The sequence below is a fragment of the Tachypleus tridentatus genome, unplaced genomic scaffold (genome assembly GCF_004210375.1).
Source record: "Tachypleus tridentatus isolate NWPU-2018 unplaced genomic scaffold, ASM421037v1 tig00003717_pilon, whole genome shotgun sequence".
In the NCBI taxonomy this organism is placed as follows: Eukaryota; Metazoa; Arthropoda; class Merostomata; order Xiphosura; family Limulidae; genus Tachypleus; species Tachypleus tridentatus.
The window spans coordinates 1-55,800 of NW_027467814.1; the positions used below are offsets into that span (position 1 = coordinate 1).

Sequence of the window (55,800 nt, forward strand, 5' to 3'; positions counted from 1 at the left end):
ATTTCTGTTCTGTATTACCACAATTATGGTTGAAAAGCAAACAAGAGAAACTAAACACAGGATGTTTGTGGACTAGAATGACGTTGTGAGATTTATGAAGAGAGAACAGCTAACGTAGTTTACCACTAACGTGTGAACACTAGTTTCCATAAAAGTTTATTTAGTTGTTTGAAGTTAAGCACAAAGCTAAACAATGGGCTGTTTGTGTTCCTCTCACCAAGGGTAATCCGGTTTCCTAGCATCGTAAGTCTGTAGACATACCGCTATGCTACTGGAGGACACCGCTTAGAAAGAAGATAGTAGTAGGAAGAATCATGTCTAAATGAATACTTCAACAACAGAAAACAAAAATAGATCTCGTCATTACTAAAGAAGAGACGATAATTCGTATAACAATCTTGAGGACATAATTACAGTTAAAGTTACGTAAAGCAACTGTTTACCAGAAGAGAAAAATGTATATAGTAAATGTGTTGCAACGAGAGTAGATATATAAAAAAAATTAAGGTGTAACATAATGACCTTAATTATATACTTCGTTAAATGAACGATGTTTTATTTAGTAAATGTGTTTTCTTAACGTTGTCAGAATTTTGAAGAACGTCACGAGGAGAAATATGGCATGAATTCATATTACAGTGTATATGGGTTAAAAAGTTTGACCGTATGTATTTAAATGATTATCGTTTTGCAAAATAGTACGTTACAATATTTCTTATGTCTGTTACTTTAAGAAATAAAGACATAAGAAACCTAAAACTCCACCCCTTCTATCTTCACTCTTCTGTTATTTTTGAGGATTTTGTCAGTCTTGAATTATAGCTCACGAAAGTCATGAAACGAAACTAAAACATTGATGTAGTTGTCGATAAACAATTTAACATAAAGAACTTTACGTCTTAGTGAATATTAAAAAATTAGTAATATTGAGATTTTGTTGAAGGATGGCGGCGTGTATTGGTTATTACGTGTTGTATATATACACTATACGGCTAAAAGTATGCAGACACTCGACTATCACACCTATTGAAGGATGGCGGCGTATTGGTGTACGTGTTGTATATGTACACTATACAGTAAAGTGTCACAGACACTCGACTATCACTATATGTGCTTGTTGAATATCTCATTCCAAATCCATGGTCATTAATATAGGTTGGTCTCTTTTGCTGCTATAACAGCCTTCACTCTTCTGGGATGGCTTTTCACTAGATTTCGGAACATGGCTGCGGGGATTCGTTCCAATTTAGTCACAAGAGCATTAGTGATGTCGGGCACTGATTTCGAGCGATAAGGCCTGGCTTGCAGTCGGGGTTTCAATTCATCCCAAAGGTGCTTGATGGGGTTGAAGTCAGGTCTCTGTACAGGCCAGTCAAGTTCTTTTACATCAACCTCGTCAAACTATGGCTTTATGGACCTCGCTTTGTACACGGGAACATTATCATGTTGAAACAAAAAAAAAGTTTTTCCCAAACTGTTGCCACAACGTTGGAGCACAAAATTCTCTAGAATGTTATTGTATGCTATAGTATTAAGATTTCCTTTCACTGGAACTAAAGAACCTAGCCCAAACCATGAAAATCAGCCCCAGACTATTATTCCTCCTCCACAAAACTTTACAGTTTCTACTATGCATTCAGGTAGGCAGCGTTCTCCTGTCATCCGTCAAACCCTGATTCGTCCGTCAGACTGCCAGATGAGTGAAGCGTGATTCATCATCACTCAGAGAACGCGCTTCCACTGCTCCAGAGTCAATGGCTATGTGCTTTACACCACTCCAGCCGACGCTTGGCATTGCACATGCTGATCTTAGACTTGTGCGGCTGCTCGACCATGGAAATCCATTTCATGAAGCTCTCGACGAACAGTTCTTGCGATGACGTTGCTTCCAGAGGCAGTTTGGAACTCGGTAGTGAGTGTTGTGACTGTGGACAGACAATTTTTACACGCTACGAGCTTCAGCACTCGGCGGTCCCATTCTGTGAGCTTTTCTGGCCTACCGTTTCGTGGCTGAGCTGTTTTTTGCTCCTGGAAGTTTACACCTAACAATAATAGCTTTGATATTTGACCAGGGCAAAATCTAGCAGGGCAGAAACATGACGAACTGACATGTTGGAAAGGTAGCATCATTTGACAGTCCCATGTTGAAAGTTAATGAGCTCTTCAGTACCACCTATTCTACTACCAATGTTTGTCTGTGGAGATTGCATGGCTGTATGGTTGATTTTATGTGCGTGTTAGCAATGGGTGTGACTGAAATAGCCGAACCTACTAATTAGAAAAGGTGTCCACATAATAGCGGTCATGTATTGTATGTGTATATTTATGAAAACATGTTTTTCTTTGTCTGCTTTTTCCTGTCTGACAAATAAACACTCTCTTTAATAATTAACAGTTTTCTCCTGGTATCTGAACACATACCGTATTTTTAGACAAATCCACCTCCCACCCAACCTCACTCACGTTGTGCAGCGGTATCTCATTCACATTCACACCGCTAGGAAAAGGGGTTTGTTTCTCGTGGTGGGCAGAGCAGAGATAGCCCACTGTACAGCTTTGTGCCTAGCTTCAAACAAAGAAGGCTTGGCATGGCCAGGAGGTTAAGGCACTCGACTCGTATTCCGAGGGTCAGGGGTTCGAATCCTGTCACATCAAACACGCTCGCCCTATCAGCCGTGGGGGCGTTATAATGTGACGATCAATCCCACAATTTGTTGGTAAAAGAGCGACCCAAGAGTTGGCGGTGGGTGGTGATGACTAGCTGCCTCCCTCTAGTTTTACACTGCTTAAATTAGGGATGATTAGCGCAAATATCCCTCGTAACAGCTGTGCAAAATTCAAAACGAAACAAAACAAAACAAACAAAGAAATCGATGTACCTCATGATTTTGAAGTACCAGTATCAGTTCATATATTAATGATATTGTTTTTTACTTAAGGATGTTCTATATTGTGGAAATTATGTGTAAAGAACTGTATTTATGTTGGTTGACAGTTCAGTGGTAAAAATAATAGAATTATGATACTGACTATGTAACTTTAAGTCGTGCCTCTGTACTTACGTCAAATGTATTTACGTGATATAACTTCTCTGTCAACAACACACTTTTAGTTTTATCCTGCGCGGCTATAGTGCCTTCTGTAAAATATAACATTAGTGGTGTTTACTGTGACACTCTGTAGAAAGCTTCAACCTTGGATTACCTCGCGTGGTGTTTGATGTTCTGAAAATGTTTTGTTCAAGAACGTTTCTTTGTTTTTGATTTTGCTCAAAGCTACACGAGGGCTATCTGCGCTAGCCGTCCCTAATTTATTTGTGTAAGACTAGAGGAAAGCAGCTAGCCATCACCACCCACCTCCAACTCTTGGGCTACTCTTTTACCAGCGAATAGTAGGTTGCCCGTAACATTATAAAGCCCCACCACTGAAATGGCGAACATGTTTGATGTGACGTGGATTCCAACGACCCTCAGATTACGAGTCGAGTGCCTTAACCACCTGGCCATTCCGGGCCATTCAAGAACGTAATCCGTCTAACCAATTGAAAACCTCAAGATGCGCGAAGCATTGAAACAAATTTTAACTTCAAATAATGTCAGATCTTATCTAAAGTATCTCCCCAGTAGCACAGCAGTATGTTTGCGGATTTAGAGGGTTATAATCCGTGTTTCGATACCCCTGGTTGGCATAGCACATATAACCTGTTGGGTAGCTTTTGACTTAATTCTAAACAAACAAAACTTTTAAAAAGTAATTAAAGTCCTTAATATGAATTCGTTACAAAATGATATTTTAAGTGAATAAAAGTTAAAATTTAAAACACTAGAGGAACATCTTTACATAATAAAAAATTGTGAAGAAAACAAACATTCTGATATATCGGCAATAAAATACTTGTAACATCTTCCATGCTTTAACTCCCTATTCTGATAAACTTGGTAATACATATTTCGATTGTGGATTTTGTTCGATTTTGTGTTGGCTGACTTTGTTCTGTAATGTTCTTCAACTAAACAATTATTATCTTCTTTTTAAAGACTATATTATTTTAAAATGTTCTATATTAGAGGTATTGTAAATAAATAAATAAAACACATAAGGAAGTATAATTTTAAAAGCGTTTTATTTGCCATTTTAAAACAATAAAATTTTAAAGGAAATTTTTCAACGTACATTGTACTCTATTAAGTCAGTGACATGAGACGCTTATCAGTGAAGCATTATATATATATATATTTCTGTGTTTATTTAGACCACGTTAACCATTTATTGACTCCAAGTAATCCCATTCAATACCACTTGAGCATTTTTCATTAAAATTCTATCTATGTTATTGGAAAAAAAATGTTCAAACTGACTATTTTAAAGACAATACCAAGCAAATGTTATATTTACTTCAATGTTATCTTGATGAATATTCACAGTTGTTAAGCGTGAACTTCGAAAATAAAGTTTAGTGACACCTGGCAACTTGCCTAAGATATCAAAACTAAAACAACGTCACAGGTTTGAGCGATGAGTCTGTGTTATTTAGCAAACTAAGTACTAAAATGTTTCGTACAATATAGTTTGCACATTTCACGCAACTGTATTTTGCGTTTCTTACTCACAATAGAAAGACAGTATCTACATGTCGTATCATTTTATTATTTTGCGATCTTTTGTTCTATGATCATTTCTTAACATGCAGAAGATATTAATTGCGCTTTAGAAGAATTGTTTTGTTTTGGAATTTCGCACAAAGTTACTCGAGGGCTATCTGTGCTAGCCGTCCCTAATTTAGCAGTTAGGCAGCTCATCATCACCACTCACCGCCAACTCTTGGGCTACTCTTTTACCAACGAATAGTGGGATTGACCATCACATTATACGCCCCCACGGCTGGGAGGGCGAGCATGTTTAGCGTGACGCGGGCGCGAACCCGCGATCCTCGGATTACGAGTCGCACGCCTTACGCGCTTGGCCATGCCAGGCACTTTAAAAGAATGATTTTCGTATAGCTATGTTATATGGCCGAAAAAGCAAGCTGTGGTTCCAGGAAAGATATACTTAGTGAAATCCTAACCATTGAACAGTTGAATACTTCTACCGATGGTTTATATTTGGAGCTAACAGTTCTTTCAAAGGAAGGATATTCTAATGTAAGCTTTCTTAATAACCATCGAGAACAAAATAACGTTTTGAAAAAGAGAATCTTCAGTCTCCTACAGAGAATTAGAAAATTTTGCACAACACAATATACGATGAATTAACTGGTTCTCAAACCACACTACGACCTCGTTCCAACACAATATACGATGTATTAACTGGTTCTCAAACCACACTACGACCTAGTTCCAACACAATATACGATGTATTAACTGGTTCTCAAACCACACTACGACCTAGTTCCAACACAATATACGATGTATTAACTGGTTCTCAAACCACACTACGACCTAGTTCCAACACAATATACGATGTATTAACTGGTTCTCAAACCACACTACGACCTAGTTCCAACACAATATACGATGAATTAACTGATTCTCAAACCACACTACGACCTAGTTCCAACACAATATACGATGTATTAACTGGTTCTCAAACCACACTACGACCTAGTTCCCACACAATATACGATGAATTAACTGATTCTCAAACCACACTACGACCTAGTTCCAACACAATATACGATGAATTAACTGGTTCTCAAACCACACTACGACCCAGTTCCCACACAATATACGATGAATTAACTGGTTCTCAAACCACACTACGACCTAGTTCCAACACAATATACGATGAATTAACTGGTTCTCAAACCACACTACGACCTAGTTCCAACACAATATACGATGAATTAACTGGTTCTCAAACCACACTACGACTTAGTTCCAACACAATATACGATGTATTAACTGGTTCTCAAACCACACTACGACCTCGTTCCAACACAATATACGATGTATTAACTGGTTCTCAAACCACACTACGACCTCGTTCCAACACAATATACGATGTATTAACTGGTTCTCAAACCACACTACGACCTAATTCGGAAAAACCTGCTCTTTCGCAAATGGAAGACTACTATGGAAAGAAAATTTTCCAACGCTAAATAATGTTGTGATGAAATTGAGAACAACACCTGGTGCAATTAACAAAATAATCAGTGTGGAATTGAATTTCAAGAAAGCTCGTAAGTTAAACATTCCCAAAGTTCAAATCATATCTAGGAATCAACAGCTGTTTTCAAAATTACGAAAACAACAATTATTAGAGTAAACCCCACAGTTAAAGTTAATAGAGTTTGTTTGTTTGTTTTTGTTATTTCGCACAAAGCTACTCAAGGGCTATCTGTGCTAGCCGTCCCTAATTTAGCAGTGTAAGACTAGAGGGAAGGCAGCTAGTCATCACCACCAACCGCCAACTCTTGGGCTACTCTTTAACCAACGAATAGTGGGATTGACCGTCACATTATACACCCCCACAGCTGAGAGGGCGAGCATGTTTAACGCGACGCGGGCGCGAACCCGCGACCCTCGGATTACGAGTCGCACGCCTTACGCGCTTGGCCATGCCAGGCCGTTTAATAGAGAAAACAAGCAGTAAGTTAAGGTATATTTTCAGAATTCACATATTTTAATACAATATGCAATAAAACACATACTAATTATTTCATCTGTTATTTATACGATTGATAATAAATGTTAAAGCATTTCAAAAGTAGTTCATGATATACGAATTGTCACACTGTTAAAACATCAGAAAATGTGCAGAATGCTGACTTTGAGGAAAAGAGATGAATGCTTAGTTATCATAAACATTTTAAACCCTACTTACTTAAATTATTTTCTATACGTAACAGCTGCGTCACGTGACTAGATTCAAACTCAAATATTTTCAGTAAAATATGTGCCAATACATCATGCGTATCAGTGGACACAACCATCACCGGTGAGAAATAGCATGTTTTCTGTACATACTTTAAAACACGTGGTAATGCTTTTCTGCTTTTGTTTATATCTTGCGTTTGTATGTTTGATATTAAAACACAACATTGCTCAATGAGCTATCTTTGCCGTGCCCAAAACAGGGATTGAAAGTTGACTGTTAGCGTTATAAGCCTGTAAGCCTGAAGTTAAGTCATCGAGGGGCTTTTTGTGAATGTTTGATACTTTTAACGAAAGGATTCCAAATTTTCCAAGAAAAACTAAAATAGTACAGAAATAAAAACTGATTCAAGACTGTGGATTCATTAACTAAACAAACATATATTTGTAACATATATTTGTTGGATCGAACAGTAATTACCCTATGACATGCACTTGATCAATGCACCCTATCATGTTTGGTTGAGATTTTTCCAAGCACCATGGACAAAAACAAAGTTATTTACTGGCAGAAGTGCAGGTGAACAAAACTAAACTAAATAAATAAACAATAAGAACTGTCATGATGTTTTAAACGCATACAGCTTTTTAAAATTATTTTTACTAAAATAAATAAATAAACAATAAGAACTGTCATGATGTTTTAAACGCATACAGCTTTTTAAAATTATTTTTCTGTGTTTTACTCAGTTTATTTTTTTTAAATAATTTCAAAATTTAGCATTTTTTTATTATTTAGTATTTCTTATACTGAAAGAGACGAGCCGTGGAAGTTTTAAATATAATGTGTGTTTTCTCATAGCAAAGCCACATCGAGCTATTTACTGAGCCCATTGAGGGGAATCGAGTCCCTGATTTTAGTGTTGTAAATCCGTAGACTTCCCGCTCTACTAGAGGGGGTATTTAAAGTTAATAAAGAAGTTAATAAAACTCGATGAAATCCGTTTTTTAACTTTCACATAAAAAAGTTATGTAATTTCATACTGCAATATCTAATTGTCATATTTACCAAAGGTAAGCAAGGAATATGAATATTCAGAAATAAAATTAGTTTAAAAAAACATTAAAGAATGCAACAATAATTGTTATGAGATTCACATTTGTAGTGTTATTATATAAGATTTCTCAGAAAGGCAAATCTAAAGGGAAAATTCCCTGCGTTGTATATCTCTATTACGATTTTTCTGCCTGCAAGGTTTTACTATCGCTAACTCTACAGTAAATTTGCCACAATAGCACAAAGTAAGACAGAATGAAGCGGTTTGAAATCGGCAGACGACAAGCCAGTTATTATAGTGGTTAATTAGGGCTGGCTGAGTGTAATATGAGTCTCAAGGCTGAGATTAATTGTCATATGTTTCATTATATGTACACTTTAACTATAAAAATAGATCTTTATTAAAGCAGCTTGAGAGAAACAAATATATCAATGAAAAATTACGATCTCAGAAATTTAGATACCTAAGTACTGTTTTGGTTTGGTATAAAGCTGCTCTATAAGCTCAAACTTCGAAACATAAATAATACTTTAAATGTCTTATAATGTAACAAAAAATAAATGATTGTGTAAAGAAATACACTGTACATTGTAGACAGACATCATTAGTTGGTAGACTCTTGAGCTCAAGGTTTTCGCATGTTTTTGTGGGTGTACAAGACATCTAAACACAAACAATTTCTTTCTAATTAAACACGTGCAAAACCAGCTTTTTATTAATTTGTTGAAGACGTTAAACATTTCGAGCAGCTGTTCGTCTGTACAGTGCTATGTCGTTTGCTTGCAACATAACGAAAAACGCTTATCTTATACATTAACGACTGACAAGGCCCGGCATGACCAGGTGGTTAAGACGCTCGACTCGTAATCTGAGGTTCGAATCCCCGTTACACCAAACATGCTTGTCCTTTCATCCGTAAAGGCGTTATAATGCGACAGCCAATCGTACTATTCATTCTTGAAAGAGTAGCCCAAGAGTTGGCGGTGGGCGTTGATGACTAGCTGCCTTCCCTCTAGTCTTACACTACTAAATTACGGACGACTAGCTCAGATAGCCCTCGTGTAGCTTTGCGCGAAATTAAAACAAAACAAAACAAAAAGGACTGACAAAGATAACACAAAATTTAAGCTTACATCCAGAAATATCATTTGTGAGAAATTACTCTTATGTTTACATGCGTTGTGGCAAAAGTGTAAAGTTCTTTCTTCAGTGTTTTCATCTCAACGCATACACGTATATATGTAACCACATTTAACACGTTTAATCTCTTATCCTATACCTTTGCACATTCACGTTTTCTTCTACGTTCTCAATTACGTGTTCTAACTTTTAGCTTCTCTTTTAGCCATCTTTCATATCTGTTCTTCCATCGATAAGTCTTAGATCTTACATCACTTAAGTTTGGGTTTCGATTCCTGCAGTTGTCACAGTGTAGATAGCTCACTTTACAGGTGTGCGTTGAATGAAAAAAATAAATAATATTTTTGTCTAAGTTTCTTAGATTGAATTCTACCTTCTGTGCTTTATTTGTACTATTTAATATTCTGTGTTTTAGCCCCGGCCCAGCTGCTCATACAAAAACCTTTGAGTTGAGTTTTTTTTCAAGTACACATTTTTAGCTCATAGCTCTGCTATCTCTTGACTGATTTGAGAAATAATTAGGGTTTCGAGTCAGGAAGTGGAAAACCAACTAGTGAATGATATACTTGAACCCGCTAGGTGTCATAGAATAACTCACTCTTATTCTGCCTAAAATAATTTCAATTTGAAGATGGACTGGTAGAGTTTCTAAGATGTAATAAATTCGAATAAAATATAAGTGCACCCCACGCTTAGTATTGCTGGTACAGAAAAAATAGCTAATAAAAAGAGTGGTTAAGGTACTTGACTCGTAATCTGAGGGTCGTGGATTCAAATCCCCGTCACATCAAACATGTTCGCCCTTTCAGTCGTGGGGAATTTATAATGTGTGGTCAATCCCACTATTTGTTGTTAAAAGAGTAGCCCAAGAGTTGTCGGTGGGTGGTGATGACTAGCTGACTTCCCTCTAGCCTTACACTGCTAAATTAGCTCTCGTGTAGCTTTGCGCGAAATTTAAAACAAACCAAACCATTCCTCTCTTTCGGGCGCGCTTTGGACTCCGAATCTAATGAGCTGGGTTTGAATTCGTCCAATTCCCAAAAATTATTCTCCGGACTTTAAGCTGTGGGTAGGACAGAAGTTGGATATTTAGTAGGAATGGTTAATCATTTAGCTCTGCTTACACAACGAGAGATAAATACGAAGTGGTTATTAAGTGGTATAAATGTTTTAATATTGTCCATATAATTTATCGATGAGCAAAATTAAACTTTTAAAAATGTCTATTATTAGTCGCTGAGATAATCTAAAAATAATTTGTTTGTTTAATATTTTATTATTTGTACATAATAGTCGTTATAATGCACGCACGTCTCTGTTAGTTATTTATTTACATACTGCTTTTTGGTTTGTTTTATTGTTATGTACAAAGCTACTGCCCAACACGAGTATCAAAACCTGGTTTCTAGTGGTATAAGCCCACAGACATACCACTGTGTCACTTGGGAGCGACATACTGCTACATACACTAACAAGTCATGCAGGTAATATGAGTAATTTATGCTTGTTTACTTTTCTCTAATTTCGCGCAAAGCTACACGAGGGCTATCTGTACTACCCGTCACTAATTTAGCAGTTCAAGACTAGAGGGAAGGCAACAATTCATTACCACCTACCATCAGCTCTTAGGCTACTCTTTTGCTAACAAATAGTGGGACTGACTGTAACATTATAACGCCCCCACGGCTAAAAGGTCGAGCATGTTAGGTGTGAAGGAGATTCGAATACGTGACCCTCAGATTACGAGTCAAGGGCAATGCCAGTTTATAAATACTTGTTATTCAGCTGATTTACATTTAAGAAGCACTTAGTTTAGTCTAGGATGCTCCCTGGTGTCATTAAAATAAAGTATTCAACAAAAATGCTTGTTTAGAGAGATTTGGTTGGTGTGTAATTTGCCACAAAAGAGAGATGACAGTTACACTTTATTAGTCACATTATTCATGTTTTACTCTCATTTTGCCAAAATATTGCGTACGTGTGGATTTTGTGGGAATAGAAGACGCGAGGTCATAACGGTCCACATCTGCTGATAAATGATATATATTGTCTAAATGAATGGAAATATAGTGTAGTCCCATCAGGGTAAAAGATGATGAATGTGGCTAAGAAGCTAGTAAAGTGCAAATGACACATCATCCAAATATCTAAATAAGCATCTTTGTTGAATCATTTGCTTTAGTGACACCAGAGAACATCCTGGACTGAATGAGATAGCTATCCACAGTGCTGTTACAGTTGTAAACAAAAGCATATTTATTTTGTATTTAGTTTATTTTATTATAAGCCTTGAAAGTACGACTTGTATATCACTTACGTCCAAATTCGAACCCATTTTTTTTTTAACTTAGAAGAAATATTAATTAATTTGCTTGAAAATTAAAAACATTAAAAATGTATTTATTTATAACAAGATATCTATGCTATAATTTGTGCTATGCAAGCTGCTCATGAGGGTTTCATTTGTTGTGTATTGAGATAACGATGCTTGGTTTTACATGAACTAAAGCGTGTTGCTAATATATAGAGAAATAACTGAATCGTACGCACTTTTCTAACAAGTTTAACTGCTGTTTAGCTGCCTTCTCTCTGGGGTCTTCACAGTTAAGTTAGTTGGGATTAGTACAAGTAGCCCTCATGCGGCTTTGTGCAAAATTAAAATAACAACAAACAAACCAAACTTAGGGGCGGAGGGTGTTGCCGAAAATACAGATCTTTCTTCTTCTTACCGCTTCCTTCACATTAACTTTGAACAAAAAAATTATAGAAAGTCTGATTGTGAGACATAGCTTTTGCATATCATTTAATAGCTTTTCTTTCGACAAATACGGCCCGGCATGGCCAAGCGTGTTAAGGCGTGCGACTCGTAATCTGAGGGTCGTGGGTTCGCATCCCGGTCGCGCCAAACATGCTCGCCCTTTCAGCCGTGGGAGCGTTATAATGTTAGGTCAATCCCACTATTCGTTGGTAAAAGAGTAGCCCAAGAGTTGGCGGTGGGTGGTGATGACTAGCTGCCTTCCCTCTAGTCTTACACAACTAAATTAGGGACGGCTAGCACAGATAGCCCTCGAGTAGCTTTGTGCGAAATTCCTGTAGTTAACCCGTAGTCTCGATTATCACGAATCAAACCATCGCCACTGCTGTACTCAAACGTATGATAATGTTGTTTCAGTACAGATAAACGTCTTTTGTAACGTTATGATACGATTAATCCAGTAGAGTACTCTAGTACGATGAACTCCAAAGCCTGAAGAGACCTAACGACTTTGAACTATATCTTGAACTAAGTCATTTTATATTAATATTCATATGTGTATGAAATGAATTTATCATGGTGATGGTTCTGAAACATAGTCTTCCTTTGAGAAGTAGAGTTCATTAAGAAATACAAGAATAAAAAACGAACGCTCCCAAGTATACAGAAAACGAGTGGAACCAAAGTCTGACGGCCTAGATGGCGCTATCATGTCTCTAGTAATAAATCAAAACATTACTTGTATCAGCAGTGATGAAAGCTCACAAGGCTACAACATTGAACCCTAGCATCGATACATATTTCGTATATCGACGTTATACGAGAAGGCAGAGATGTCAGTTGATATTTGGTACGGTTAAAAGTCACGTATTAACTTAATTTTTAATATTAATTATATTTTATTGGCTTATTCTCAATGGGTTTGTTTTACGAAATAGTGCCATCTAGTAGCAAATAAACTTAGAACATTTTTTACTTTTCTCTGAAAAAATATATAAACATTTTAAGAAAAAATAACTGTCTGAAAACAGTTACTTTACATCAGCCGTCATACTTAATTCACGTATTATCCTCCTGTTTCCTAATAAGGAAAGAAATTACACATATCCACCAGTAAATGCGTTTACAATATCTTCGACTGGCCAAAATACTGCAATACTCTTTTGGCGTCATTTCTTATTACAAGTTCTTATCTCTCACAGTTGTCTTCTACATGACCCAAGGTTTTGAATAAGAGGAAATACCGTCTTTGCTTTTGAACTTAAAGGTCAATTTATGAAATATTAAGTAATATTGTATTTTTATAAACTTAACTCTTTTACTAATTGTCAGAGGTAAAAAAATGTTGTGGTGCATATAAATGTGTTGTATTTGAGTCAATATAATCAAGTAGTGTAAACATCAGTTTGATGCTTTGATAAAAATTGCCTTCTCAGCTGTTACAGCTTGTTTTCAGCTGTGAATTTGTAGTAGCAAGGTTTATGCCAGTTGAAAAGACCCTTTGCCACAAGTTGACTTTCAGAAAGTCTAGTTGTATGATTAGTAATATGAGCCGAATCTACATCTTTAAGTTTTTATCTTTATTTGGCAACATTCAGTAGTCTAGTCTTTCTAAATTCTGATGAAGAAGGTCAAAAAGGTTCCTTGCTGTCCTCTCGAGAAATGATACAGTGGGAAGTTTCATCTTCTTCCAGTCTGAGTTCAAGTGATGTTGGTTTATTAAACTCTGCGATCTATTTTCATATCAGAACCTAAAAACGCAGAACAAAACATTTGTCACATGCTTTAAAATGGGAACAATGGTGGAATGATACAATGTAAATATAATACAGATGCAATGCAAACAATAATGGAAACAAGATGCAAGTGTGCCATCATATAAAACGTCAAAATGATTGTAAAAAAAAACTGATTATTTTGGTAATATATTCATTATTATGACCTTGAAAATGACCTTAAGATCAAATACGAAACTAATGTTTAAACTATATGATTATTTTGAGTCAAACACAACACATCTAGATGGAAATAAGATTTTATCTCTGGTAACAAGTAAAGAGCTAATTATGTAAAAAATACCAAATTGGTTAACATTTCATTAAAATGACTTAGAATTTATTCTGAAAGTCAAATGCAAAGACTGCATCTGCATGATTGAAACAACATTGAGCTAATATGTAAGACATCCAGGGGATACCAACTTGAAACAAAAAAAGTCTTCAAAACTTGTTATAAGTACACTTAACCACTCATTGAAACAGGGAAAAGTAAGAATTTTCCCAAACATTTAACGTGTATAGTTTAACTGATTATAGTTGATCTTTTAAACAACTACTCTAATAAAATTGAGCAGCCAGAACCGTATTTACTTCAGTAAAAAAATTATGGCTGTTAAAAGTATGTTGCACTTAAAATGTGCCTCCCCCATAACACAGCGGTATGTCTGCAAACATACAACTCTAGAATTCCTGTTTCGATAACTAAATACTTAACTACAAATAAACACGTAAAATGTGAATTTACTAACTTCTAAGTTTATCCCGTTGAGGCTTCATGTCTCGCTTGTTGTAAGGCACAAAGAAATCGGGCAAAACAACAAAATTTTGCGAAATTTGAGCCTAACATGTGGATTTTGTTTTCAAATGTTTACAAAGGGAAAGTCACATTCAGTGATGCAGTGAAGTAAACCAATTTCAATAAAAGTATTTTATTTATACTAAAATAAACTATAAATATCTTAGATTATTAAACATTGATTATTACATTATTAAATTAGATTATTCAAAACTGAAGCCGAATCTTGGATATATATATATATATCTTTCACTTGGTTATCAATTACAAAACAGACCTCAGGGTTTACTGCAAAAATCAAAGAAAGAAAAGAAAATTGTGTACCTTCAAAAACAAGTCATTTGCTTAAAATACGTTGACTGTGACACAGCAGATAAGTACAATAAATTATCGATGCTGTTTAAACTTCACATTTTAATGTTTGTTTGATATGTGTTTTGACTTGGCACATATCCATTTTTGATTTAATAAACGATTATTATTATTATCGTTTATCTCAATAAACGATTGCACTTACTGATAACATAAATTTTGAACACAGACATTTTTATCAGTGCAACATCCATTAGACTCTGATGTTCGAGATTTAATTACATAATAAAGAACAGTGTCTTTTACAATCATAAAAAAACGCAATTAGCTATATGGATCAAATGACAATTCTAAAATGTGTTCTCAAGACGGCTGGTGTGTGTATTAAAAGTTTAAACAAAATAAATACCAGCCATCTTGAGAACATATTTTTACTTCAAACGGTTTTCTCGTCATCCCGAATTTTAAACTTTTAGCCCGTAACATTAATACACTTACGAAATTAAACTTGTACAAAAGTTGAGTACGTTACATTAAAGTTATTTTGGAGACTCACTATATCATTACAATACACTTCCAGTCATGTTCTATCTAACGACCGGTGTATTTATCGTTGTTAGTCGTAACGATGTCATGTTCGAATCACACTACTTTCTCCTGCAGCCTTTCTATAATCAATCTAGAATTCGACAACTGCATTTTCCTAGCGCCCGTTTGAACAATTACATTGCAGAGAAATCCACTGACGCTGCGTCAGATGACTTCACTGGTTTGTCTTCTTGCAGAATGGTTTGAATACCAGTTTCATTCTCTGGCTGCTCGAGGTACGAAACAGATAAATTTGTCGTTATAGAAACTTGTGTACACGTGACTCGTGTCGATTTTCGAACCTTGTGAGATATTACTGAGTTAATGGCAGAGCATAGCATTAGCAACTGATGAAATAAAACAACGTAATCTTTATAAGTAAGAAGTTAGAATAAGTATAATCTCCAACTATATTCATTATCAGGTTGATTTTAGATATAACTAGGTAGTTTGTGCTGATCTGAAATTAATATTAATGTGTTTATTATGTTTCAGCATTAATTTTTCAGTTAGTTTTGTTGTTTGGTGTGTTGTTAAGCGCAAAGCCACACGAACGATTATTTATGCTTTGTCTGTTATGGTTATCGGAACCCACTGACTTACCACTGAGCCACAGGGTGCGGAAAATGTTTGAGAAAATACTGATGTCAGTTCGAGGATTCGTAACCTTTGTCTCCTTTTGCACTGACTCTACGTTGTTATTTCTGAAATCTTATAAATATATACTCTCATAACCTATGCATATTTTCATCTATAAGAACCTTGTTAGAATAGTTTCAGAGCTACTCTTATATTTCCTACCTGTTGGTGTTTTCTTGACTGAAAATGTTTCTGTGGCTCTTAAAAAGATGTAAACAAATAAATAAAACAAACTTAAACACAATGATTGTTTAGTGAACCATTATGACATAGGCCCCGGCATGGCCAGGTGGATAAGGCACTCGACTCGTAATCTGAGGGTCCGCGGGTTCGATTTCCCGTCGCACCAAACATGTTCACCCTTTCAGCCGTGGGGACGTTATAATGTGACGGCCAATCGTACTATTCTTTCGTAAAAGAGTAGCCCAAATGTTGGCGGTGGGTGGTGATGACTAGCTGCCTTCCATTTAGTCTTACACTGCTAAATTAGGGACGGCTAGCGCAGATAGCTCTCGTGTAGCTTTGCGTGAAATTCCAAACAAACAAGAAAACAAACCAAACCATTATGACAAATCAAAAGCTGATAAACTTATGCTATTAACACAGTCTGTTCATAGAAAACCTTGTAACCTCAAAAGTGGTAAACAACATCTGGTTATCTAATACTTTGGATTGAAATCTAATAGTTTGTTATTAATTAGAAGTGTTTTATGTATATACGAAGTTAAAATATCAATTATCATGGAGGTTAATATTTCGGAGCGCCTGCTAGTTTGAACAAAAGAATTATCTATCATATTGAAATACTTTTAGTGCAAACTTCAGGCTCACAGCCTCACTCTTATGACATATTTTTATAATTATATAGATTCTATGAGAAATTTATGATACTAAGCCAAAAGTTACTGAAGTAAGATTCAAACAGCTGAGTTAGATTTTGAAATATTACGTTTGAAAGTTAGAGTTAGAAATTTTTTGTTATAATGTTTTCGAAATATATGATTTATTTGTAAATAGTTTTGTGGTTAATTTAATGTACTAAGGTTAACCATAGTGGCTGGAAAAATTGTAACGAAACGCTAGAATTTCCTTTTATTCTGTAGATATGTCAATACTCTCTTTAATGTCACTCAAGTTACTCTAGTCAATTTTTCATGATGTATGTCAACATTTGGATCGTGTAAACAGGAAAAAGACATGTAAATGTCTCTCTCTCTTTATGTATATATACACAAACCCACTTGTGTGACAGCTGCTAGAAATGCTATACTTCTGGTAGATTCCTAGAACTAAATATTACTTCGAAAGGTCAGGACCCAGAAAGTCATAGACTTGGAATCCTTCCGTTAACTGACTAGAGAAAACCTCACTCAGATAAATTAAAGATTAAAAGGAAGTGGAAAAAGATAAAGATGAATATTTTAAAAATGCATCTTTTTACATGTATCGTCTGTTTAACTTGGCAATCTAGTGACAAAACCCTTTCTAACATTCTAAACTTTGTGTGAAAGTAAAAAAAACACTGAGGTTAAAAACATTGAAAGTCTCAACATAACACAACACTTACTTTGCGATTGGTTTCGAAATGGAATTCCATGCGTCTGCACCATCTAACGGAAGAAACATTGAACAAATTATTATGATTTAATATGAAATTCAAAATAAAAAAAATTTATTCACCGACCATATTTTTTTTACTTCATTGGTGACTAGAATTGAGTTTGGTCAAGTGATTCGCCCACACAAAAAAATATTCTCAACTCGAAACAGTTTACATGCGGGTAAATAGAGAGATAATAATGACTGCTTCTCGAAATGACTTTAACATTGGTTTATTTGTTTGTTTTTGAATTTTGCGCAGAGCTACACGAGAGCTATCTGCACAAGTCGTCCCTAATTTTGCAGCGTAAGACTAGAGGAAAGGCAGGTAATCATCACCACCCATCTCCAACATTTTTTAAACAACGAATAGTGGGATTGATCGCACCAGTATAACGCCCCCACGGCTGAAAGGGCGAGCATGTTTGGTGTGACAGAGATTCAAACCCGCGACCCTCACATTATGAGGCGAGTGCCTTAACCATTTGGCCATGCCTGGCCTGGGTATCTTATATTAAATTGAATTTGAAGCCTCATTGAGTTGTTACAGACCATCTCTAAACGTATAGCCATACTTTATGTGACGACCGTGTAATGCAATATGTTTTCCAAAAGATAAAGCTATAATGTTTAAAGCACATTACTACTAGTTTCTTGCTTTTCTTAAGCCATCTAGTGTACGAGAAAGACAGTTTTAAGCGCGTCCATTCCAACAGTCCTTTCGCATCGCAATACATTGGCGTTCAGTACGGCAAATTGAGCAGCATGTTATTTATGGACAGAATTAATACCTATTTCTTTTTATTCAGTTTACAGGGGTATATAACGTTTGATGGACACGTCGTGGAAACCCAACTTGTGTACAAGCGACTTTTGTCACTTTTTCAAACACAGTACCTTCTTTATTTTCGTACAGTTATTTGGAACACGCTGTCACAAGACTACGCACCTCGCTTATCATTAGTCACGTGGTTTGAACTCGCGACTACAGATTTGGAGTCGACCGCCTTAATGTTAAACTGCTCACTTATTGTTATTCGTCTGCTGGGGGCCCGGCATGGCCAGGTGAGTTAGGCACTCAACTCATAATCCGAAAGTCGCGGATTCGAACCCCTTTCGCACCAACCATACTCGCCATTTCAGCCGTGGGGGCGTTAAAATGTGACGGTCATTCCCACTATTCGTTGATAAAAGAGTAGCTCAAGAGTTGGCAATGGGTGGTGATGACTATTTGTCTTCCCTCTAGTCTTACACAGCTAAAATAGAGACGGATAGCCCAGATAGCCCTCGTGTAGCTTTGCGCGAAATTCAAAACAAACCAAATAAGCAAATCGTCTGTTGGGCTTTTATGGCTTTATTCTGTCATTGGGCTGACGTTAAAAACAGGATACAACTTAAGACTGTTTCTAAACGTGGCACCTATAAAAATTGCCACTTTTTATTTGTTTATTATATGTCCAGTCTTTGATAAAGCCAGTCGTTGGCGTTAGTTTTATTTTATACACAGTACATACTAGCTAATGTAATTTGAGTAAGAACAACTTACCAGACCTACCAAATAAAGTATCCTTCTTACTGTATAAGAGAAAATGCGTGCGTTTTCTTTACTGGTATTTCCACCTAATTCCTTCAAATAACAATATTTTGTCATGTCTAGTTTTGGAGTATTAAAAATCTAATTGATCACAAGTTTTTCTTTGTTTGTTTTGTTTTGTTTTGTTTTGAAATTTCGCACAAAACTACTCGAGGGCTATCTGTGCTAGCCGTCCCTAATTTAGCAGTGTAAGACTAGAGGGAAGGCAGCTAGTCATCACCACCCCCCCCGCCAACTCTTGGGCTACTCTTTTACCAACGAATAGTGGGATTGACCGTCACATTATAACGCCCCCACGGCTGAAAGGGCGAGCATGTTTGGCGCGACGGGGATGCGAACCCGCGACTTTCAGATTACGAGTCGCACGCCTTAACGCGTTTGGCCATGCCGAGCCTTGTAGTTGAATACACACAGACAAAAGAAAAATGTAAACAAATCTGAACAATACACACTTTTAACCAATTACTTTACTGCTATGGATATTTGTTTTTAATTTATACGCCACACCTGTAAGGTTTATCAGCAAAGGTTTTTCCATAAGACTTCTAGTTCTGAAACTCTGGCAAAACAATCTCCCAGATTGCTTTTATAGTCCACTATTGCTCGATTATGATTATTTTCTAAATCTATTTGTCTCGAATGTCATTTATATGAGGGTCGCAGGTTCGAATCTTCGTAACGCCAAACATGTTTGCCCTTTCAGCGGTGGGGGCATTATAATATGACGGTCAATCCCACTATTCGTCGATTAAAGAGTAGTGCAAGAGTTGGCGGTGGGTGGTGATGACTAGCTGCTTTTCTTCTAGTTTTGCATTGCTAAATTAGGAACGAGTAGCGCAAATAGCCCTCGTGTAGCTCTGCGCGAAATAAAAAAAACAAACAAACCAATGTTAAAATCATTTCGAGAAGCAATCATTATCATCTCTCTATTTTTCATATTAGGGGTGGCTAATGTAGATAACCCTCGTGTAGCTTTGCGCACTATTCAGAAAGAAACATTTGTATGAAACTGTTCCTGTTCAAGAATCTGTATCATGTACCTTTGACACTGTGAGAGCGAGATACATTAAGAAATATATTTTGCACTTAATAATAGATATTTCTAGACGAAACTTATTTTGTAGAAATGACCCATTTGTGGGTGATACTAAAGCATCCGTAGTTGTTTTAAAATATCTTGTCTTTAAACTATTTTAAAATGAACTATTTACCTCTTTTCGTTCTTTTGTTGCGTTTACTGTTTCTTTAGTTAGATGCTGATAAAACGCACGAGATCTTTTTAAACGTGGCATTATATTAAAATCTATTTATCTGACTCTCCAGTTTGTATTTTGTTAATTTTTTATCATATATATGTATTTAATATAGGAACAACTTGACAAGTCACCACGTGGCATTCATATGGAATCTAACGAAGGATTGAGAAATGAGCCGTCAACTTCCTACCAGCAGTTTTATCAAACATATTACGGCACGCCTGAAAGATTGAAAAGTCTGAAAAGGAACTATGGACCTGCCGGACTTAGGGAAGCTTTAGTTGCTGAAAATATACAAGAAAGTAAGACTTTAGTAGCAGCTGCCTTTTTCAGGTTGTTGTGTATTGAACATACTAAAAAAAAAATACCCACATTTTACTTGGAAATTAACGGTCCTAGAAACCCCAAAATAAAGAGCAGGCGCCTCCATTATCCCTAGCTATTTCTATGATTGCGTCATCAAGAATATAAAGCGAAAGATAAATGTCGTTGTCCTGTCTAATCTCACAAGCTTACGAAGGGGGTATGAACATAGGTTTAAACAGTGCTCCCTGAGATTCCGATTAGATTAGAAATACAAAATCCAAGGCCTTATTCGAGCTCAACACTCTCTTAAACGAATTATTCGACCTTAATTTGCCTGTGTGATCTTCCGGGCGCATTTTAGTCCATCTTAATACGGGGCGATTACACCGAATAAATAAAAACGTTCACGGGTACCCCGATATACCTGCCAAATTTGGTTTGGTTTTAAATTGTGGGAGAAGTTCGCGTAGAAATAAGTGAAAAAACACAGAACGTGAATTAATATACGATAACTTTGTTAAACATAAAATAATTCAGCGGGGAAGGTTTGTTTGTTTGTTTTGAATTCCGCGCAAAACTACATGAGGGCTATCTGCGTTAGCCATCTCTAATTTAACAATGTAAGACTAGAGGGAAGGCAGCTAGTCTTCACAACCTACCGCCAACTCGTGGGCTACTTTTTTACCAACGAATAGTGGGATTAAACGTCAAATTATAACGCCCCACGGCTGAAAGGGCAAGCATGTTTGGTGTGGTGGGGACTCAAACCCGCGAACTTCGGATTACGAGTCGAATGCCTTAATCACGCGGCCATGCCGGGCCTCAGAAGAGAAAGAAACAAACGAACAAATTAATTCATAACGAATTAATATATTTTTCTTAGTTTAGTAGTTGTCATTTTATGAACAAAAATAATTATCTCAGACAACTTTATTGAAAAAGTTAATGATTTCAAAGTCTGTTCATTTAAAATAGTCTTAACAAGAAGATGTACAGATTTTTGGCTTTAATTTTAATCAGAGTGCTGTTCATTCCTTTTTCGAATTTGATTTACAAAGTTTTTGTCTAAAGTATTTTTTATTGTAATGATTTTATTATCTTTCATTGTAATAATCAGTTGCATTAAATACTGAAAAAAAATGTTACATAACTTCACAAATTTTTGCCCTTCAGTGGCAAAGCTGTATATCTGCGAAACTTACAACGCTGGAAACCGGGTTTCAATATCCGTGGTGGGTAGAGCACAGATAACCCATTGTGTAGCTTTGTGCTTTATGTAAAACAAACAAACAAAGCAAGTATATTTTTGGGCACATCATAGTCAGATTGTTAGGGAGCTCGACTCGTAACCTGACGGTTGCAGATTCGAATCCCCATCACACCAAACATGTTCGCCATTTCAGCCGTAGGAGCGTTATAATGTGACGGTCACTCCCACTATTCATTTGTAAAAAGAGTAGTCCAAGAGTTCGCAGTAAGTGGCGATGACTAGCTACTTTCCCCTTACGCTGCTGAATTATGGACGGCTATCACAAATAGCCCTCGTGTAGCTTTGTGCGAAATTAAAAACAAGCAGAAATCTTCAGGACGAGATTTTCTTTTACCATTATGAGTATAACAAAACTTGCAGGATAGGTATATTGGTGGAAATGAGAAAATGAATTACCCTATATATTAAACCATTTTGCTAAAAGGTATGATGCAAAGTTCTGAACTACTAATGCCAAGAATGTCCTTATAAAACGCCTAATAACATATGGGTGGACAAAAAAAAGGCCACTATTACAATTGCAACGTCTATACTTGAACGTATTTAAAACGACGAGAAAGTACACTAGAAAATCTTTGAGTGCATACAATAGTTTAGATGTTACAATTAGTCCAATAGTTTAGATGTTACAGTTAGTATACAATAGCTTAGATGTTACAATTACTATGTGAATGACGTGGTGAAAAATTATTCTATCACAAAATTGATAAAGAATATTACATCATAATGGCAAGCCGTTCCCAGGGTTATAGCTAAAAGGCCACATTATTCATTGTTTTACCTGAAAAAGGACGAAAGAATGGTCACTATAACTGCATGGAAGGGTAAAGTGAATTAATACAAGAAATACAATTATGTTAACAGAGATACGCCGAACAGCAAACAAAGTTAAACAGTGTGTAATCTATGGTTAGGATATATGTGCGTATGGAAAAGAATCAGACACTATAGTCAATGAATACTAATAATTGAAATTATATAACATGAAATTCCTTCAGAAACGTATATGACGTACTTCAAAAGTCAATGAAATGAAAGTTCCAGTCTATGATTACTACAAGTACTTGTAAGCCTCCCATTGAGAACAGTAGGCTTGTTTGTTTGGAATTAAGTACAAAGCTACACAATGGTATATCTGTGTTCTGCTCACCACAGGTATCGAAACCTGGTTTATAGCGGTGTGAGTCCGCTGACTTACCGCTGTGCCGCTGGGAGCTATAACGGTAGAAAACAGGTAGTTATTTTTATTCTTTTACTACAAATCTTAATTTTAACCAACAAAACGTACCTATCACATCCGAGTGGTTTCCTGGGTAGATTCCCCTTTGTCCTCTCCCCTCCTACACCGATGAACATGAACTTCCTAACCTTGTATGACCTGTTTCAGTCAGAACATTAAGTATTAGGTCGTCGTAAATCTACAAACATACACTTTCTTTTCATTTCACGTTTGGAATGAAGATCTTTACCAACTGCTCCCCAGTGGCTCACCAGTAAGGGTTCTACGACATTTTGCAGCCGCAATTTCGCACCTGACTCTTGGCAGCCAACATCACAATCGAACTTTGTTGTTCATTTCCTTCATTTTTTACATGTTCAAAAATTTTAACTCTTAACAATATATTTTAATTTCATTTCTCTCATGATGTATTTTCACAAATGTTTGAGCGACAAGATACATGTTAGAGAGTAATACTGAGTTTATCAGAATACCGGAGTTGATGAGAAAGAAACAGAGAGATTAGCTCACGTGCTGTAATTATCCTCCAAACATAACATGATCTCAAGGTATCATCTAACCTGCCCCTACGTGGTTCACCGGTAAATCTTAGTGCTCATACTACTAATAATCGAGTTCAACAATGGCAGTGGGCACACCATAGATAGCCCATTCAGTAGCTTTGTGCTAAATAAACGAACAAAACGACCAAGCTTATATATTGAGGTTCGACATTAGCGGTGTAGCTATCACAACCCATTCAACCACAAACAAAAATACAAACGTTCATCGACATGCTCGTAAACGTAATTATTTTAAATAGTGTGTTAACAATAAATCATAGAAACAATGGATTGATTATAAATTATGTAGCATGAAGACTATGATGTTAATAACATTATGAAGTGTTGAAAACTATAATACGAATAACATTACCGATCGATGAAAACTATGATATTAATAACATTATCGAGCGACGGAAACTATGATATTAATAGCATTATTAATATCATAGTTTTCATTATTAGATCATGTTATTAGTATCATAGTTGATGTAAATACTCGGCTGAGTAATCATTCGCTGCCAATTTTCCTGGGTGCGAAATTGTCTGCTGCTAACGAGCTCGGCTGTCAATTTGTTGGCTACCAAGAGTCGGGTGCGAAGTTGCGGCTGTGAAATTGCGGCTGCGAAATGTCGGGATACCACCAGTAAGTCAGAATGCTTAAAACGCTAAAAACTGGGGTTTCATACCCGAGGTAAGCACAGTTCAGGTATTTCGTTGATAACGAAAATAATATAGAACTTTATTAGTTAATTTTGGTCGTGAACCGTTATGGGTTATGATTATTTTATGGGACATATTTGCTATTTTTTGCAATATTCAAACTTCTTCACCATTACCCACCCGTGTTAAGCACACCACATAATTTATAGTTTGAAATAATGAGAAAAACATTCCCATGCATATTCAACTTGATTATCAGAAGTCTTTGATGTAAAGTAAAACATATTCAGTTGGTCGGATGGCTTACTTGTACAATAGTGAGAAGTTCAGTTGACGGAAACTATCACAATAATTAATTATCATTCTAGCTTCTGTCAGTCTCTCGTTAAAAGTGGTCTAAATATGCATTAGTGCAGCTAACATTAGTTTTAAAATAATAAAAACATTCATCATGCTGCCCTGCTTTTTATGAAATACTTTCTAAATAGCCAGGAATAGAGTGAAGAAGTCCAGTTTTCTTTGTAAACAGCAGTAATCCAAATTAAGATACTACAGACATTTACGTTCCTGTTTTGAAGGCCCGGCATAGCCAGATGGATAAGGCACTCGACTCGTAATCTGAGGGTCGAGGGCTCGAATCCCCGTCACACCAAACATGCTCGCCCTGTCAGCCGTGGGGGCATTATTATGTTATGGTCAGTCCCACTACTTGTTGGTAAAAGAGTAGCCCAAAAATTGGCGTTGAGTGGTGATGACTAGCTGCCCTCCCTCTAGTCTCACTCTGCAAAATTAGGGACGGCTAGCGCAGATAGCCCTCGTGGAACTTTGTGCGAAATTCAAAACAAACCAATCCTCTTGAAATATCGATTAGATTAAACTTATCAATTATCATACAGCAGCTCTTCGCTATTTATCATTCAAAATCGTAGTACTCACCATTCACTACTTCGTTCGTTTATAATTCTTAAAGTAACGAAGGCAGTCCCGCATTCGTTCGTGACGTCATCCTAATACTGTTTTTCTCGGTTTGAGCGAGAGCACTTTCAAACGTGTTATTAACGTTATTGTTCTCACACTTCTGTGTCTGGTCAATAGTTGAGTGATGTGTATAGTGAATAGATTGTTTACCGCTAACCACAAGAGCTTCGTATTTACTTACGTATTTAAAGAATAGCCGTCCTTAATTTAGCAGTAAGACTACAGTGAAAACAGCTACCGTGTTTCTCCGAAAATAAGACAGGGCTTATATTAATTTTCACTCCAAAATATGACACTAGGGCTTATTTTCGGGGGGATGTCTTATTTTGATATATTAAAAAAATGAAGTTACAAAGTAAAACTATTAAACTAACCATTTAAAATAAACTATTATTAAACTATTAAACTAACTGATTAATTCTTAAACAAATTAATTAACTAACTATTAAATTAATTAATAAATTATTATTTTTTTATTTCTTTCCTCTTCCTGCCACTCTTAACTAGGGCTTATTTTAAGGGTAGGGCTTATATTAAAACTATCCCCAAAAAATCACACTAGGTCTTATTTTATGGGTAGGTCTTATTATCGGAGAAACACGGTATTCAGCACCACCCACCGCTAACTCTTGGGCCTACTTTTATCAACGAATAGTGGAATTGATTGTTATATTACAACATACTTATGAATTTATAGAGTAAGTAACATGGATTTATTTTGCTAAGCATTTTAATAGGTAAACTACATGTTGGTTTTGTGTTTTGAATGTCGCGCAAAGCTACACGAGGGCTGTCTGTTCTAGCCGTTCCTAATTTAGCAGTGTAGGACTAGAGGGAAGGCAGCTAGTCATCACCAACCGCTGCCAACTTTTGGGCTACTATTTTACCATTGAAGAGTGGGATTGACCGTGGCATAATAACACCTTAACTGCCGAAAAGGCGAGCATCTTTAGTGTGACGGAGACTCGAACCCGCAACACTCAGATTACGATATCGATCGCCCTAACCACCAGGCCATGCCGGGGCCCACCACAATATCGGATAAAAGTAAGATGACATTAGTTTATAAACATTTAAACGTATACAAATGCAAGACATAACTTAGAGGTAAACACAACAAATATACTTGTATTTACCTTGTAATATCTAGAGTTGAAGCGTTTCATGGTCAGAAAGTATCTCGCTAAAACGAAAGATATATGACTTATTTTAGAACAGGATTTTTAATAGACTTTTAACAACTTGGCATAGAACAACTATTTATAAAAATGAAACGCTTTGATAACGCACAACAGCTGTACCAGTTTCTTTTACTTTGAACAGATGTATATCTATATCTATACTTCGACGACCCATTAAGAAGATGTACAACAAAAATCATTTGAGCTTAGATATAATAAAGAAGTTTAGAGCATGTTCTGAAATGGATATATCAACTGTTATTACTTTATTGTATTATATGTATATCATACATGATTCTAAAGACTCTGTATTTGAATTGTTATAATATATGAATACCTAAAAAACTGGTGTAGCCCATGTACTTTTCCGCTAAGCAAAGATACAAGCATGCACTTTTGTAATGGTGGCCATGATTAATTTAGACTCGAAAAAAGTTTAACTTTATGGAAATGTTGACCTAAAAAATTAGTAAATCAGGTCCTTCAAATACACATTCAGTGGTAAACAGAAAGAAATTTCAGTCTGACAGTCATTCTCTTTGTGTAAATAAAAATATCTAACGTTTGACTATTAATGGTTTGGGGTCCCTCATGGCCAGGTGGCTAGGGCGCTCGACTAGCAATCTGAGAGCCGCGGGTTCGAATTCCTGTCACAACGAGTATGTTCGTCCTTTCAGACTTCGGGACGCTATCATTTTACCATCAATCCCACTATTTGCTGGTAAAAGAATAGCCTAAGAGTTGGCTGCTGGTGGTGTTGACTAGCTGCCTTCCATCTAATCTTACACTGCTAAATAATGGACAGCTAGCGCAGATAGCACTCGTGTAGCTTTACGCAAAATTCACAACAAATAAACAATGACTGCGGACTGACGTTTTAGTCACGCATCTTTCGAAGTATGTTTTTGTCCTGTAGGTATAGAGTCCAGTAAGTTTCAATCACTTCGCAAAGTTTCTCTCTCGAAAGCTAAATAAGTGTTTATGATCAAAGGAACGTAGATTATACTAAACCACATTCATAAATGATAACGACTTTATTATAGTTAGTGTACGAATAAAGTTAGAAGAACAAGATTTTAAACTGCTACGTTAGCGCATTATTAATAACCCTCACAGAGTCTGTGTTGTCATTCTGAACATTAGATTTTGTATTTTTTATTGTCTTCGTAGTCAAACATTAGTTTCGTGTCAATTCAAAACCTTCAAAACATCTTCAAGTCATACATTACGTTGGTTCCGTTGCGACTTGTTTTCTGTGTCTAAGATAACCTACAAGTGTGAGGCCACACGAACTTTACCCATCTTGACATCTCGTGGGCTTCCTTAAGGTTCAGGGCATCTTGGTAGGGGTTCTCCCTACTTTGAAGGATCTTTGAATCAGTTATATCGTGACATCTCTTGAAGAAACCTACAGAGCGTTTTACCCCATAAGGCACAGTTTGACGAACATAAAACTGATGTGCTAAAAATTAAAAGTAACCTGAAGGTCATAATTATCTGTTTTATGAAACAAAACTATCCAACAAATTAACATACGATTCTATATAAATATCAATTTTCTGTTCTTTTTCATTTTTTTTACCATGAAATAGCAGTTTTTATTCCTGATAGTGAGAATGTACTGATTTCTAATAATGTAGCATTGCAGGGTTATATCTGTACATTTTCTGTATGTTTAAGGCTAAAAATTACTAAAATATTTGTAATATTTATTTGATGTAATTAAGCGCACAACAGAATTTTTAAAAAGCAAGTGTTGCCAATAAAAGTTGATAAGCCTTTATGGGTTTCTTTTTAATTTTTTGACAAATTTAATCGAGGGTTATTTACGCTAGCCGACCCTAATTTAGTATCGATAAACTAGAGAGAAGGCAGCTAGTCAACATAACCCACTGCCAGCTCTTAGGCTATTTTTTTTTTTACTAGTAAATAGGGCATCACGTTATATCTTGCGTCTTTGTATAAGTGCCCTTTAAGTGGGCCTGGCATGGCCAGGTGAGTTAAGGCATTAGACACATAATCCGAGGGTCGCGGGTTCGAATCCCCGTCATACTAAACATGCTCGCCGTGGGGGCGTTCTAACGTTACGATTAATCCCATTTTTCGTTGGTAAAAGAGTAGCCCAAGAGTGGTTGGTGATGACTGGCTGCCTTCCCTCTAGTCTTACACTGCTAAATTAGGGGCGGCTAGCGTAGGTAGCCCTCGTGTAGCTTTGCGCGAAATTCAAAACAAACCAAACCTTTTAAATGTTTCGCCATCATAAATTGTACAACCGATTTAATAAACCAAAATGGCTACTAGAGAGTTTTTTGCGTGTTAATAATGTAATTTTTTATAGTATAATTGGCGTGTAAGAGTCCCATTTGCTCTACCCACCCACATATAATGGGTGTTGAAGATCGCGACTTCCCGGACGAGACAAGTTAGTACACTGAATGAACTTTCACGAATTTCTTTGTACGTGGTATATCCACGCACGTAGACAACATTGACTTCATGATTTTAAGCGATGTTATAACACCATATAGCCTGTAATATACAGAGCAATGAAGTAGATTATCTAAGTCGTGACGTGACGAATATGTTACTCATCTCTTTGGATACAGTTGACGGCTGTCGGACATTTACACGTGATCTCATAACGTTTTCAGATTTAGCACGTGCTTTCTGTACGACGTGCAAATCGTAATAATAAAATTATAAACGACATCCACAAAATTATTAAAAAGTGCTTCGCTAGGCTAATCCTTTATCTCAAGTGGTAGAGTCCTAGTTCGTGAGAAGTATCACGTTTGATCTTTGGCGACGAAAGAATCAGACTGCTAAACAAAGCACTGAAAATTCTCTTTTAACAGACGCCTCCAGGAGTCATTCATGGAGTTTGACATGAGAAGTAATAACCACAATAAACGTTCTCAAAAATTATTAATAAAGATCCTGACTGTAAAATGTCATCAGAGAAACTGACGTCACAAGCATGCACAGAAAGAATATCTTGGTTAGGGATATCATTTGACCATGTAACTATATTACTTAAGGGATATCATTTGACCATGTAACTATATTATTTAAGGGATATCCTTTGACCATGTAACTATATTACGTAAGGGATACCATTTGACCATGTTGTAACTATATTACTTAAGGGATATCATTTGACCATGTTGTAACTATATTACTTAAGGGATATCATTTGACCATGTAACTATATTACTTAAGGGATATCATTTGACCATGTAACTATATTGCTTATTTAAACATTCTGCTTTTCCACCAGCTTACATATATTCATTAAAAGTTTCTTAACATTGTTTGTTTGTTTATCTTAACCTTATGTGGTGACCTACAGACGACGTAGTCCTAACTTGATACAATCGTTCGTCAGAAAGAAAACGAGATTAAGTGGAAATACTAAAATACTGTCGAAACTTTTATCGTCATCACTTTTTGCGTGTTTTCTAATGAAACAGCAAAAACCGGTTATAGTTTATAAACATAATTCATAACCGTCCGAAATGCTTCTGTGATTTTATCTGTTCACATGTTTGAAACTAAAACTGTCGACAGCATCTTGTTACAACATACAGAGACTGAGTAGATTATATCAAAATGGTTTTGGAGCATCGTCATATTCTGTCACAGTCCATGTCGTCATCTCAGGCTGTACTCTATCTGATGGCAATAAACTTGCAGCGTAGTTTTTATTGTAAAAGATTTTGTAATAAAGATTTCGTGCTCAAAGCTGACACTCCTTCCCTGCATACTCTACAATGGATATAATTGTTACATGATTTGTTGATTTATGTATTAATATCACTTTAATGCAATATAGTTGACACAGTAAGTATATTTAGAGGCTAAATGAGTAATTTTGAGTGCTAAAATTCATTTATGTATATATAAATTTATGCATGGCACGTGCATAAGTCATGTGTCATTACATCCAGCATTCGAATCTTACGTTTTTTTTATAAGAATAAACGGATTAATAAAAAATTAACACATTGAAATATTTCTTACTTTTCCTCGAAATAATTCATTTTTATCTTTGAAAATTTTACACACTCTATAGGAAGGTACGTAAACATTTATTTTTATGGTATTTTTGAGTAATAGCTTCAAATACCTTAACTTATTTTCTATGAAATATTATACATTCTAAAACGTCTCTCATCTACAGGTCTTTATCTTGCTGTCAAAGTTCTATGTTAGTCGATAGTAGACAGTTATGTTATCATTCGTGTGTTCCACGTGATATTTTTTTAAGACCGTGTGATTTTTGCTGTGCTTCATAAACATATGTTTGTTGAATTATATTGCCATCTCTTGAGACATATAATAACCATAATTTAAAATATCACGAAGAGTTACAGAAATAATCGTTTAATCAGCTTCAGAAAAACGGTTTCGAGTACAGTTCGATAGTCAACTCTTATGTAAAATAATTCGTTTAAAATGAAACAAAGGTGTAAGTCACATGATAAACAATTAGATATGAGACATTTTTGATGAGGTGTGATAAAAGTAGTTATATCTGTTCGGAAACACATTCACTGAATATTGTGGTAACGATGACTAGTTTCACTTCTACTATAAGCACATGAACAAGACGTCTATTAGTGATTGTGTTCCAAAAAAATAAACTGAATAGATTTTATGTAAGATAACTCGTTGAACAAATTATTAAAATATGGAATCCGTTTTTTATTTAAGTGTTATTTTTTTTAAATGGGTCAACGCAGTTGAAGATCCATTCTAATATTTTTATGACATAAGATTTTTAAAAATAATCAATATATGTTTACTTAAGAAAAGTCTTGCTTCCCAAACTTCCATTTTGTTTACTTGCCCATTTTTCTCCTACCATTTAGAGACATAATTTGTGTGTGTTTGCCTTCTCTTATAGCAAAGCTGCATCGGGCTACCTGCTGAGTCCACCAAAGGGACCTAATTTATGTGTAATATGCATCTACTTGTATATAATCAGTAGCAGAGATACAATAATGAAATATCTGAGTTTTACGTACATTTTAGTTTGTTTGTTTTAAATTTCGCACAAAGCTACTCGAGGGCTATCTGCGCTAGCCGTCCCCTAATTTAGCAGTGTAAGACTAGACGGAAGGCAGCTAGTCTTCACCACCCACCGCCAACTCTTGGGCTACTCTTTTACCAGCGAATAATGGAATTGACCGTCACATTATGACGCCACCACGGCTAAAAGGTCGAGCATGTTAGGTGTTAAGGAGATTCGAATCCGTGACCCTCAGATTACGAGTCGCACGCCTTAGTACGCCTGGCCATGCCGGGCCACGTATATTTTAGACTTCAAATGTTTGTTTGAAATAACTATAAAGTCAACAGCTGTGGCTCATCTCAATTTGTTGTTTGTCTAGAGCTTGAAGAAGTACGCCAAGCAAACGATCACTTCCTGGGAGTCAGGAGCAGAACAACCTGCAAGATCCCACGCCCCCAGGTGGTTCGGGTGAGAGATATATTTCCTGATACCTCCAAGCAGTATGTTCCTCGCTGTACCATGCTACATCGTTGTTCAGACCAGACTGGCTGCTGTGATGATGACCAACACAAGTGTGGTCCTCTACAGGTTCAAGAGGTCACCTTGTATTTCTACGTAAGGTTTTGAAAATTATACTGTTTATCTTTATTTCAAGACCTAATATCCTAATTATAATTGTAAATATAAAAGCTTAGAAATAATTCATTATCTTTTCTTCCTATTTGCTGTCCTCGTTTTATTAAACTGTATTAACAAAGGTTATTGCATTTTGCAATTTTTGCTGATAAAGTAAAAATCAAAACAACAAAACAAACACGAAAACAAACAATATTATGTTTATAACAGTTTTCACCAACTTCTTCGCATGTTTCAAAATTTCACACTTAGGTATTCCGTGATAAAATAACACACTCTGAAGAGGATCCTTCAAAAGGTGATGTATATCACGTGGTTTCAAGCCATTCATTTAAGTCAAAACAAATAATTAATATTAATTATGAACCAAGCAAGCTACTTACATTAAAGCTAATTAAATATAAATGCACTCTTTTGTTTTATTGTTGTTGTTACCCTGACTGATGGCCACAACTTCTTCCATAATTCCAGTTTCTCACGAGGTTCGATCAGCTCAGGAAATGTATTTCAGTCGTAAGTCCATAAAGTAAGTTAACAAAAATGCGTTTATGATACAAATTTAACAAAGCTTACTTACAGAGAAAAACAAACAATCCAAGTTTCAGATCGAAAACAACCGACGAACTGGTTAACATTTATTCATGTGTATCTTTTGTTCTGTCCGTAATCCCAATACATCTAAGTATGATTTAAAGTTCAGATGTGATATAAAGGAAGCTGACGAACTTAATATTAGTAATTCCTTAAAATCTAAACATTTTCAAATCATCTAAAGGATAAAAAAAAAAAGTAATATCGATTTAAATTTTCTAAATAATATTTGATGTTACTAGTTGCTAGTGAACAAAATCAACTGAGCAAAGCGACATCATCGCTTCTGGACATGTTTTGTAGTAACAAGACGTATAGCTCAGTGTGCAATATCAGACGCACTTCAGTTCTTCAGTTATGTAATTTGCTAAAAATCTGACCTTTATCGTTTTCATTGTTTAAGCACGCAAAATTACTTTGTATGTTACTTCATTGAAATATATGTTATTTAGTAATAACTCATAACTAAAAATAATCTAATTATATGTTTATCCGGATTATCATGTGTGTGTGTTTTTCTTATAGCAAAGCCACATCGGGCTATCTGCTCAGCCCACCGAGGGGCATTGAACCCCTGATTTTAGCGTTGTAAATCCGGAGACATACCGCTGTACTAGCAGGGGGCCGGATTATCAAAAACATAACTTGTAAGATAATGATATAACGAAACATTGAAGCCATTTGAGCACGTAGAGAATGTGTTTATTAGACATGCTAAGATTGTTTACCACCAGTTTTTCCTTTCCATTAATGAAGTTCTATACGCACTGTGTGAGAGAAGATGAACAAGGTTAATTGTATACAATTAATATGAAGATTCGTACAATATCTAAAGTTTTGATTTAATTTGTTCCCTATTTGTTTAACTTCCCTGGTTATTAAGGTTACTTCGCCCTTTCAGCCGTGTAGGCGTTATAATGTTATAACCAACGAATAGTGGGATTGATCGTCACATTATAACGCCCCCACGGCTAGGAGGGCGAGCATATTTAGCGCGACGCGAACCCGCTACCCTCGGATTACGAGTCGCACGCCTTACGCGCTTGGCCATGCCAGGCCCAAACAAACAATTAAGGTTACGTGCGAAATACTTTGTTAGAAAAGTTTATTTATACTAGAACTGGAATTCAAAACTTGATAATTTGAAGTTTTAAACTGATGTTACAGACTAAAAATCCCCTACTGTTATTCTTATCTACTAGTTAAAGTTAAAACCAAGTGATGATTTCACATACAAAGTGACACTCGATTGTCCCAAACCATTATCTTACATTTATAAAAAACGCTAATTATTTATCATATGAACCATGCTTTAAGCGAATTACAACAATAAATTGTCCCATTTATTGTATAAAGTACATTACAACAGACATTTAATGTAAAACGTTATTAACTCGTAGCGTCAGTGAGTGGGTTACAACGTTAAAACTATTAGTAAGGGACGATTTGTTTGTTTGCTTCTTTGTTCAGTTTAGAATAAAACTTCTCGAGGATTCATAGCTAAGCTGTCATTAATTTGATACCAGACAAATTAGTAGATTCATGAAGTGTTGATACGAAATGATAAAATCCCTATAACCTGAGCCCTTTCGAAAAGTGGACCTTTCTTCTTCAGAAACAAACTGTGAATGGTGGTAGTGTAGCTGAATGGGTGATATTTTAAGGGAGCTGAGTGACGTCATAAAGTCATCCGGTTTCCAGGAAATGTTTAGCATATTTTTTCATGTACTGTTGTAAGTATCTCATTTACGGTTCTCGTAGCCGGCAACGACAGCATGAGCAGTGATATACTAGATAGAAGCCAATATTGGAGCTTCTCTTTACCAACAAAGAGTGGGTTTGACCTTCACATATATTGCCCCATCGGCTAAAGAACGAGCTTGTTTAGAGACGGTGTTCGAGCTCGTAACCCGTAGATTGCTTGTCGAGTACTTTAATCATCAGGCAATGAAATTATTTTCAGAGGGACGATGACAATCCAACTGAACAGACGAGCAATAGGTGGAAACAGTAGATCATGATACAAAGTTAACACATTACAGAGAATACGACTTTCCCTAAATTAACAATATTTGCTTCATCTTATATATGTATATTGAGAATCGTGGTGTCTGTACAAGCGTTCGTCTGTCTTCCGTTTGAAAAGCTGTGCACGTAGACAAACCTCAACATTCACTTTTAAAATGACACGAGAACAGGCATGAATAATGTTGATGCCAAATTTTATATCAAAACCAGGATATTGAACACTAACTTGTTAGGAACTAATTACACTGTCACTTGCATTTCAAACTGTAATGTAACGTAAACAATAAAAATATAGATTTACTGTATGATATTGTCGAGTTTATCTTAGCATGACTGAAATGTTCAACAATTACTTTTCACTGTGAGTGATAGAAGTAGCTTAAAGGTTTAGTTCTGAGGTTAACCAAAGGTGTAACACAACTAATTTTTTAAGAGTCCTTGAAATAATTTAGGTTGATAGATTAAATTAAACTGTTATGTCACTTTTGAAATTATATGTGTGTATAATAAAAAGGTGTTAAAGTACATAACAAATTATTTGATAATTCAGAGGTAAATAAGGGAGCTTACAAGGGTCACATGTATGATTACAATACTGCGTTTGCCTTTCTCGCGTAATACTCTAATTAAATATAAATGCTTTACATGTGGCACAAACATTGACCCATATAATTGCTGTAAATATGGGCAAAAACGATGATAGCAATTACCTAAAGTTATATGGCCCGACATGTTCATCTGGTTAGGGCGCTCGACTCGTAATCTGAGGGTCGTGGGCTCGAATCCCCATCACACCATACATGCTTGCTCTTAGAGCAGTGGGGCCGTTATAAGTGAGGGTCAATTCCACTATTCGTTGGTAAAAGAATAGCCCAAGAGTTGGCGGTGGGTGGTGGTGACTAGCTACCTATCTTCTAGTCTTACACTGCTAAATTAGGGACGGCTAGCGCAGATAGCCCTCGTGTAGCTTTGCGCGAAATTCAGAAACAAACAAATATGTTACGAACTATACAAAATTTTAATAAAATCTAATACTTCGTGTTCTAGTTTGAAGCTGTGAGATAAAATAAACACATTGAGTTTCCTTTTGAAGAAGAGAGGTCTATCTTTCGAAAGTTCTCGGGTTACAGGGTATTATATGTTCGAGTTAAATTGATTTTTTAACCTGTCTGTTTTCCTAACAACGTGATTAAACACATTAAGGATGTTTCAAAACAACAAAAATAATACAAAGTTGTTTCTAATGAGTATTAAAATGTCTCCCTGTGAATTTTATGACCTACTAAAAATTTTGTTAATTTGTTTAAATCAGTGGTTCCCAACCTTTTTTATGCCCCGCACCCCTAAAAATTTTTAATATGTTCTCGCACCTCTCATAGTAATTATTTATTTAAGAATAAAGGTGAAGGTGGCCAAAACAAATTTTTATAATTAGTTTTTAATGATATATAAACAAAAACGAAACATTTAAAAAAGAAAAAATATTACAACAAACTAAAAGTTGCATAAACCATACAATTTGAATTTGAAATGTTCAAATGTTCATAAGCTAATTTAAATTTAAGTCTCTTCTGTTCCTGTTTATTTCTTACGAGTTTTTTAAGGCGTGGCACTTTGTTACTGATAGCAATCTGCAAGTCTGCCTGTGCACCCAAGCGATTTCCAGATCTTGTTTTGATTGACAAAAGGGCACTAAATCCAAACTCACATAAGTATGTCGTCACGAATGGGATGAGCACAGTTAGTGCTTTATCACAAAGTCTTGGAAACATGTTCATTGCCGAACACTAATATTGTTCCAAAGTTTTGCTTTAAAACTGCATTTCAAGAACTCGATTTGTGCGCAGTTCAATAAAATCTTCCTTCAGTGCTTCATCATCCGACATATTATCCAAATTGAAAGAATATGGATTCATAATCCATTCTTCAGAAGTTTCCAGTTCTCCTCCAAAATATTCATCAAATGATTTTGATAGTATTTCCAATTTATCCACAATTTCTTCACACACACATGGAATTAGGGACTCATTCTCACCTACCAATTCTTTGAGTGATGGAAAATTTGAAAGATTCTCTCTTTTAACTGGTCGACAACAAAGGTGTAACTTTTCTTTAAAAGCATATAACTTTTCGCAGCATTTCAATATGTTTATGTTTTTCCCTTTTCAGGTCATTCATACGAGTGAAAATATCACTCAAATAGGCTAGCATTTGGTTGAATTCTTGTGATTCTATTTCTCCGAGCAGATCATAGCCACGTTCCTTCAGAAAAGTTTAGACTTCTTCTCGCAGTTTAAAGAAGCGCGTTAAAGATCTCCCACGTGACAGCCAGCGGACTTCTGTGTGGAAAAGAAAAACTGAATGCTCACTTCCAAAATCTTCACAAAGCGACCTGAAGAGGCGGTGATTCAGAGCGCGACCCCTAATCCAGTTGATGGTCTTCACAGATGTATCAAGGATCTTTTTTCACCTTTGAAGGCAATGTTTTTGATGCTAAAGCATGAAACTGAAGAAAACAGTGAGCACCTTGCAAGTGCGGAATCTCTTGTTTCATCAGTGCAAAAAATCCTGATTTATTTCCTAGCATAGCAGGGGCATCGTCGGTACATACAGAACCAATAATTTGGATATCTAAATCATATTTCGCAAAGAAGTTTTTCACACACTGGAAGACATCTTTCTCTTTTGTGGTTGTTTACAGATCTTCACAGAACAGGAAATCTTCCATTATGGCACCATCATGGACATACCTCACTAGTGTGATGAGTTGACTGCAATTTGCAACATCAGTTGTTTCGTCCAATTGGAGACAGATTTTCAAGGGACTAGCCCTGATATCTGCGATAACCTTGTCCAAAATGTCCGAACTCAAATCACCAATTCGGTTTTGAATAACATTATTTGATTATGGCACTAATTTAAGTTTGTTTCAGGCTTCCTTTTTCAGAACAATTGTTGCCATTTCTAATGCACACGGTTTTTTCACCTCTTCTGCAATTGTATGGGGCTTCTTTGATTTGACAACTTAAAACACCACGTGGTATGAAACAATTAGCAGTGGTTTGTCAGCAGATATAAAACCAAATTTTGGAAGGGTTGCTCGAGAATCAAAGCGGGTCCTTCTACCTTTCAACGATTCAATATCATGGCCTACAACAGCTGCTCCACCATGCCGGTTGTTGAAGTGATCCTGCAGCTTAGATGGCTTCAAATTTGCATTTCAAAGGACAGTGTCACAAAGCATACACTGGGGTTTTTGCAGATCCTCAGTTGTTCAGATGCAAGTGAAACCAAACTTCACATAATCATCATTCAATTTCCTTTTCTTTGACATAATGAAGTTTTTTGCACGAACACAAAATCAACAATGCATTGACTACCATAGCATCGCGCATAGGTTTATATACTTTGCGAAACTTTCTAGAACATTCTCGAATATACGTCATATGACGTTATCAATTAATTCTGGATACTTCTGGAAGTTTCTCGAGTCACGATCACGTGAATACATAACATAAATAAATAATAGACACTTTAAGACGGCGTTCACGAACGTAACCTAATTAGTTGTGCCGAGTATTTAGGTTACGTTTCGTGTGTTGTTTGTTTACAGTTCTACATTAAGATTTCTGTCTGCGCCGGTGACGGTAGAAACGATAGTTTATCGTAACAAGGTAAAAAGCTACGTCTGTAACAAGAAAAATAAGAAATAAAAATGTAACGTAATTTTTAATATATAGGACAGTACCCTTAATATAAACAAAAAAAAAAACTGAAATGTTTTCTCGCACACCCTGGAACGCTATCTCGCACTTCTGGTTGGGAACCACTGATTTAAATTATTCATGTCGAAATTTACTGTAAATGCTACTGAGTGGATAGTGATAGGCTAGAATTTTACTGTTATTAAATCTTATGTTCTATTGTTTCTAGCCAAGTTATCAGGTTAATCCCTTCATAGTTTTGGTATCTACATTTAATTTGTTTTTTGTTATCATTTATTCAAGTTTTTCTTTCCTCGTCTTGTGAAATAACACTCATCCAAGAATCTACATCTTAGTAGGAAGAAATCTTTGAAACGAGAATAGAACTTGCTAGAAACAGCGAGTGGTAGTTTTAAATATGAAACTATGTAGGCTTCAGAGCCCATATAAGTTCTTACTGTTTTTACTTTGTTTTTTCATGTACGAGGGTTGCACTTTGTGATAATTCATCCCCACCGTTGTGTGGAATTCAACAGATACCTCTTCTACTTTAGATACATTTTTAACGGTCCATATTATAGTTTGTGTGCAGGTTAGTTTCTTTGCTTGTTTTGTTTTACGCATGTTCTTTTTCATTTTATTGTCTTATTATATGAAACATTCCTATAAATACATATACATATATATATAAATATCTTTATTGTTACAGACTCTACATCTTAAAAATCACCACATGGAAATAACTATAAACAACGCTGTGGAAAAGTTGGTTTTTATTAATCACACTGAATGTGAATGCCAGCCAATAAACAATCGGCCGCGCATGCATGAAGACCACCACCACCATCTTCCATTATCTGACAGCAGCCACCGTCCAAGTGATAAGGATTCAAAGTGAGTTAAGTATACCATTCTAACAGTAAAACCTGAGCTGGGTTAAGCGTGCTTATTATTGCTGTACGAATAATCCAAAGTTGAAGCCTCGATGTATCATTAAGGCTAGCCTAAATTACGGACATGTGTGCTTACAATCTGTATGAGACATGTCTGCTTAACTCATTGTGTAAAATAACGTTTAAGTTGAAAAAAAGACCAAATAGTAGTAAAACTGGACAACGTTTAAAGCTTAACCTTACTTTTATCTTTAATCCAAAATAATATAGCGTAACGTTTTGGGACAACATGGGACTCATTGGTCCATCTCGACGGTGCCATTTTCTAAATCAAATTAATTAAAAAATATATATCTTAAAAGTAACTCATGCCACTCATATACTTACCAAGCTTTTTCTTAAACTATCTTTAATTTACTGCTTCTATAACATCTGAAGGCAATCCTTTCAAAGGCCAACCACCCTGCTATAAAAATAAAACTGTCTCAACTGAAGATGACTCCTATCACACCAAAATCCAATTTTGTGTCCCCAATTCCTACTAATCTTCCTGCTAAGGTGGATAATGTGATAACACCATTCTTTTTGTGTCGTGGAAATGTATTTATTTTTTTTTTAAATGAGAGTGAAAGAAAAATTGTGCCTTTTGTATTTCAGAACATAGAGTTTCTAAGATAGAATACGTAATATATGCATGTAGTCTTGAATAAACAGCAGATTCTCTTCGTCTTGACGATAAACCCTCTTGATGAAAAATGTATTCTCAAGACGGATAGTATTGGTATTAAAACTTTAATTAAAATAAAACACAGAACAAGACATGTACCCGGCAACGGTCGCTTACAAACTCTCTTTGCTAACCTGAAGATGATCTGAGAAGGTCGAAACGTTGTTTTGTACTTTATTTTCACTAAAGTTTTAATACCCATACCAGTCGTTTTGAAAATACATTCTCACTCGCTGATTTTACCATTCTGTTTCCTGTGATATCAAAGGCCAAGTACTAAATATTTGGTATATTCAATGATAATTGCTTAACAAAAATTTTCACTGTGGATAGTCTTAATGTAGGACATAGAACGAAACACGAAGTGACGTATCGATACCAAAGAAAACAACAGCGGATGTTAAAAAAACACACCTACTTTTCAACTTCTTAAAATGTGTTTCAGGTGTCTTTAAAGGCTTTTATTGAGAGGTTAGTTTAATAAGACTCTAAATGTAAATATTTTTTATTGAATTGAGAATGTTGTTGTAAAATATTATAAGCGTTAAAGGTGAGAAGGTGTATAACATTACTTATGTTTCTTTTTTGACTTGTACAGTTATTACTATAAGAAACCAAAGGAAGCTTAACGTAATACAGTGGCTCTGTTTCTCGCCCCGCATTTTATAACTAGCTTAATTTCTGCTCACAAAAAAAACAACATTTGAGTTAAAAAACATAAAACTGTGGCAATTTGTGTGCAGTGTAAACCGTAAACGAATTATATTATTTACTGACAGGATTTAAGTTTAAAATTTTGTTACGTAAATGAACTTAGATTAAGAAATCAAATCACATTCAACGTAAAAAAAACAACTAAAAATCTCTTTGAAATAAATCTCATTAAATGTTTCTTAAGTTGTTTTTAACTGGGATAAAATAGCATTGACTTCAACCTTGGAAAGTCAGCAGTAATTTTAGATGCTATTACTTTTATAGTTGGATTTCCATTGGATATGTATAGTCAAGTGACTAAAGCTATATATTACTATTTCCAATTTTGAACAACTTACCAAAAGGAAGGCTGCCAGCCATCAGCGATCTACTACCTATAATCCAAGCCTAGGAATTAACTGTCATTCTTATAACGCACTCACAGCTTTAAGTGTGGAGAATACTTTATGATATCAGAATTTCTAGCTACAAATTGAGAGCTCTACCACATCGCCAAAGAGTCATCAAATTATAGGAGAAAGCATCCTAACTTCATATTTCGATGGCACACACTTACTTTATATTGATGAAACCAACACAAATCCTGTGACTTTTATATAAATCTTTTATTTTTACAAAATAAAAACATGTTAAAATGGACTAAACAATAAACTTTTATTAAAATAATTAATACATATAAAACGTTTCATAAATATGAAATAATTTTCTATATTTTGTGATAAAACAATGAAAAAAATAGGCCTAATGTAATCATATAAGTCCACTGAGGGTTATCACACTCTTTAAAGAAACGATATTCCTGGTGTCGTGTGATCCCAGTAACGATTTCTTCCATCGTCGGTCATGCCAGTTTTCATGGTTCTAAGTGCAGTATATTGCTCAGCACTGCGACTTCTATTGTAACAAGTTTCTGATTAAAAAAAAAAGAAAAGAAGAAAGTAATCCTAAACCACATATCACGGAAAATTTCCTTCTGACCTGGACGTAAGTTCCTAATACCAAAGGTACACATCTACTGGAGCTGCACTGGATAAATATGGCTAAATAGGTTTGTCGTAATATAGTTTCTTCAGCTATTTTACCAACAACAAAAAGCTGTTGGTTTCAAATGGGGCCTGGAAAGATGTGACATTTTAACTAAAGAGCATTCGTCAGTTCTAAATCCTTGTTTGTTACCACGATACTCAGTCAAAAAATTCTATACAGCATGACAAGGCTTAGTACTTAAGTCACGTCATCACCCATAAACACATGTTTCATGACCTTGCTCTGTCGATATCATGAACAGACTAGAATCATGTATTATTGCCATCAGCAGGGTTAGAGAGAGGCTTAAGAACATGTTACTTTTCTATATTGCTTGACGTATCACGATCTTATTGTATTTAGTGTAACCCGACGGTTGTAAGGACGGTTAGCGCAGATAGCCCTAGAGTAGCTTTACATGGAGAGCAACAAACAAGAAATCCTCCCCTCCCACCAAAAAAAAACAGTCTACGATTGTTATGTGTGGGTGGGAAAAAGAAGGAAAAACCTTTTTGTGTTTTGTGATATAACCAAGATCCATTTATAATATTCTAGGTTTATGTTAAGATTCATTTAAGTCTAATTCTAGTCTAATGTGAGGTTATTCATTTTTTAACCATTGAACAAAGAATAAGGAGTTCACAACATCAGTTACACACTGTATAAATTTCACCAACAAGTATATGAATAAAACAATTAAAAGGGTGATAGGAGGTTTTAATGTTCTAGATATGACAAGGTAAACGAACTTTACAAACTAATGATGATTACCCCTCAGGTTTATTGGTACCCAAATCAGATATCTCTCTTAATATCTGAAATTCAAATTCATTCAATTTAGTTTATACGTAGTGGTCTCGGATAATCCCGTTTTTTTGTTGTTGTTACTTTGAATGGCGTTAACGAGCTGAAAGATCTTCAAATTGTTTTATGAACCAAGGATAGACACCAAAGGTGACATTAGAAAGTTTCGCTCTCGTGGAAAGTCATAGTATAAATGGAACCCTCCAATTATAATAAACTCTTGTGAATTAAACACAAGCCTTTCTAAATGTCGTTACGAAATGTGGATCGATTTTTAAGCCAATGGCGTAGTTACTTTAACAAGACAAACATGATTCACAAAATCAGCGGACGACCGTTGTTTTTCAAAATGTGAAGTTTGTTTACTAAAAATGTCACACGTAAACAATACCAAGCTGTTGCTAGTGGTATGGCAAATAAGTCTTTTGGTTGTATCTACAGAAATATTTAATACAAATCTGAACAGGTTATAATTTCATTGGCTGGTTATGCTACATTTGGAATATTATGTTCAGTCGTTAGGAATGACATTGAATTGTTAGAAAGGTTAAGAGAAGGGTTACTAAAGTGGTACCTGTGGTGGAAATGTTGACATACGAAAAAAGATTGAAATTTCTCAACTTGATTTTTTCTTGAAAAATAAGAGTTGGAAGGATCTTATAAAAGTATTGATATATCATCCTTTTTCACAGTGAAGACAGTAGGACTAGCGTAAACAATAATACATTTAGAAAAGGTAGAAGTCATCTTCAGCTAAGACTGTTTTATTTTTGTAACAGAGTGATTGTAGAAGCAGTAAATCTAAGAGAGTTTGAGAGAAGACTTGAATAGAATATGAATTATAAGAGCTGGCGTTGAGATAAACAAAATTTATTAATAATTTTACTTTAGTTTAGAGAGAGAAGGAGCCTAAATGTACCAATAGGTCTCACGTTGTCCTAAAACATCACGTTAAGCAAGCCTAAAAAGTCATGCACAAAACACAAAATAATGAAAAATACCAATGTTTTGCTGCACAAACATAAAAGAAAATAAAACGTTTTATGATTAACAAGCTTTATCATAAAACAGTCTTATAAGTCTTCCTGTGTTGTTCATTATTTCTTTGCACCTTTCTCCATACTGCTGATGACATTTTGGATGAGTTGGTAAGTCAGCATAGTCCACTCTTGGATGAGGGCAGCTCTAAGATCTTGGACAGTTGTAGAATACAGTTTTCTGTCTCTTAATTCTTACGCCTAGCAAATCCCACACATGTTCAATCAGATTTAGGTCTGTGATTTAGTAGTCCAGTCCAGTTTCTTTATTCCTTTATCCTGATACAGGAACTCATCTTCAATAGCTCCACCAAAAGGGGTAAACAATGAGTAGCAGATTGTCGTCAACATGACATCTTGCTCTCAGGAACCCCACATACACCACTGGCAAGTTTATATGCACCTGCAGGGAAGTGCCACCTCACATCATAGTTGAAATGCCATAAAGGCATCATAATGGGCAATGTAAAAAGGCCGAATATCTCTCTCCTTCAAATCTCCGTGCCTTCACACGTCAACCAGTTAAAACTACACTAAACCTGTTCTCACTCGTGTTCAGTACAGGAGTCCATTACTAAAGGGTCCATCCTTTTCGTTCTCTGAAGTTAGTGCAGCAGCTCTAACTCGTATCCTAGATTTGCGCCCAGTCTTATAAAATCAGTTCCTAGCCAATGATCCCAATACATGCATTCAAATGAGTTGCTGAAGGTGGTTCTAGAAGCTTCTGTTGCTGCTGGTGCTGTTTCTAAGGGCCAAATTCTGTAGATATTGCTCGTTTACTAGACCTGTGCCCCTTCTGTGACCATGAACTGGCTTTCTAATGTATCCTCTTGTGGCCTTGTATCTGCACCACTATTTACTTTCCACAGTTTGTGATACTCCCTCATGATCTGTGCTTCCTAAGTCTGAGTACAGCCCTCTTGTAGCAGTTGGACGATTTTGTATGTTTCATTTTCAGTTAATTGGCTTTTAACAGTTTACAAATCCTTGCCAATGTCAGCACCAGTAAAATAAATTCATAATCTAGCATTATCTCTACAACAAACCTCATTCGTAATCTATAAAAACTAGGTCTTTGTTTTATGCAGTTTGGGGCAATATTTCATAAAGACTTGTTACGCAAGGAATCATATTTGCATAAATTTGCAAACCCTAGGTAAGATGAATATAATCCTCAACAACAAGCATGCTAAATTTCAAAAGAAACTGATAACCTAAAAATATATAATTTTAAATAAATCTTATATATTTTAATATTTACAAGTAGGGTATGTCAATTCTGGTCCAATGCAATATTAAAACACTCGTTCCAAGACTAAATTAGATGTTTGCATGTGCAAGTAGACACTATGTTTACGAGACTGGTGTGCATACCAGGCGTCAATTAAAGTTCACATTTGTTACAGCAAAGTTTAAATAAGAACATATAATGATGCCAAGAACATGCTCAACGGATCTTCAATATACAAAGGAGTTTTTTTTCTTTTTAACAGAAGAGTTGCTCTTCATTTTGCAGGTAAATAATAAGAACCAGTTCAATCTTATTTTTACATTTATGCTCCTGAAGAATAATAACAAACTGTTTAAAAGCGCTCGAGTTTTGAATCTTTTTTAGAAACCTTGACAACTTTTATGTTTGATCCAGTGTGCTGATTTCTAAATCATAATTTACTATAACGGACGTAGCGTGTACATATGTATGTATCTCTGTATGCAACCAGAATAATAAATATCATGCATCGCTGACTACTGAACGGCACCACAAACAAAAATCCATAACAAGTTCACACTTTGGATATTCAATATTCAGACAGAAAAATAACTGTGCTATACGCACAAAAACAATTTAATTATCACATAACACAGTTTTAACTAAAAACACTCTTCTCACAACACGAACACGACTTTCACTAGAAATGTACGTGAGGGTTTGATTGTATCTTTATTAAAGTAATCAGTAACTACACTAATAAAAATGGAGTTCTTAGAAAACAGGCTTAGCTGAAAGTGTCTTTTTCTTAGACTATACTTTCCCAAGGCCTATCTTTGTTCCCACTTTTTTTCCCTACCAGGTGTAAGGACTGTCCCTTTCCGTTCTACAAGCGAATGTATCCTGATGGAAGATGTAGCTGCGATTGTTTTGACCATCAAAAACCCTGTCTGAGAATCAAGAGAGGCCGAGACCCTCTTGATGACACAGAAAAACGGTAAAGAATTCGTTTTTTAACCCAACTTAGATGTAATGTCTCTTTCGTAGGCTTTGTTGAATGCTTGAAATTATGGTGGATTGTTGTTTTGTGCTCTTTTTAACTGTAAATAATTTATGTTTTGTAAACAGTACTATGTTATTTCAGTTTAAAGATTTTGTGAAGATTTTTAACAAACATTTTTAAACGTGTTAACATTCTTAAAAGAAGTTGTCGTTTTCTACTGGAACAGTACGTGATCTATTAGCGTGCTCGGACTGTGAATCTAAAGATTTGCGGTTCGCATTCCGTTACCACGGAACACACTCCGCAGTTATAGACTGTAGATACACTATATAAAATGATAGTTAAATATTACAATTCAATCTAACAATAGTAACCCATATAATGGGCGTGGGTGCTGATGTGTAGCTACCTCCCTTCCAATCTGTCTCTTCACAATCGAAGACAAATAGCATATGTAGCTCCAAGCAGTTGTCCACGAACTTCATCCTGAACCGAACCGGCATGGCCAAGTGGTTAAAACACTCGAGTCGTAATCCGAGGGTCGCGGGTTCGAATCCCATTCGCACCAAAAAATTCTCGCCTTTTCAGCCGTGGGGGTATTATAATGTGACGGTCAATTCCACTATTCGTTGGTAAAAGAGTAGTCCAAGAATTGGCGGTGGGTGGTGATGACTAGCTGCCTTTCCTCTAGTCTTACACTCGTAAATTAGGGACGGCTAGCTATGCACGAAATTAAAAAAAACAACTATAAACAATCATCCTGAAATTCAGGTTGAAGCAGAATCGTCTTTTTCTAAGCGTAATACAGAGCTTAAGTTAACAGGGTTCTATAAGAAACTGATATTGGGGAGGAGATATACGAATGGCCCGGCATAGCCAGACGGATAAAGCATTCCATTCGCAATATGAGGGTTGTGGGTTCGAATCCCCGTCAAACCAAACATGCTCGCTCTTTCACTTCTTGAGACGTTATAATCCCACTGTCTGTTGGTAAAAAGAGTACCCCAAGAGTTGGCGGTGGGTGGTATTGACTAACTGTTTTCCCCTGGTCTTACAGTACTAAATTAGGGACGGCTAGCGCAGATAGCCGTCGTGTAGCTATGGGTGAAATTAAAAAAAACGAACTATTTGAATTTAATGACACAGAGTTCTTTCATGGCACTAAGTACCCGGATGATTATATCTTACGACCAATCTTACAATTCTTTTCTGTTTATTACTCTTAAGTTATTTTTCAACAAGTGAAAGGTGCCTTGTTGCATGCGATTTAAACTCTAAGGTAATCGAAGAATTTTTTCCAGTAAGTTTTAGTTCATCGATTGGTAAGTGTTGCTGATAAACATCTCATAATCAAAAAGGCTTATGTTTTTAGTTGAGCACAAAGCTACACGATGGGTTATCAGTGCTCTGCCCTCCACAGATATCGAAATCAGGTTTCTATCGATATAATTCCGAAAACATACAATTGTACCATCGGTGGGCAAATCTAAGGCACAATGCTATTTGAGAAACAATGGCAAATTTTCTGTCAAGCGCTACCAAACCACAGCTTTTCACATTAAAACTCCTTTCAAGGATGTTTAGAGATGATGACGAATGTTCTGTCACTAAAGCAGATTGTTTGTGAAGTGTTTTTTTTATGAAGGAAGGATTAATAGGCTAATAATGTAGTTCCTTGCCCATTGGCGTGTCTAAAGGAATCAGTTAGCAACGTTTATATGCAAAAACGGCTCGTTTGGGTTGAGAAAATATATTACGTAGAAGAGCGAACAACGTTTCGACCTTCTTGGGTCATCGTCAGGTTCACAAAGAAAGAGGTAACTGACCGGAAGCTGACCACATGTTTGAAAGGGGGGTTGTGTAACTGTGTGTCGAAATTTTCAAATATGTGGTCAGCTTCCGGTCAGTTACCTCTTTCTTTGTGAACCTGACGATGACCGAAGAAGGTCGAAACGTTGTTCGCTCTTCTACGTAATATATTCTCAACCCAAACGAGCTGTTTTGCATATAAATTCAACAAGTGGGTTTCTCGTCATCACTGATTACAGTTAGCAACGTATTTCTCAGAATATAATTTTAAAAAAAGCCGTATAATAATTTATCGAATCTATGTCATATTGTGCTGAATTTTACGTTTCTGTTTGTTTGTTTGGTTTGTTTTGGATTTCGCGCAAAGCTACTCGAGGGCTATCTGCGCTAGCCGTCCCTAATTTAGCAGTGTAAGACTAGAGGAAAGGTAGCTAGTCATCACCACCGACCGCCAACTCTTTGGATACTCTTTTACCAACGAATAGTGGGTTTGACCGTAACGTTATCACGAACACACGGGAGAAAGGCGAGCATGGTTGGTGTGACGTGAATTCGAACCCGCGACCCTCGGCTTACGAGTCGAGTGCTTTAACTACCTGGCCATGTCGGGTCATTTTACGTTTCGAACACATCAAATTCTGAAGTTGTTGTTTATTTTAATTTGTGTAAAACTACACGAGGGCTATCTGCGCTATCCCTTCCTAATTTAACAGTATAAGACTATATGGAAGGTAGCTATTTATCACCACCCACCGCCAACTACTCTTAGGTTACTCTTTTATCAAACAATAGTGGGATTGACCGCGACTTTCATATTACAACTCGAGCGCCCTAGCCAACTGGCCATGCAGGGCCATTTGAAGTTGTAACTGAAATGTTTTGCTTACTTATTGAATCTGTACGTATATAAAACTTCAGAAGAAAAACAACCGTTATTTTCTTACTGTTATAGCTGAAACAGCTCAGTGTTTTGTTTCTTTATTAGATGTGTTCTGGAGGGATATTGCCACGCACCAGATTGCAAATATGGACCTTATGACGCCATTGGTGGGAAGTGTTCCAAACGTCCAGAAAACTATGAACTAAAAAAACACAAGTCACGGAAACAGAGACGTCATTATCATAGATGGGCCTTTTTTGAACGAGACTAGCATGTAGCGATTTAAATTATATTACTTGTTTCTACCTAGTCGACAATATACCGACAAAAAAAACCTGCGACTTTAGCCATACGCTGGACGTGTTTCTGAGGCTCAACCAATCATTCGTCAATCTGCTATAACAATATCACCATTGGTGATGCAGGATTATTTTAAAACATTAAGTGTTTTATTGGCTGTTTATGATTTTAAAATAATTGCCAAGATGCAAGTACTTGTGTTTTATAGTTAGAATTTATTTTACTTCATAGTTATTCGTACCCTTGTTTATATCAACTCTCTTTTATATTATTTAAAATTAGAGTTGTTGTTTTTTTTCTGCATGAATTTAGAATGGCTTGAAATATTCCAAGTTTCCTTTGATGGACACTGTTTTCAGAGATGATCATAAGCCTTGGGTCGAGAACCAACATTAGTATATAATTAATGAATCTGTGTGATAAACAAATATACATTCAAATAAATCGAAGAATGATCTTAAACATGTTCGAAATTGCTTAAACAATAATGACGAAACTTTGCACGAATAAATATAAGATATTTACTGTGTTCGATTGAAAAAATTGTAAACCACTTTACAATTTGTCAAAAAAAAATGAGTGCTTTTCTAACTCTTGGCTTGAAATGGAATATCGATCAATATTTTGTTACATTAATACTCCAGTTGAGGTAAAATAATGTTTTGATATTGAGAGTTTTAAGAGGTCTATAATCTAATTGAAAGATATACATGTTATAAGAAAAATTAGTATGAGAATGAAATACTTAATCTAAAATAAAAATTTTACAATTAAATCACACGAACATTAATTAATTAATTACTCGTTGTAACAAAAATAAAATCTTTCCAAATATTTTTAAGTGCATAATAAAAATCATGGCTGTCAATTCTATATCGAAATCAACAACTAAAGAAACTGGTAAAGTACATTAAACAACAATATGTTTGTGATCTTAGCTTTGTGTTAATCGCAGTAAGCATCTCATTAGGTTATCATGACTTTGGTTTATTAGTTGTTGTTTTTAATAATTTAAAGTACTAAGGAAGAAATACTTAATGGAGTAAGGAAAACATGCTGATATTATTTCTTGAAGACGAGTTTTTCTAACATAAATGAAACTTGTAATTCCTACAATACAACAATAGAGAAGTCTCTCTGTTGGTCAGTGATAAGTTTAAAGCTTTAGAATCCGGAGTTTGATTCCCCACGGTGTACCTAGCGAAGACAGCTCATTACGTAGCTATGTACTAAAAGAAGCACCACATGGAGCTCGTATTATGCGTGAATGATGAAGGAACTTCAAGAGACGTGTTTATTGAATAAACACTATATAAATATATACCATGTTCATCAATAAGTAACAGGTCTGTATGCTTTCTGTGCTCGAAAGTTCAGAGAAGTGCAGGATATCCGTTTACTTGTTAGTTTTGTATTACAACGTACACCGTTAAGTAAAAACCTGGAAAAAAATATTGACATACTGATGGTGTCACAGTTCGTTTAATAAACTTTACAAGTTAAGACTACTTTATATTTGTTTAATAAAACATATACTTACAAACAGAACTGTAATAAAGTAAGTATCCTAGCATATCATTGTGAAGAAACTATGTTCACGGTATCTAACAGTTTCGGGGGTGAATGTTTTGTTTTGTACATCACATATTAATTTCAGTGTACTGTATTTAAGACATGTTAAGATATTTAAATTTTCAAACATTAATTCAAAACTTCATTTTATGCATACTGTGTGTTCGAGTACAATGTTAAGGTTAATGAAAGGTTTATGTATTCTGCAAAAAAAAATAAAGTTGTTCAATTCACATTATTTTTATGTTTTATTGCTAAACCCAATAAAAATGTAATAAAACATTCTTAAACATCAATATATCGCAGATTCAATAAGCAACGTGTTATACAACTGTCATGTTTCGGGGCTTTGTTACAAAAATACGGTATTACTAAAAAATATTTCGCTGTACGAGTATTCAAACCTTGCAATTGTTTGACTGGAAATCGTTTCAAATAACAGAAATCAAAAATTTCTCTTTAAACTATTATTAAATATTCTAGGTTTGCAAATTAGCACTTATATCCCCCCAAAAAAAAATTTATTACCGTTGTTATAGGTTTTCGCAAAACACCTGAATTATATTTTTCAAGAGTAACATGTATTTTTTGTTTACGATGGTGAATTAGTTTTTCCACACATTACTTGACCACTAAGTTTGGATACGTTTAAACATTTATTAGAAGAGTAGAGTAACTTCTTGTTATGTATTTCTTAACGTTATCGCAAACTTTAGCGTATTTGAAGATTATTTACTAAAGAACAATATATGAATAATTAGACCATCAGAAACAAAAAAATAAGGAAAATCAATAATCTGAAACAACTATATAATTTTATGTCAATTCTTAGGTATGAGAACACGAACAATCTCTTGCTTTGTATTAAAGCGTCATCTAACCACATACATGTACGAGAACACAAACCATGATCAATATGCTTACAGAAGTCATGTTTACTTTTGTTATAGTTTCTAAACGATTATAAATAAACATATGTTGATATATAAATATACAATAACTACATAAAAAGACAAACTCGATATTAATTATTTATTTAAATAGTTGGCGCTTTAGCAACGTTCAAGTTATTCATCAGCCAATAAGAAGAGCACTTTTTAATTGTCGAAACTATGCAATTTTTTCTATTAGCCTTTTCAGATTATTAATACTTAGTTCGGTGTCGGGCAATAGTTTGCAATGAAAGGTAATGCAGGTTTTACCATTAGTAATCTCTCATCTAATTTGTTTCGAACTGTAAGAAAGGGTTAGGTTAAAGGGAATCGAACGCGGCTCACAGTGATGTTAGACTTTCACTAAGCCTAAACTTATTAGGTCAAACATTTCTTTTATCGTTCAGTAAATTAAGAACTAATAACACAAATCCACAACCCAAATCTTCAAATTCACCAAACAGTTCTTTATCATCCACACATGTGGCATTATTCTTCTCATAAATCCTGATCTCTCGAAACTTGTAAAACTAGTTATGTTGGTTGAACAGTCCATCACTACACACAAACAAATACGATTCGTCTCCATATTTTACTCTTCTACTTGAATCTGATCTCTGAATAGTCACAAAAGGACACTTACGCTGGTTGAATAGTCAATTTATACACACTTACAACCACAATTCGTCTTTAACCTTACTCTTCTCATAAAACTTGATCCTGAAAAGTCACAAAAAAAAATTACGCTGGTTGACTTGTCCAACTCTATTCACGTACATCCACGGCTCGTCTCTAGCTTTCAGTCCTCTGCTTAATTATGATCCTTCAAAAATCATCCAAATTAAAGTTATGTTGGTTGAGTAGTTTACCTCCACCCACATACAACCATGATGTGTAATCTTCACATCCGAAGCTAATCTTAGGATTGTAATTTTTCAGCGGATTAATCTCTATAGGTTATTAGAAATTTGGCAGATGAGACTGATGAGAGAGAAATTAGTTCTACCTGAAGATTTTTGTTACAATATGAACATGTTTTTAGTAGATACTACGTGAAACGATGTGATATATTTTCATTTTTTAACCTCATTTTACTAATTTTAATTTAATATTTTATAATTGTGTGTTCCAGAGAGGACAGTATTAAGTAAACAGATTTAAAACGCTAAAATCGTGGGTCCGATTCTTCATAGTGGACACAGCAGATAATCCAATGTGGCTTTGTTCTGAACAAACTTTTTTCATAGTGATATCGTGTAGCAAATCTGAGCTTCCTTTCGTTGTGAGTATCAAACAAATATGTATCAGTAACTGTGTAATGAAGCTGCTTGTTTGCTTCGCAATCACGAAAATTTGCACATGTGTATCAACGTTGAATTAATTCGCGTCTCGTGAACCGTCGATAAAGATTCAGTTTCAGACTTGATAAAAGCCTCAGTGTTGTTTGTAAGTTTACAAAACTGTTATATATATAAAAAAACATTATTTGTAATTAGCTGTTTGGGATAACCGTTCTCATAAATTGAATTGTTGTTTGTGTATTAAAATATTTTGTGTTACCAAAGAAAATTTATGTATTAATTTTGTTGGACAATATCAAAAATTTGATGCATACTAAGACTGAATTCACTTATAATTAAAATTAAAATGTTCGACCATTTGAAATCATAATACTTAACGTACGTAACATAATAAATCAAAGATAAATTATAATTATAATTTATAACAATTATCATACAACATATTAAATAACGATATTTACAGAGTACTTGTTTCAGTGTCAACTGTTATACAATACCCAGAATAACGTCATTAAGATATTACTTGTTTCAGTGTCAACTGTTATATAAGATACAGAATAACGTTCTTTAGATATTACTTGTTTCAATGTCAACTGTTACACCATATACAGAATCATGTTCTTTAGTTAGTACTTGTTTTAATGTCAACTGTTATACAATGCACAGAAGAGAGATATTTAGATAATATTTGTTTCAGTGTCAACTGTTATACAATATATAGAATAACGTTATTTAGATATAACTCAGTGTCAACTGTTATACAATATAAAAAATAACGTTATTTACTTAGTATTTGTTTCAGAGACAACTCTTATCAATATATAGAATAACGTTATTTAGTTAATACTTGTTTCAGTGTCAACTGTTATACAATATACAGAATAACGTTATTTAGATATTACTTGTTTCAGTGTCAGGTGTTATACAATATATACACAATAACGTTATTTAGATATTACTTGTTTCAGTGTTAACTGTTATACAATATACAGAACAGGATATTTAGATATTACTTGCTTCAGTGTCAACTGATATACAATATACAAAATAACGAGATTTAGATAGTACTTGTTTCAGTGTCAACTGATATAAAATATACAGAATAACGTTTTTTAGATATTACTTGTTTCAGTGTCAACTGTTATATAATATACAGAATAATGTTATTTAGTTAGTATTTGTTTTAATGTCAACAGTTATACAATGCACAGAAGAGAGATATTTAGACATTATTTGTTTCAGTGTCAACTGTTATGCAATATGCAGAATAACGTTATTTACATATTACTTGTTTCAGTGTTAACTGTATATAATATACAGAATAACGTTATTTAGATATTACTTGTTTCATTGTCTTCTGTCACTATTAATATACAGTATCGTGTTATTTAATAGAAGTACTTGTTTTTTATGTCAACAGTTGTACAATAACTGTTTATACAATACACAGAATAAAGTTATTCAGTTAAGTACTTGTTTCAGTGTCAACTGTTATACATACAATACCAGAGAAACGTTATTTACATATTACTTGTTTCAGGGTTAACTATTATATAATATACAGAATAACGTTATTTAGATATTACTTGTTTCAGTGTAAACTGTTATACAATATACAAAAAAACGTTTTTAGTTATTACTTATTCAGGAGTCAACTGTTATATAATATACAGAATACCAATTTTAGATGTTACTTGTTTCAGTATCAAACTTTTATACAATATACAGAATAGAGATATTTAGATATTACTTGTTTCAGTGTCAACTGTTATGCAATATGCAGAATAACGTTATTTACATATTACTTGTTTCAGTGTTAACTGTATATAATATACAGAATAACGTTATTTAGATATTACTTGTTTCATTGTAAACTGTTATATTACAATATACAAAATAACGTTATTTAGTTAGTAATTGTTTCAGTGTCAACTGGTACATGCAATATACAGAATAATGTTATTTAGTTAATACATGTTTCAGCGTCAACTGTTGTACAATATACAGAATAACGTTATTTACATATTACTTGTTTCAGTGTTAACTGTTATATAATATACAGAATAACGTTTTTTAGATATTACTTGTTTCAGTGTCAACTGTTACACAATATACAGAATCATGTTATTTAGTTAGTACTTGTTTTAATATCAACAGTTGTACAATAACTTTGTTATACAACATACAGAATAACGTTATTTAGTTAGTACTTGTTTCAGTGTCCATTGTTATACAATATACAAGAATAACGATATTTAAGTAATAGTACTTGTTTCAGTGTCAACTGTTATACAATATACTGGAGATATAATGTTATTTAGTTAGTACTTGTTTCAGTGTCAACTGTTATACAATATAGAGAAGAACGTTATTTAGATATTACTTGTTTCAGTGTCAACTGTTATACAATATACAGAATAATGTTATTTAGATATTACTTGTTTCAGTGTCAACTGTTTACACACTATACAGAATAACGTTATTTAGTTAGTACTTGTTTTAAGTGTCCACTGTTATACAATATACAGAATAATGTTATTTAGTTAGTACTTGTTTCAGTGTCAAGTACAGTTATACATATGTACAGAATAGCAGCGATATTTAGATATTACTTATTTCAGTGTCAACTGTTATACAATATACAGAATAACGTTATTTAAATATTATTTGTTTCAGTGTTAACTGTTGTACAACACCACAGAATAACGTGTAATTTAGATATTACTTGTTTCAGTGTTAACTTTATATAATATACAGAATAGCAATATTTAAATATTATTTGCTTCAGTGTCAACTGTGATACAATGTATAAAATAACGTTATTTAGATATTACTTGTTTCAGTGTCAACTGTTATATAATATACAGAATAATGTTATTTAGATTTATGTACTTGTTTTAATGTCAACTGTTATACAATGCACAGAAGAGAGATATTTTGATATTATTTGTTTCAGTGTCAACTGTCATACAATATACAGAGAAACGTTACTTACATATTACTTGTTTCAGGGTTAACTATTATATAATATACAGAATAACGTTATTTAGATATTACTTGTTTTCATTGTAAACTGTTATACAATATACAAAATAACGTTTTTTTAGTT

General features: G+C 34.9%; 1 protein-coding gene across 1 annotated transcript; it reads left to right on the plus strand.

The window, feature by feature from the left end:
- The first annotated feature begins 15,287 nt into the window (after nucleotides 1–15,287).
- On the plus strand, nucleotides 15,288–50,693 carry LOC143243686 (uncharacterized). The gene is made up of 6 exons (XM_076487325.1): nucleotides 15,288–15,443; nucleotides 20,443–20,632; nucleotides 31,904–32,139; nucleotides 39,193–39,377; nucleotides 45,757–45,891; nucleotides 48,692–50,693. The coding sequence occupies exons 1-6, from the start codon at nucleotides 15,288–15,290 to the stop codon at nucleotides 48,855–48,857; spliced, it is 1,068 nt and encodes a 355-aa protein (XP_076343440.1). The 3' UTR covers nucleotides 48,858–50,693.
- The last annotated feature ends 5,107 nt before the right edge of the window (nucleotides 50,694–55,800 follow it).

Bases quoted from the DNA above. Each gene is read 5' to 3' on its own strand.
- LOC143243686 (XM_076487325.1), top strand. From the start codon at position 15,288: ATGTTCGAATCACACTACTTTCTCCTGCAGCCTTTCTATAATCAATCT. The intron at 32,140-39,192 runs GTAAGGTTTTGA...TTATTGTTACAG, and splicing joins AGGTCACCTTGTATTTCTAC to ACTCTACATCTTAAAAATCA. The intron at 45,892-48,691 runs GTAAAGAATTCG...TTTCTTTATTAG, and splicing joins CTTGATGACACAGAAAAACG to ATGTGTTCTGGAGGGATATT.